This window comes from Salmo trutta, chromosome 19, assembly GCF_901001165.1.
Source record: "Salmo trutta chromosome 19, fSalTru1.1, whole genome shotgun sequence".
In the NCBI taxonomy this organism is placed as follows: Eukaryota; Metazoa; Chordata; class Actinopteri; order Salmoniformes; family Salmonidae; genus Salmo; species Salmo trutta.
The window spans coordinates 27,925,159-27,996,806 of NC_042975.1; the positions used below are offsets into that span (position 1 = coordinate 27,925,159).

The 71,648-nt window shown below is 42.8% G+C and overlaps 3 protein-coding genes and 1 non-coding gene across 16 annotated transcripts in view; 2 read left to right on the plus strand and 2 right to left on the minus strand.

Annotated features, from left to right (window-relative positions):
• LOC115154283 (zinc finger protein 346-like) overlaps positions 1-2,044 on the minus strand; it is an 11,197-nt gene extending 9,153 nt beyond the window's left edge. Inside the window, exon 1 of one of the 2 annotated variants that reach the window (XM_029700348.1) lies at positions 1,785-2,044. In XM_029700348.1, the coding sequence (XP_029556208.1) occupies positions 1,785-1,842 (58 nt within the window). In that variant the 5' untranslated portion in view covers positions 1,843-2,044. The remainder of the gene's footprint in view (positions 1-1,784) is intronic. The other variant, XM_029700347.1, reaches the window with a different exon arrangement.
• A 15,455-nt stretch (positions 2,045-17,499) lies between these two features.
• On the plus strand, positions 17,500-31,299 carry LOC115154284 (BRCA1-A complex subunit RAP80). 8 transcript variants are annotated; one of them, XR_003867861.1, is made up of 23 exons: positions 17,984-18,399; positions 18,776-18,854; positions 19,168-19,292; positions 19,437-19,748; positions 20,063-20,915; positions 21,099-21,226; positions 21,336-21,764; positions 22,008-22,340; positions 22,760-22,815; positions 22,952-23,115; positions 23,248-23,303; positions 24,313-24,634; positions 24,812-24,893; positions 25,100-25,223; positions 25,423-25,507; positions 25,628-25,676; positions 26,241-26,310; positions 27,184-27,256; positions 27,344-27,489; positions 27,660-27,729; positions 29,838-29,993; positions 30,837-30,944; positions 31,240-31,299. XR_003867861.1 is itself a non-coding variant. In XM_029700349.1 (18 exons), exons 2-18 carry the CDS (start codon positions 18,295-18,297, stop codon positions 26,377-26,379), a joined length of 3,441 nt encoding a protein of 1,146 aa, XP_029556209.1. In that variant the 5' UTR covers positions 17,500-17,631; positions 18,274-18,294; the 3' UTR covers positions 26,380-26,697. The 8 variants fall into 8 exon arrangements, 6 of the variants coding, with proteins under 6 accessions (XP_029556209.1, XP_029556213.1, XP_029556211.1 ...); XR_003867860.1 differs by lacking the exon at positions 27,184-27,256; XM_029700349.1 differs by lacking the exons at positions 27,184-27,256; positions 27,344-27,489; positions 27,660-27,729; ... (1 more) ...; positions 30,837-30,944; positions 31,240-31,299 and adding an exon at positions 17,500-17,631 and having other exon boundaries at positions 18,274-18,399; positions 26,241-26,697.
• On the minus strand, positions 19,027-19,102 carry trnat-ugu (transfer RNA threonine (anticodon UGU)). Its single transcript has one exon. It is a non-coding gene; the product is annotated as a tRNA-Thr (tRNA).
• Positions 31,300-31,366: 67 nt separating the features above from the next.
• Positions 31,367-49,680, plus strand: LOC115154285 (AT-rich interactive domain-containing protein 5B). Of its 5 annotated transcripts, none has more exons than XM_029700358.1 (14): positions 31,388-31,445; positions 32,956-33,060; positions 33,318-33,451; positions 33,594-33,656; positions 35,420-36,799; positions 41,985-42,137; positions 42,423-42,530; positions 43,451-43,856; positions 44,161-44,279; positions 44,598-44,745; positions 44,952-45,004; positions 45,155-45,252; positions 45,564-45,729; positions 45,940-49,680. In XM_029700358.1, exons 5-14 carry the CDS (start codon positions 36,779-36,781, stop codon positions 47,587-47,589), a joined length of 2,922 nt encoding a protein of 973 aa, XP_029556218.1. In that variant the 5' UTR covers positions 31,388-31,445; positions 32,956-33,060; positions 33,318-33,451; positions 33,594-33,656; positions 35,420-36,778; the 3' UTR covers positions 47,590-49,680. The 5 variants fall into 5 exon arrangements, with proteins under 5 accessions (XP_029556216.1, XP_029556220.1, XP_029556218.1 ...); XM_029700359.1 differs by having other exon boundaries at positions 33,318-33,416; XM_029700356.1 differs by having other exon boundaries at positions 31,367-31,445; positions 33,318-33,656.
• The last annotated feature ends 21,968 nt before the right edge of the window (positions 49,681-71,648 follow it).

The following is a 71,648-nucleotide window of genomic DNA, read 5'->3' on the forward strand; positions in this document are numbered from 1 at the left end:
TGGAATAATAACTGAAAATGATAATGCACTTTAAGTGAAAGAGCTGTTTGAAAAGACCACCTGACATTTCTGCCTGTTTTGGTAGGAGGGAGTTTTGGCCTTCCATGGTGACATCACCATGTAGTAAATTACCCAAACCGGCCACGCGCCAACTGATTTCGTCCCCCCCACACCAAACCTGATCACGACACGCAGGTTGAAAAATCAAAACTAACTCAACTAATTATATTAATTTGGGGACAGGTCAAAAAGCATTAGACATTTATGGCAATTTAGCTTGACGGCTTCCAGTTGCTAGCTAATTTGTCCCATTTAGCGAGTTTGCTGTTGCTAGCTAATTTGTCCTGGGATATAAACATTGACTTGTTATTTTACCCGAAATGAACAAGGTCCTCTACTCCGACAATTCTCTGAAATTGGAAACACTTATCTCCCTCACTAGCTTTAAGCACCAGCTGTCAGAGCAGCTCACAGATCACTGCACCTGTACATAGCCCATCTATAATTTAGCCCAAACTACTACCTCTTCCCCTACTGTATTTATTTATTTTGCTCCTTTGCACCATATTATTTATATTTGAACTTTGAACTTTCTTCAAACTACAAATCTACCATTCCAGTGTTTTTCTTGCTATACTTTATTTACTTTGCCACCATGGCATTTTTTTGCTTTTACCTCCCTTATCTCACCTCATTTGCTCACATTGTATATAGTCTTATTTAAAAAATAAAAAAAAATTCTACTGTATTATTGACTGTATGTTGTTTACTCCATGTGTAACTCTGTGTTGTTGTATGTTGTCGAACTGCTTTGCTTTATCTTGGCCAGGTCGCAATTGTAAATGAGAACTTGTTCTCAACTTGCCTACCTGGTTAAATAAAGGTGAAATAAAATAAATTAATCCACACATAAAAACGGTCAACCTTATCGTTTCTAGTCCTCTCTCTCCTTCATGCTTTTTCCTTCTTTGGACTTTATATGGCGATTGGCATTTAACTTTTATAGTTACCACATGACCGACCAAACTCATTTAATCTTTCATTCACCCATGTAGGTATAACCAATGAGGAGATGGCATGTGAGTATCTGCTTCTATAAACCAATGAGGAGATGGGAGAGGCAGGACTTGCACCGCGTTAAGCATCACAAATAGAACTGACTTTTATTTTAGAGCTTGGTAACGCAAATGCAAATTAATTGAATAACATGTGTTTAAATGTATTTTGCAACGCAAGCGGTGTGGTCAGCATGTAATAAGAAAGAGAAGTCCAAACTGCTCTTTGCTAAGAAGCGGTTTCTATTTAACCATTTTATTTGAAAGAAATCACAGTAAGGTACTAAATTGTTACGCTGATTTTTTTTTTTATAGATGTAACAGCTGCATTGGACCTTTAAATTAGAGTACTGCTTTATGCGTGGTTGTTATAACGTTAGCTAACTTAGTGGTACTAACGTTACTGCACTAGCAACTGATTTGGCCAATTTACTTCAGACACAGAAATAAAAACTAAAAGTACATACAAATCAATGCAGTCCTTCGTAAGGCCAAGGCGGCTAGGTAACATTACTCCTTTACTAATGCATTGCATCGACCTTGGAACTTGCTGATCATATGGCTAATAGCTAGCTAGAATAGTGCAGAGCTAGGTATTGCTAGCGTTGATAGTTTATGCTCTGCTCACACGGGCTATGGTGGTAGCCCTTGGGTTTGGCTATAATAAATAATGCATACTAGACCAAAGTGGATATCCATTATATTGAGCGAAGGAAAACATCAGCTTACCCTCCGCCGCCCCTGAAGGTAAATATGGAAAATCTCCATTTGGTTCCTCGAGCGCCATGTTTTCTGTCGTGTCAGCAGCAGCGGGCACATGCGTAATCGTGACGACACCAAAGAGCTAGCTTTCAAGACAACTGGAAATCGGAAAAAAGAGGTAAAATCATGACGTCAGTGATCTTCAGGACGGAAAGTCGGAGCTCTAGGTTTAGAAAGGTTAGAGTTCCCCGATTTGGAATTCCGAGTTGGATGACGGTTCAAAACTACTTTTCCCAGTCGGAGCCCCCCCCCCCCCGAGTTCCCAGTTGTCTTGAATGCACTGAAGTCGGAGATCGCCGAGTTCCCAGTTGCTTTGTATGGAGGACCAAATCTGGCATTAAAAAAATTATAAATGGGATGCACTGTTGAGCGATACATCCTGAGGGGTTCGTGCTGATTGTACGGAGATTGTGACAGCCGGTTAAATGGCGTCCCTTGAGAAAGCAAGAACAAGATGTATGTCAGATGTGCAGTATTATCATAAGGAGACGTATACTTGGAATACGGAGGAGGAATGGAGGGAAAAAGAGAAGCAGAGGAGGTCTAAGAGAGGGAGGGAGGAAGACGGTGAGCTTGAGTTGGTTAAAAATGGCAGAAAAAAGGGAGATGGTTTGTTGAAGAAGAACGGTAGAAAGTGTAAGCAGAGTGAGCTGAAGACAGGAGAAATGGAAATTAATGAGGGTGAAGTATCGGAGGTGGTAGGTGTGGTGAAGTTCTTGGAGCCCGAGGCTCGCACCGAGGGACAGGATAAAGATGAGTCTGACAGTAGGAGGGAAGTTTTTGGGAAAAGTGGACCCTTGCCTTTTGGCTGATCCATTTGTGGTTTTAGGGTGGGTGAAAACAGAGGGAGAAGACGCTCGGCGTTAAACGAATGGGGCCAAGAAATGTGATTTGTTTCTCTCTCAAGAAAAGGACGCCATTGAAAGGAGTGATTACTGGGGTAGCGGTAAATGTGAAAGTTGACCAACTGAAGGGGAAGATTCCTGGTATTTGTGATGCTTGTTGTTTGGTGCGACGCAGACAGGGTAACAGAAGAGTCATTGTCTGTTCTTCTGAGTTTTGATGTTGAGTCTTTGCCCGACAAAGTGATGTTTGGTTATATAAAAGTTATCCTGTATGAGCTTTTGTACCAAATACATTACGTTGTTACAGGTGTCAAGCTTATGGGCATGTGGCAGCAGTGTGTAGGAGGGAGGTTCCTAGGTGTGAGAAGTGGTATTTGTTAATTGTAGGGGTATGGGCTGGGGATCATGCAAGAGAGGAAGATTGAGGTTTAGATCGCTTAACAAGAGTTCTGTCCGTGGTGCTGAATGCACAGTACTTTCCCCTCTGTGTTTAATAATGAAAATACCTACCCCAGAACATGGATGTGGTTTATTTCTGTGCATGTTAAAAAGGTAAAATAAGTAGCATATCTGGACATGATTTACTATAGATATATCTGTCAACACATTCATACACATGATGTATAATCTTGTAATATGATTCTGGCCCGGAATGGCAAAAATATATTCTGTGGCCCTCCATGGAAAATAATTGCCCAGGCCTGCTCTAGCTTAAAACGGGTATGCACAAAAAAGAGAGAGAGCTCAACATTATATTTAAACTACTCAATCAGTGTGAGGAGTGAAGTCTGATGGGCATTGACTAGAGCAGTGAAGTCAGGTATAGTTTCTGACGTTGCTATGCACAGGATTGCTGAGAGCTGAGAGTCAGTAAGAGATGATCTGTGCCTTGACTTGTTATATTTCATCACTGATAATGTCTGTTCACATACATAGGTTGACCCAAACAGTACAAACATCTTCTGAGCATGACTCCTAATCTTTGGAAAGTTTTTGTTAATCGAGAAATTTATAGAACCTTGTCAGTGACATTGTTTTGAATAGTTCTCTAATCACTGCATCAGACTGAAGATCGATAAGTTCAAGTTGCAGGTCAGTGGGAGCGTTATCCACATTGAAGTTGAAATGAGAGGAAACCAACAGCATGTCATTTTCCAACACTTTGAACTCTTCAAATTGATGAGAACTCACCGTTCGAAGCACACAGCAGCGATGTATACTTCTCATGCTGATCATATGATAGGGAACAGACTAGTAATGTCGGAAGGTGGGTGAGATTGTTGGCTTCTACTTGATGGGTCAGGAGGAGTAATTTTCCCGAGAAGGCTTGACAAGGCTGTACATCTGATGTGCAAAAGGCCCTTCCCTTGTAGTTTGGAATTCAGTTAATTCATGAGGGCCATGATGTCGATGGTGAAGGCAAAATCAGCCAACCATTCTTTATCTTGTAGTTGAGGGAAATCCACATATTTTCCTTTCATTTGCAAAAACTCAGCAATCTCCGACTTCAGGTCCCACACCCTTTTAAGCTTCCCCAAACTCAGCCATCTCACATTTGTGTGGTAGGGGAGATCTGCATGACCCGACTCTGTCTCTTCCAACAGTGAGACAAACTGCCTGTGGTTTAAAGATGTAGTGACTGTATCCACAACATGGCTCATTTTCAGAATACATTCACAGAACACCTCCTGATGAATAATGCAATGCAGGAAAATAATTTTCTGATCTGGGTTCAGCTCAGCTACTTGATCTTGCATCCTTTTCAAAAGGCCAATGTTTTTTCCTGTCAAGTTTAGGCACCCATCAGTGGTCACACTAGATAATTTTTCAAAACTCAGTCCCAGCTTTGCCACACACTTATTAACCTCCTCCAATAAAATCTTTCCCTGTGGTAGTGCTCTTCATTGACTGCACGCTCCTCTGTAATTTCAAAGTCTGGGGTTATGCCTCATAAGAATATCAATAACTGCGCCGTGTCACGTGGATCACTGCTCTCATCCAGGGCCAAGGAGAAATGGGTGAAATCCTTTACCATGTATTTCAACTGTTGTTCCATATTCTAACTGTTCGTCTTGACAGGGAAACATTTTCAAACAGCTCTTTCTTGTCTGGGCAAAGTATTGCTGCAGAGTCAATTAAACATTCTTTAATGAATTCGCCCTCAGCGAATGGATTGCTATGTTTAGCAATTTTGTGGAGAGTACATAGCTAGCTCTCGCAATTCTGCTTTTGCAACTGAGAAAATAACTCTTTCGATGCACTTGCCCTCTGCTCTGATGACAAATTCCTATATTTCTCTGCATGCTTCGGCTGGAAGTGTCGGGACAAGTTATAGTCTTTCAAGACAGCGGTGCTCTCTTTGCACACTAAGCACACAGCTTTCCCTGATACTTCCATAAAGAAATGTTTCGATGTCCACTCTTGCTGGAACATCCTACATTCATTGTTTACTTTCCTTTTCCTTGAAAAACAAATCTTCTGCAAAAATCAAATGAAATGTTATGTCACATACACATGGTTAGCAGATGTTAATGCGAGTGTAAAGAAATGCTTGTGCTTCTAGTTCCGACAGTGCAGTAATATCTAACAAGTAATCGAACAATTTCCCAACAACTACCTAATACACACAAATCTAAAGGGGTGAATGAGAATATGTACATATAAATATATGGATGAGCGATGGCCGAGCGGCATATGCAAGGTGCAATAGAAGGTATAAAATACAGTATATACATATGAGTAATATAAGATATGTAAACATTATTAAAGTGGCATTGTTTAAAGTGACTAGTGATCCATTTATTAAAAAGTGTCCAGTGATTGGGTCTCAATGTAGGCAGCAGCCTCTCTGAGTTAATGATGGCTGTTTAGCAGTCTGATGGCCTTGAGATAGAAGCTGTTCTTCAGTCTCTCGGTCCCAGCTTTGATAAACCTGTACTGACCTCGCCTTCTGGATGGTAGCGGTGTGAGCAGGCAGTGGCTCGGGTGGTTGTTGTCCTTGATGATATTTTTGGCCTTCCTATGACATTGGGTGCTGTAGATGTCATTGAGGGCAGGTAGTTTCCCCCCAGTGATACATTGTGCAGACCGTGCCACCCTCTGGAGAGCCTTGCGGTTGAGGGCGGAGCAGTTGCCATACCAGGCTGTGATACAGCCCGACAGGATGATCTCGATTGTGCATCTGTAAAAGTTTGTCAGGGTTTTGGGTGACAAGCCAAATTTCTTCAGCCTCCTGAGGTTGAAGAGGCGCTGCTGCGTCTTCTTCACCACAATGTCTGTGTGGGTGGACCATTTCAGTTTGTCTGTGATGTGTACGCCGAGGAACGTACGTTTCCACCTTCTCCACTACTGTCCCACTTTTGTTGTCATCTGCAAACTTGATGATTAAGTTGGAGGCGTGCATGGCCACGCAGTCGTGGGTGAACAGGCAGTACAGGAGGGGGCTGAGCATGCACCCTTGTGGGGCCCCAGTGTTGAGGGTCAGCGAAGTGGAGATGTTGTTTCCTACCTTCAACACCTGGGGGAGGCCCGTCAAATTCCAGGACCCAATTGCACAGTGCGGGGTTGAGACCCAGAGCCTCCAGCTAGATGATGAGCTTGGAGGGTACTATGGTGTTGAATGCTGAGCTGTAGTCAATTAATTCTTACATAGGTATTCCTCTTGTCCAGATGGGATAAGGCAGTGTGAAGTGTGATGGCGATTGCATCGTCTGTGGACCTGTTGGGGCGGTATGCAAACTGAAGTGGGTCTAGTGTGACCAGTAAGGTGGAGGTGATATGATCCTTGACTAGTCTCTCAAAGCACTTCATGATGACAGAAGTGAGTGCTACAGGGCAGTAGTAATTTAGTTCAGTTATCTTTGCCTTCTTTGGTACAGGAACAATGGTGGCCATCTTGAAGCATGTGGGGACAGCAGACTGGGATAAGGAGCGATTGAATATGTCCATAAACACACCAGCCAGCTGGTCTGCGCATGCTCTGAGGACGCAGCTAGGGATGCTGTCTGGGCCAGCAGCCTTGCGAGGGTTAACACGTTTAAATGTTTTACTCACGGGGGGGGCGCAGTCCTTGTTAGCGGGCCGGCACTGTATTATCCTCAAAGTGGGCAAAGGTGTTTAGTTTGTCTGGAAGTGTGACGTCGGTGTCCGTGACATGACTGCTTTTCTTTTTGTAGTCCGTGATTTCCAATAGACCCTGCCACACACAGTTGAAGTCGGAAGTTTACATACACTTGGGTTGGAGTCATTAAAACTCGTTTTTCAACCACTCCACAAATTTTTTGTTAAACTATAGTTTTGGCAAGTCGGTTAGGCTACTTTGTGCATGACATGTAATTTTTCCAACAATTGTTTACAGATTATTTCACTTATGTATCACAATTCCAGTGTGTCAGAAGTTGACTGCAACTGGGCAGAGCTGGACTATCGCCTAGGGAATGTTCCCGTAGGCTGAGCTCCAACTGTTGTCTGTACTGTGGGGTCGCAGGACATTAACCTGCCTGGTTAAACAGCTTGGAAAATTCCAGAAAATGATGTCATGACTTTAGAAGCTTCTGGTAGGCTAATTGACATCATTTGAGTCAATTGGAGGTGTACCTGTGGATGTATTTCAAGGCCTACCTTCAAACTCAGTGCCTCTTTGCTTGACATCATGGGAAAATCAAAAGAAATCAGCCAAGACCTCAGAAAGAAAATTCTAGACCTCCACAAGTCTGGTTCATCCTTGGGAGCAATTTCCAAATGCCTGAAGGTACCACGTTCATCTGTACAAACAATAGTACGCAAGTATAAACACCATTGGACCACGCAGCCTTCATACCGCTCAGGAAGGAGACGCATTCTGTCTCCTAGAGATGAATGTACTTTGGTGCGAAAAGTGCAAATCAATCCCAGAACAACAGCAAAGGACCTTGTGAAGATGCTGGAGGAAACAGGTACAAAAGTATCTATATCCACAGCCAAACGTGTACTATATCAACATAACCTGAAAGGCCGCTCAGCATGGAAGAAGCTACTGCTCCAAAACCGCCATAAAAAAATCCAGACTACGGTTTGCAACTGCACATGGGGACAAAGATTGTACTTTGTGGAGAAATGTCCTCTGGTCTGATGAAACAAAAATAGAACTGTTTGGCTATAATGACCATCGTTATGTTTGGAGGTAAATGGGGGAGGCTTGCAAGTCAAAGAACACCATCCCAACCGTGAAGCACGGGGGTGGCAGCATGATGTTGTGGGGGTGCTTTGCTGCAGGAGGGACTGGTGCACTTCACAAAATAGATGGCATCATGAGGGAGGGAAATTATGTGGCTATATTGAAGCAACATCTCAAGACATCAGTCAGGAAATTAAAGCTTGGTCGCAAATGGGTCTTCCAAATGGACAATGACCCCAAGCATACTTCCAAAGTTCTGGCAAAATGGCTTAAGGACAACAAGGTCAAGGTATTGGAGTGGCTATCACAAAGCCCTGACCTCAATCCTATAGAAAATTTGTGGGCAGAACTGAAAAAGTGTGTGCGAGCAAGGAGGCCTACAAACCTGACTCAGTTACACCAGCTCTGTCAGGAGGAATGGGCCAAAATTCACCCAACTTATTGTGGGAAGCTTGTGGAAGGCTACCTGAAACGTTTGACCAAAGTTAAACAATTTAAAGACAATGCTACCAAATACACTCAATTAGTATGTAAACTTCTGACCCACTGGGAATGTGATGAAAGAAATAAAAGCTGAAATAAATCCTTCTCTCTACTATTATTCTGACATTTCACATTCTTAAAATAAAGTGGTGATCCTAACTGACCTAAGACAGGGAATTTTTACTAGGATTAAATGTCTTGAATTGTGAAAAACTGAGTTTAAATGCATTTGGCTATAAGGTGTATGTAAACTTCCGACTTCAACTGTATATCCCAGACAAGATTGAATGGGACAAGTAGACAAAGTGAATCGAAGTCCATGATTACATCCCTAACAGTTTGTATGAATGACTGGCTACAAACAATACATGTTGCCAGAATGGCTGAGAGAGAGTTGCTGTACTCTCTGCTAAGGCCCTTGCGTCCAGTACCACTGAAGGCCGCAGTATTCAGTCAGGCAGTGTAACCATCCAGGTACACGTCACCGCATGCAGTGGCCTGATGACAAATGCATTATGCACCTTTAAATCACCAAAGCCATGTTAACGTTTACTCTACATGTTTAACAAGGTAACCCTTTTGTTAGTGTCATTGATATGGAAATTCACACTCAATATTCAGTTCATAAGCATTGACAAATCGGGGTAGGCAATCCTGGCACTTCATGTTTTTAATTTAACCAACCTGGAAGACGAGGTGTATTGAATTTACGCAATTACTGAACTGATCAATTATCTCAGTTGGTCAGGGCTGCATTCAGTACATAAAAACATGATAGCAGTACTGTACAGAACTACCAGTTGAAAAACGGGGAAGTGTTGGGTTGTGGGTTCAAAATGCACCACAGCCCTTTAAATACGTCACTCCTTGCATCAAGCCAAACCCACTGAACAAACATATCTCAGTCTGTTTAAGAACGTTTTGGGAAAGTGTTGTTCAGTACAAACCGTTGTGCAATGTAGAAAACGTTCAAGCGAACTGAACGCACCCCTGGTTTAGGGCTTAGTTGGAACAAAATCCTGCAGTACCTGCGGCACTCCAGGATCAGGGTTGCCTACTGTTAAGTGACTACTGTGCAAAGTATTGGGCAACAGCTTTCTTCCAGGGCCCATATTCACAAAGCATCTCAGAATAGGGAGTGATCTACGATAACCTCCCCCTTGTCAATGTAATTGTGAAAGTAAAATGGATCCTAAAATCAGTACACCTACTCTGAAGTTCTTTGTGAATCGCTAGCCTGTCAGAAATGCCACTCTACCTGAAATGCAACAAAAATATAAGAATTAGCTTAGTCAGTCAATAACTTGGTTAACTATACTGAACAAAAATAAACTTAACATACAACAATTTCAAAGATTTTACTGACTTACAGTTCATGAGGAAATAAGTCAATTGAAAAACATTTATATCTATGGATTTTACATGACTGGAATACAGATGCATCTGTTGTTCATAAATACACAAAAACACATGGGCCTCAGGATCTCATCACTGTATTTTTGTGCATTCAAATTGACATAGATTAAATGCAGTTGTGTTTGTTGTCTGTAGCTTATGCCTGCCCATACCATAACCCCACAATGGGGCACTCTGTTCACAATGTTGACAGCAGCAAACCGCTCACACGGTCTGTGGTTGTGAAGCCGGTTGAACGTACTGCCAAATTCTCTGAAACAACGTTGAAGGTGACTTATGGTAGAGAAATTAACATTCAATTATCTGGCAACAGCTCTGGTGGACATTCCTGCAGTCAGCATGCCAATTGCACACTCCCTCAATATTTGAGACATCTGTGGCATTGTGTTGTGTGACACAACTGCACATTTTAGAGTGGCCTTTTATTGTTCCCAGCACAAGGTGCATCTGCATAATGATCATGTTGTTTAATCAGCTTTTTGATATCCACACATGTCAGGTGGATGAATTATCTTGGCAAAGGAGAAAAGCTCACTAACAGGATGTAAACAAATTTGTGCACAAAATTTCAGAGAAAAGCTTTTTGTGCTTATGGAACATTTCTGGGATCTTTTATTTCAGCTCTTGAAACATAACAAAACACTTTACATGTGTTTATATTTTTGTTCAGTGTAGGTAATGAAACACTCATGTAAAATGTGCACAAGCCAAATTATATGGTAACAGTCTAGTTGCAGTGAAATTAGGAGGGGCATTTTTCTTGCCAACTTTCAATCACCAATAAACAGGCAGGAGAACAAAGTAGTTTGTCAAAAATGGTTGAATAATCAGTAACTAGTTAGTCTTTAAAATATAGCTACAAATTACATAGCTAGTTCTTTTGTTCAGTAGCTAAACTGAACTCTGACGGTGGAGTAAACTAAACGTTAGCTGGCTTTACCCCAGCAGCTTTCTGGCTAGTAATGGCATTTTTATCAGCTTTATCAATCAGATGAAGAGCTAGCAAATATATTCTTACACCTGTCCCCCCTCCACGCGGAAAAGCATGTAATCTGGAGTTGTGTTTTCAGCAGCGTTTAACCAAAACAGTAAAAAGTCCCGCATTTAAACTGATGCAAACGGATACAAATAGTGGAATCATGCCAAATTTGGACTAGATAATGCTTAACAAGTTAGTAGTGTTATATTAATTCAACAAAAGACAACAATTAGTTAATTTGACAAAAAGGACAAGTCAGTTAAATCGCACCGTGGAAGTATTAGACTTCATAATTGCATTGGCAGTATACTTATATTTCACTGTACAGCCTTACTTATGGATCTTGGGTCCATGATATGGGGTAACAGCCTACTCAGTGACACCCACAGAACCCACCTGTGAAGAATTTACACAAATATTAGCATTTTAGCTCTTATTGCAGAATTTTGACTGGGAAATCACCTCTCCAGTCAGTCGATGATGAGCCACATTATCCCACCGGTCAACCTACTACTTGTATTGAACTTTCATATTGCAATGTACAGACTTAGCTAGGGATCTTGAGTCCATGAAATGGGGTATCAGCCAATGGTGTAGTGCAATTTTCTTTAGGTGAGGGAGTGGACATTATCTAATATCAAAATTTGTACTGACAGGTATAGCCTATTGAATATCATTGTACATTAGGCCTACACATAAAATGCATCCTCCAATTGCAATGTCTTCTACCTATTCCCACACAGTCAAATGTTTTTCTATTTTTTGAATTACTGTTCGGCAGGGAAATTAAGGCAGATGGCATTAAACTATTAGCTTTTCTTGTAGGCCTATTTTGTTGAAATCCAAGCGTAACCTGCTTAGTTGCACACGCTGTTACATTTTGGCTGCATGAGGAAATAAATGTGACTATTCAGCTTCAGATAAGAAATGACAGATGTTTTTGGTGTAATACAGGCCTACTATGCTACAGTTGCCTTAATACATCCTCCAATTGCATCATATTTGGTTCTGTTATGTTAAATACAAAATCATTGTGATCTTGCGAGACATTGATTCAGCTTTGATATATCTTTACTAAATGAGCACCATTGTGAGAAGTGAATCTTATATTTGTAATAAGTGATGAGTAGGACTATTAGGTGTAGGCAACAGAGCTTGATGAGGGTTATTTTAAGCGATTTGAGCGCCCTTCGAATCATCGCGGTGAAAGGACAGCACCGTAACCAAGAGGTGTCACATCGTTTTGGGTTCCACTGCGCAAGAGGGGTCCCGTGGAGTTTTATGAACATCAAGGCAGACACGCTGGGAATTTGGATCCTAGATCTCGTTGGTGTGATGATGATGTTCTTATGGTTGATCAGTTTGTCTGCATAGGCAATAGATGTGGTACGTTTCTGTAAGCTAAGCAATCAGACACTAGGTCGAGTTCAAGTGTGTTGTAGGCCTACAGGAGCCCCAATTCCATTACAAACTGTTGAGGACAGCCGTTTCAACAATTTTCGATCTGTTGCTGTTCTAGTTACTTCGGATTTGGCACACTCAAAGTGGTCAAGCCACAGAAAGAGAGAAAACAGGGAAGAAACCATAATTTACCAGTCATAAGTTTGGACATACCTACTTATTCAAGGGTTTCTTTATTTTTTACATTGTAGAATGATAGTGAATACATCAAAACTATGAAATAACACATATGGGATCATGTAGTAACAAAGAAAAGTGTTAAACAAATCAAATCATATTTATTTAGGAGTTTCTTTAAAGTAGCCACCCTTTGCCTTGATGACAGCTTTGCACTCTTGTCATTCTCTCAACCAGCTTCACCTGGAATGATTTTCCAACAGTCTTGAAGAAGTTCCCACATATGCTGAGCATTTGTTGGCTGCTTTTCCTTCACTCTGCGGTCCAACTCATCCCAAACCATCTCAACTGGGTTGAGGTCGGGTGATTGTGGAGACCAGGTCATCTGATGCAGCACTCCATCACTCTCCTTCTTGTTCAAATAGCCCTTACACAGCCTGGAGGTGTGTTGGGTCATTGTCCTGTTGAAAAACAAATGATAGTCCCACTAAGCTCAAACCAGATGGGATGGCTTATCGCTGCAGAATGCTATGGTAGCCATGCTGGTTAAGTGTGCCTTGAATTCTAAATAAATCACTGACAGTGTCACCAGCAAAGTATCCCCACACCTCCATACTTCAGGGTGGGAACCACACATGCGGAGATCTCTCCGTTCACCTACTCTGTCCACCTTCTCTTCATCTTTAAGTCTCTTCTTCTTATTGGTGTCCTTTAGTAGTGGTTTCTTTGCAGCAATTCGACCATGAAGGCCTGATTCTGATTTACCTCCCTAATCTTACTACATTTGCACACACTGTATATAGATTTTTTCTATTGTTTTATTGACTGTACATTTGTTTATCCCATGTGTAACTCTGTGTTGTTTGTGTCGCACTGCTTTGCTTTATCTTGGCCAGGTCGCAGCTGTAAACGAGAACTTGTTCTCAACTAGCCTACCTGGTTAAATAATAAAAGAAAAAAATTCACAGTCTCATCTGAACAGTTGATGTTGAGATGTCTGTTACTTTAACCCTGTGAAGAATTTATTTGGGCTGCAATTTCTGAGGCCGGTAACTCTAATGAACTTATCCTCTGCAGCAGAGGTAACTCTGAGTCTCCCTTTCCTGTGCCGGTCCTCATGAGAGCCAGTTTCATCATAGCGCTTGATGGTTTTTGCGACTGCACTTGAAGAAACTTTCAAAGTTCTTGAAAAGTTCCAGATTGACTGACCTTCATGTCGTAAAGTAATGATGGACTGTTGTTTCTCTTTGCTTATTTGAGCTGTTCTTGCCATAATATGGACTTGGTCTTTAACCAAATAGGGCTCTATTCTGTACGTCAACCCTACCTTGTCACAACACAACTGATTGGCTCAAACGCATTAAAGAAAGAAATTCCACAAATTAACTTTTAACAAGACACACATGTTAATTGAAATGCATTCCAGGTGACTACTTCATGAAGCTGGTTGAGAGAATGCTAAGAGTGTGCAAAGCTGTCATCAAGGCAAATGGTGGCTACTTTGAAGAATCTCCTATAAAATAAATTTTTATTTGTTTAATACTTTTTTGGTTACTACATGATTCCATAGTTTTGATGTCTTCACTATTATTCTACAATGTAGAAAATAGTAAAAATAAAGCAAAACTCTGGAATAAGCAGGTGTGTCCAAACTTTAGACTGTTACTGTACCTATAGGCTGCTATAGCCTACATATTCATGCCATCATTTTCCTTGAATTTTTGTGGTAATTAAATAGAATCTTTCAGAATTAATTTTACAGAAATATTTTTACCAGCTCAGTGTATTCTGAAATTGAAAAAAGTGAGGGAGCACTACTGCAGCACAAAATCCCTGGTATCAGCCTACTCAGTGACCCCCACAGAGCACAACTGAAGAGTGTACACACATATTAGCATCATAGCTCTAATTGCAGGACTGACTGTGGCAATCACTTCACTATTCAGCCTATTGACTGGTGAGCTAATGTGGCTTATTTCACAGTGGTGTCAAAGTCCTGCAATAAGAGCTACGACCTTAATATTTGTGTAAACTCTTCACGCTGTGTTCTGTGGGTTTCACTGAGTTGGCTGATACCTATGGATCTTGGGTCCATGAAATAGGCTAAGGCTGTACATGGCATAATAAAATGTCCAATACGCACAATAGACTGACTGGTGAGGTGATTTTCAACAGTCAAAGTCCTGCAATATGAGCTACACCGCTCATATTTGTGTAAACTCCTCACAGTTGTGTTCTGCTGGTGTCACTGAGTAGGCTGATACCCCATTTCATGGACCCAAGATCCATAGGGAAACATTGCAATTAGAGGTCGACCGATTTATCGGAATGGCCGATTAATTAGGGCCGATTTCAAGTTTTCATAACAATCGGAAATCGGTATTTTTGGACGCCGATTTTTTTTATAAATATATTTTTGGGCCTAGGAACGGTGGGTTAACTGCCTTGTTCAGGGGCAGACGACAATTTATACCTTGTCAGCTCAGGGATTCAATCTTGCAACCTTACGGTTAACTAGTCCAACGCTCTAACCACCTGCTTTACATTGCACTCCACGAGGAGCCTGCCTGTTACGCGAATGCAGTAAGAAGCCAAGGTAAGTTGCTAGCTAGCATTAAACTTATCATATAAAAAACAATCAATCATAATCACTAGTTAACTACACATGGTTGATATTACTAGTTTATCTAGCCTGTCCAGCATTGCATATAATTGCTTAGGTACACGTTGCTCCAAATCAAATCAAATTTATTTATATAGCCCTTCGTACATCAGCTGATATCTCAAAGTGCTGTACAGAAACCCAGCCTAAAACCCCAAACAGCAAGCAATGCATGTGAAAGAAGCACGGTGGCTAGGAAAAACTCCCTAGGAAAAACTCCCTAGAAAGGCCAAAAACCTAGGAAGAAACCTAGAGAGGAACCAGGCTATGAGGGGTGGCCAGTCCTCTTCTGGCTGTGCCGGGTGGATATTATAACAGAACATGGTCAAGATGTTAAAATGTTCATAAATGACCAGCATGGTCAAACAATAATCATAGTAGTTGTCGAGGGTGCAACAAGCACGTCCGGTGAACAGGTCAGGGTTCCATAGCCGCAGGCAGAACAGTTGAAACTGGAGCAGCAGCACGGCCAGGTGGACTGGGAACAGCAAGGAGTCATCATGCCAGGTAGTCCTGAGGCATGGTCCTAGGGCTCAGGTCCTCCGAGAGAAAGAATTAGAGAGAGCATATATAAATTCACACAGGACACCGGATAAGACAAGAGAAATACTCCAGATGTAACAGACTGACCCTAGCCCCCCGACACATAAACTACTGCAGCATAAATACTGGAGGCTGAGACAGGAGGGATCAGAAGACACTGTGGCCCCATCCGATGATACCCCCGGACAGGGCCAAACAGGCAGGATATAACCCCACCCACTTTGCCAAAGCACAGCCCCCACACCACTAGAGGGATATCTTCAATCACCAACTTACCGTCCTAAGACAAGGCCGAGTATAGCCCACAAAGATCTCCGCCACGGCACAACCCAAGGGGGGGGCAACCCAGACAGGAAGACCACGTCAGTGACTCAACCCCCTCAAGTGACGCACCCCTCCCATGGATGGCATGGAAGAACACCAGTAAGCCAGTGACTCAGCCCCTGTAATAGGGTTAGAGGCAGAGAATCCCAGTGGAGAGAGGGGAACCGGCAAGGCAGAGACAGCAAGGGTGGTTCGTTGCTCCAGCCTTTCCGTTCACCTTCACACTCCTGGGCCAGACTATACTTAATCATAGGACCTACTGAAGAGATAAGTCTTCAGTAAAGACTTAAAGGTTGAGACTGAGTCTGCGTCTCTCACATGGGTAGGCAGACCATTCCATAAAAATGGAGCTCTATAGGAGAAAGCCCTACCTCCAGCCGTTTGCTTAGAAATTCTAGGGACAATTAGGAGGCCTGCGTCTTGTGACCGTAGCGTACGTGTAGGTATGTACAGCAGGACCAAATCGGAAAGATAGGTAGGAGCAAGCCCATGTAATGCTTTGTAGGTTAGCAGTAAAACCTTGAAATCAGCCCTTGCCTTAACAGGAAGCCAGTGTAGTCCTTCACAGTTTTATTTGAGACGACTGTACAACCATCCAGATTAATTGTCAGATTCAACAGAAGATCTCTTTGTTTCTTGGGACCTAGAACAAGCATCTCTGTTTTGCCCGAGTTTAAAAGTAGAAAGTTTGCAGCCATCCACTTCTTTATGTCTGAAACACAGGCTTCTAGCGAGGGCAATTTTGGGGCTTCACCATGTTTCATTGAAATGTACAGCTGTGTGTCGTCCGCATAGCAGCTCCAACCATAAACATCAATGCCTTTCTTAAAATCAATACACAAGTATATATTTTTAAACCTGCATATTTAGTTAATATTGCCTGCTAACATAAATTTATTTTAACTAGGGAAAATGTGTCACTTCTCTTGCAAACAGAGTCAGGGTATATGCGGCAGTTTGGGCCGCCTGGCTCGTTGCGAACTGTGAAGACTATTTCTTCCTAACAAAGACAGCCAACTTCGCCAAACGGGGGATGATTTAACAAAAGCGCATTTGCGAAAAAAGCACAATCGTTGCACGACTGTACCTAACCATAAACATCAATGCCTTTCTTAAAATCAATACACTGAAGAATATATTTTTAGCTAAAAGAAATCCAGGTTAGCAGGCAATTTTAACCAGGTGAAATTGTGTCATTTTGCGTTCATTGCACGCAGTCAGGGTATATGCAACAGTTTGGGCCGCATGGCTCGTTGCAAACTAATTTACCAGAATTTTACGTAATTATGACATAACATTGAAGGTTGTGCAATGTAACAGGAATAACGTTTTGTTTTCGAGATTAGTTATTTGTATACGTTTACATCAGTTTCAATGCAGAACTTTTATTTTAAAGGTAAACCGCAAATTACACTATTGTGGCAAATCGTTATTGTGGCTAGTTTCACATATGTAATGCAAAAGCAGGCAAACGCCATTGAGCAATAAGTGACATTGATCAACCAATGGTTTGTTAGATACCACCCACAGACATTTGATTGACACCCCCGTCATCATATTGGCGGAAGAAATACAGAAATAAATGAATACAATTAATGATATTTTAATTATACAATGAATAAATAATGTATACTTGTATATCTAGATATGTAGAGAACATACATTTATTTTATTCCGTATTTCCTTGCTAATTTATTTAAATACGTGTGGTTTATTTATATGTAAATACATTTATAACTATGGCAGTTTTGATTCTCCAGTTTTCAACGCGGCATAATTTGCAGCAAAGATTGTGGTAACCTTAGCAGAATCCATCCTCTGGCAACCGGGTAAAACCTTTACCTTTTCTACAAACAAATGCTTTGTCAAAATAACTCATTTGAGGTGTTTCTGAGCTAGCAGAGTTATCTTAGCAAATTATTAAACTATGATCACCTTTGGTTGAGAAAACAAGAAAGGGATGCGTGAGTGTGCGGTAGTTCGCTAATTTAGCCGTGGCGCTGCTAAAAAGTTATGACATTATTTTGACAGAGTAGTTTTACACAGCTTGCTGTAGTTTCATTTGTGAACATTTTAACGGTTCTCTAGTGTTGTACCTTGCATGTTTGCTTACATATGTGTACCTGTTTGAAATGTGCATTCCAGAGAGAGCACATCACATTTCACCCCTCCATCAAAAAGTTCGCCCTGCTTTGAGTCACGTGGTCGAGGAAAATGGCTTCTTGAATTTTGTCAAATGTGTTGCTAAAAGTAGAAATTATAGCTACCTAAAACTGAATGCGAGTGTTAGTATTGGACTTAAGGGTTTGTAACTTCAATCTCAAATCGTTATGCATAAGTAACCGTTCTACTTTCGTTTTTTCACGATTCTCAGGAAGATGGGTGTGCAGCAGATCTCAACTGTCGTAACTGAAGATAGCTAACGTTAGCTTACAGTAGCTAGCTAACTAACAAATCTGTCTCGATTTAAGCACCAAAGTCAACCGAACAACATGCCTCCTCGGAAAAAGCGAGAGAACAGAGACACCGATGATTGTCCCAGGAAACGACGACGAGCTCAGGAAGAGGGCAATGTCGTCATCTCAGACAGCGACGAGGTAACCAGCTGAACTGATGTTAACGTTACTGTATTTAGCTAGCTGGTAGCACACTGAATTGCTAGCAAACTATCTTCCCACACCAGACTCAGAACTACCGCGCTAGCTATATTTCTGTGTAAAGTGACCTTTCATTAAATCTTAGGTAGAATATAAAGACTGTATGGTATACTTGATAACTGTCGGCCTTCAAACAATTTGTATTTGGATCTCTAAGCTAGGCATCCAGGCTTGAGTAATAATATTATACAAACCTGGATGCCTAGCTTAGAGAGCCAAATGCAAATAGTCTGAAGCAGAGACGACAGTTATCAAGCATAGCAGGCAGTCTTTATATTCTACATGTCATTGGCAACTCATCTCTCTTCTAACCCAGGATGAAGACTTCAGACCGACATCATCATCATCAAGAGGGGAGCGCAAACGGGAGAAGGAGAGTAGAACACAATCAAACGGTATACTGACCAACATGTCTCCTTATTTGTAGCTAATTAGACCCATCATTTTCATGTACCACATCACCAGAATGCAACTATTACATTTACATTTTAGTCATTTAGCAGATGCTCTTGTCCAGAGCGACTTACAGTAGTGAATGCATACATTTCATACATTTTCTTTCCGTACTGGTCCCCCGTGGGAATCGAACCCACGACCCTGGCGTTACAAACACCATGCTCTACCAAATGAGCCACACGGGACCACTATTGAAGCACTGCAAGATGGAACTTTAACCTACTGTACTGAAACTGTCCCTTCTCTTCTCAGAGATGACAGAGGAGGAGATGCTGGACCTGGCCATGAGACTGAGTAAACAGGAGGCCAGCAGCGCTGCTCTCCGGCAACGACAGGAGGAGGAGGCCGTGAGGAAGGCCATCGCTGAAAGCCTCTACGTAAGTGTAGATATTACTGACAGAAAACAATTGTCGCCTGGAGATTTCCTCTAGCAGTCCTCACCGTTGTTTCAGATCAATCCAACCATTTGTATTGCATTCTATCTATTCCTGTGATACATGAGTGTTGCTGTATCCCTCCAGGCAGACAGCCCTACTCATCCCCACTCAGAATCTTCGCTCGGTGCAGGGAGCCCTACCCAACAATGTCAAAATTCTCCTCCAGAGGGAGAGAGCAGCATACAGCCCCCCAGGCGTAAGCTCTCCTACCCTAACCATGGTGTGGCTGACAGGGAGGGAGCCCGCGGTGGAGGTGTGGCTCCCTCAGACAGGAGGGGGAAGAAGGAGGGAAGCACATTACTAGATATGCCTGACCTGTCTCAGACCCAGAAGGTCTACTTCCAGTCCTCCCCCCTCAGCCAAGCTTCCACCTCAGTACCTCTCCCATCCTCACAGGTCAGTGGTGCACACACACAGACCTACGCCATTATTTATCTGTCATTGCCTGTTCAACCCTGGCTGCTGTTCTGCATTTATTTAGGGGCTTCAATGGGCCCAGATCAAACTAACTACGCTTATACCTTAAGACTTAACTAATGTATGTGTTAAGTTCTGGTGACAGCAGGGTAGAAGAACCAACAACTTACTTAGATCTAAATGTGTTTTTAACAACAATGTTAGCATCATCTTACACTCATCACAGGCTAAGAATGCATGCCAGATCAGTTCTTACAATGTTTTTATGATAACATCTTCTATGCCATTTTAAGGAGGAGGGGTCTTCTCAGAGGAACCTTTTCGGAGACCACTCAGCCAACGCAATAGAATCTCAGGACCACAACAACTCCACAAAGAGTGACTCCCAGTCCCAACTCAGGATCAAGTCCCCTGGTTTCCCTTCCACTACGGCTCCCCAAGCCAGCAAACCTGTCCTGTGCCTGGAGAAGCTTAGCCAGGACCTCCTAGTAGACTGTCAGGCCTCTGGGTTCCTACTAAAGGGTCATCCTAGCTTAACGCTTCCCACAAAGTCCCAGAAATCTCAATCTTATCAGCCCGAGAGCCCCACATTCTCCAATACCCCTGTGTTTTCCGAAACAGAGAGAGGTGTGGAACCAGGCCAAAGTACTCTCTCCTTTCCTAAACGCGCCATGTTCTCTAATAGTGATTCAGTAGAGGAAGAAAAAGAGGCCAGTCCCACCGTTCCTAAAAGCCTGGTCTTTTTCAAGACTGATAGAGGTAAGGCAGAGGCACAAGGGAGTACAACTTCTCCTAAAAGCACCATGTTCTCTAAGACTGAAAGAGGACCAGAAGAGAAAGAGACCTTCTCCGGAAGTCCAGTCTTTCCCAGAACTGATCAGATAAGGGACCAGGGTCCACAGAGCTGTGTTGAACATGTCTCTACAACAGGAGACTATGAGGATGGAGACAGAGATGATGCTGTGAAGAGCAGGGATGCCTCCGAGTGCCTTCCACCACGCCCCAGAACAACCCTGTCCCTGAACAAGAGATTTGTGCCTATAAGGAAGACCGCTGGAGTTTCAGACAAAGTTGTTGACCAAGAGGAACGTGAGGGTGAATCCTCGCAGAGAACTGTAAACAGGATTAGCACGCCTGCAAAGTTGGGTATGTTTTTTTCCCTATTGTTTTAACCACTGTCATGCATACAAAGCAACGTTACGATCATACATTGAGTTTGAATAAGAACAAGAAATCCCTTTATGGCAGGTTCAAATTACCTCTCTGCCTGCCCTTTTAGCTTTTTATGTTCAGATTCAATGTATGTATTGACATGATTGTTCCCTGTAGCTGCAGAAGAAGACCTTAATTCAGAGGAGCTTACATTGGCTTTGGAAACTCAGCCAATGCAGGAGTTAACCAGTAATATGGCGCTACGCTGGTCAGATGACGACGGAGAGGAAAATGGTCCTGAAAAGGTGAAGCCAGAGAACTACAATATTGTCTATCACCAGTACTGTTATTTAGCTTTTGGCCTCACCTGAAACCTAATTTACAGTGTATTGTGGAAACATCTCTCTCTTGCAGTCAGCTCACTCACCCAGCCCAGTCTTCCCAAAGGAGAATGACCTCCCTCAGCCAAGCAACCAGGGTCTCTCCCCAAACACCCACCACCAGCGTTCCCCCCAACACAGACACAGCCCCTGCCTCGTCCCCAAGAAACGCACTCACAACTTCGAAGGCGCCACGTGCGAGGAGGGGGAGAGCCAGTCCAAGTGCATCCGGAAGAAGTTCACCTTCAAGGGCATGTATGGAGCCCCCTCTCTTCTCAGACAGGCTGCAGGTAGAAGGAGCCAGGATGAGGCCAAAGCCGGAAGCACCTCTTCCCACCAGCCCCTGGCCTCCTCCAGCCGCCTCTCTCCCCCCACAGACGGCCAGCGTGATGGGGGAGTGGTGCGCTACTACTGGGGTGTGCCTTTCTGTCCACGGGGGCAGAACCCAGACGCCTACACACAGGTGATCCTTCTTGGTCTGATGTCATTTTCATTCATTTTTCTCTCACACAGACATTTTCTGGATTATGAGTCAATGTGGGTAACTGACATCTGGGAACACAAAAAAGTGAGGGGTATGAATACTGTGTGCTATTGTGTAAGAAAAGTTCCATCCATTATTTTGTAATATTTCATTGATCTGATGTTAGATGTCAGGACTTCTAACTGTAAGTGTCTAATAGAAGTTCCATGATTTTCCTTACAGGTAATCCTGTCCCAGCTGGAGGTGTATGAGAAGAGCCTGAAGGAGGCCCAGAGGGGTCTGCTGAGGAAGGCAGGCTGGGGGGAGCCAGTCCTCCCTGGGCCCCCAGAGAAACCCTTCTCCAGGAGGGGACGCCTCGAGAGACGCAGGGCCCCACAACTCCTGGAAGAGGAGAGGGGAGGGAAATGTCAGGAAGAGCTAGTGGAGGTGGTAGAGGATGATGAGGGAGAGAAGAGGGAGAGACAGCGGTCACGGAGGGGGGAGGGAGGGAGGAGAGGAAGACAGGAGTGGAAGGACTGCCAGGATCTGTTTGTGTCCTCTCCTGAACAAGAGGAAGTGAGTATTGCTTAATAATTTGAAATGCCTATTATAGGTAGCTTGGAGCAATGCATTTATGTATTTTCGTAGGCTGTATTAATATATATATATATATATATATATATATATATATATATATATATATATATATATATATATATATATATATATATATATATATATATATATATATATATATATTATTTTTATTTAGAAAAAATCATGTCAATCATATCAAAGGTTCTGATGGTGCTACAGTACTTACTAAAAGTTCCTTGTTACACTATCTAACCACCAGATGGCACTATCAACAATTTACAATCCCAATGTGTTATTATAATACGGGCTTAAGTGTGTGTCTTTTTGGGATAGACACATTTTATTATGTAGAAAGGTCAATCCCCCAGCAAATTTGTCTTTGTTTTGTCTTCCCCTAGAAATCTCCCTCCCCTGTATTTCATGCAGATACCAGTCAGCTAGTTCTACTTCAACGGTAAGGGAGGCGTAAACTGCTAAATCATACACTATGGACCTAGGTTGTCTTTAATCTCAATGATACAAGTGTATTAATTGCGCACAAGAATGAAAAAAAGTATAAAGAATTCAGAGTTGATTTCTCATTTTATCAGGAGACTTGGCCTTAGAAGAGAAGAGGAAAGACTAGCAGAAAAACAACTGCCTGACTTACTGGAGGAGAGGGAGGAAGACGAGAAGGAAGAAAAGATGGATGATAAAGAGAGTGGAGAGAAGAGGGAGGAGGAAGAAGTGGATGTCGGAGGCTTAGAAGTTCCAGGTATAAGAAATTATGTAATTATTCCATAAACCAGTAGGTATATATGGTTTCATTTGAATAATTAATGTTGTGAGCTTCATATCTAGCTGTAATTGTCATGTTGCTACTTCTCCTTGTTGTTTCTGATGGCAGAGACCCAACTCAATGACGACAGCACTCAAGACCTCATTGTCACCAGCCCTGCACAGGTTAGTCACTTCAACACTACCAAAGACACTCATACATCAAATCAAATGTATTTATATAGCCCTTCTTACATCAGCTGATATCTCATAGTGCTGTTCAGAAACCCAGCCTAAATCCCCAAACAGCAAGTAATGCAGGTGTAGAGCATTTTGACTACGGTTCTGAATGATTCTCCTTCTTTTACCCAACACCTAGAAATAATGGGTGTGTGCATAGAATTGTGAGGCTATGGTTAAAATTTTAGCCATTTAGCACAGTGGTTCCCAAACTGTGGTGCTTACCTCGGGGTCCCCCCCCTCCAAAAAGAAAACTCTGTCCGGCTTTCAACTTACTCTTGAAAGTTGTAATAGTAGAATCGAATGCACAAGGTACTATTTCGAAATTGGGTAGCGCATCATCAGTATTCCTCTTATCATTGCATACCTTAGTGAGCTGTTTATAACTTGTCAAATGTCCAGATCAACTAACCCATGTCAGGTAGCGTTTTTTAGCTAGATTGTTACCCTATACATTTTGTTGTGATGTTTAAGTCACTCAAATATGACATGAATACACATGAGACATGGCAAAATGTATAGAATTGCAAGAAAATGAGCTTTAAGCTGCAAAATGTTCTCTCCACCAACAAAATGGGTGTGAACAGTTTGTGTCATGAACAGTGCTTGTACCTATGGAAATATGGGGCGTGGGAGGTTCCCCAATGCAGGAAGGGGGGCCTGAGTGAAAAGGTTTGGGAACCCCTGATTTAGCAGACACTCTTATCCAGAGAGACTTACAATTAGTGCATTCATCTTAAGATAGTTAGGTGAGACAACCACGTATCAGTCGTAGGAAGTACATTTTCCCTCAAAGAAGTTATCAGCAAAGTCAGTGCTAGCAGGAAAAGACAAGTGCAGTTTTTTTTGTGGGGGGCATTGTGGGATTTATTTAAAGTACTCTTTGAAGAGGTAGGGTTTCAGAAGTTTTCAGAAGAGGATTGTTGATGTCTGTGATTGATTTGGCAACCTGTAGCCCCAGCCAGAGAGCCAGTCCCTTCCTCAGATCCAGACCTTTCTTTCATCACCCCGTCCCCTGGAACAGCGTGAAGAGGGGATGTTGGTGGTTGGAGAGGAGGAGGGGCGGAGGAGTAGCCCTGTGGGGATCCCTGCTGTAGGAGAGGATGTTCGGATGGAGGAGGATATTCCAGAGCCTGCCTTCCCTCGGAGCCCCAGCATGGACTGTCCCATGTGCATGCGTCTCTTCCCCCTGACGGAGATTGAGATGCACGCTGCCTACTGTGACGGTACCACTGGTATCATGGAGGAGGAAATGGCAGAGGAGAGCCACTCGCAGGGTGATACGATTTTCCGTTTGTAGGACAATACATCCGATTCTGAGTAGGCACAGCAGACCAGCATGCTGAAAATTATTAACTTGTCAATGTCGCCAAATTTCACAGTACCCACAAATGGTATTTTATACTATTTCAGGACTGATGTACATACAGTAAAACAGTCCTGTTGATATGTAGTTTCAGTCAAGGCTCGTAGGAAGAGTACCAGAAGGGGAGAGATCATTGGAGAGGAGCAGCCCAGCTCTTCTGGCTCTGGCAAGTAAGTAGGTATGACAGCATTTACCTTGGTCTTGCAGCACGTCTTACTCGGGTTACTTTGGGATTTTGTTGTGTCCCATCCTAAGGTGTTGAAAGTAAATTTCCCTTACTCCCCCTTCCTACAATGCCTGTACATGTTAACACATATGAATTAATGGAAGACAAGCAAATTATGTCCATACCTTTTCTGTGTTGTCTCCACGGCAGGGTGGTACAGGGAGAGAAGTGCTTCCTGTATCAGCAACTATTTCCTCTCAAGGACCATGAGAAGCATGTAGAGGACTGCATCAAGAACAAAGAGGTCTCCAAGGCTGCACCCAGAGACGGACAGGTACTCCTGGTTAGCAGTACTACACACACTAGTACTTGTTTTTTTTCTTCTTCCTGGCACTGATTCTGCTGATAGCAACTATTTCAAAGAAGGGTCTACTTGCAGTGACTGTGATATGTGGTTGTTTTTCTTACTAAACTTGGTTGAATGCAATGACTTCAAGTTACTCTGGATAAGAGTGACTGCTAAATGACTGTAGCTCTTCTGGTCTTCTGTCTGTGTGACGATCTTCCAGAGTGGAGACTTGCTCAGTGCTCTGGACCAGACAGAGCATATATATTCAGGTACTGTACTCTCACTTTCTGTCATTGGCTTGTTTTACACTTTCCTGAAGCCTCTTTCCACCATGTTTGAATGGGAGAAAAGGAGAGCCAATGTTTTCACACTATTTGGTCTCTTTCTAGGGACTGCTGAGGCCGAACCATGTGATACCACCTTCAATAACCAACAAAGGTAAGCAAAACAACAGGAAATAGTGATGGATTTTTGGGGGGGAAACTCCATATGACCGTTACTGTAGTACCAACCCCCGGTGACATAGGATAGGGAGGGGAGTCTGATAAGCGGACCCTATTTGTCTGTCAAGGATATACCCTGATAGTTAGTTCTCTGAAGCATCATAGCAAGTCTATTACATGCTTATAAGACTTCATAGTTGTCCATAGTGGACTAAGGCTGTTAGTATACCCCTATTTAAGTAGTTATTAATTTGCCATTTTCTGCTGGTTTAGTAGTTCATAAAAAATTACTTTTTGAGTCAATATGAGATGGTAGTAAGTAGACTGCAGCGTTTAGTGCTGGTCTACACTTGATTGGGGATTCCACAGCACTCCTGTAACTATATATCATCAATCTACCTCTCAAGCCTATAACTTCTCTGTATAACAGTGTGCATGTTACACCTGCACTTGTCCAATATGAAATGCAAATTTTCACTCTCCGTTGCATTATGTTTTCCTACGGTCTACACCAATGAACATGACCCTGCTCTGTATAACTGTGTAACTTTTATTCCAGTGGCCTGATTGATGATCTGGACACAGCAGAATCTGGGGGAAGAGGAGACTTCAGCGCCCCAGGTTTCAGAGTGAGCACCTCGCCCATCCAATCCTTCACCCCTGTCTCAGAAGCCACAGACTGCCTTATCGACTTCTAACGCCACTGCTCTTCCTCTACCCCCTCTTCCTCCTCCAGGCCCAGCCAAAGAGAGAGATTAAAACAATAGTTTACAAAAAAATGTAAATTACTGTCAACCACTTTTTTATACCCCTGCATATCTTTTATTTGTATTGTTTGTTACACTCAATTGAATGACAAAAATGTGTGTTATTAATATGGTATTAAATTACACTGATTTATTTTATCTACTTTCTTTGGGAGACATGTTTGTTGGATTGTTACTATGTTGATGTGGATGTCATGAGGTATATGTGTAGTTCTAAACTATTTCTTGCAGTAATACATACAGAAATCTATGTAGAGTCAATTCACTTTTGCAGACCAACCAAAAGAATGCATGCATACCAAACCGTCCTCATTGTACATTATTGGGTTGTATTTTGGACGGGGGAGAACTATCAGGTTACAGCAGCCTTCATCAGTGCCACTGTGGCTGTATGATTGTCATAGAAATACAGTGCTACCAGTGTAAACAATTATTACAAGAGGACTGATTGTCAATTGCAGGTAAACATTTGTTCAATTTATTTTGTAGTTTATTTAGGTACGTTCTGTCGAGTTAATTTCGTTTTTGTTTTATGGTATATCAAGTATATGGTAGGGCTATTTACACCTGATGTTGCTTGAAGTATTTCTTTCCAAAGTATGCTGAAAACGTGTACTTCTGCCAACACTACAAGCATATCAATTTGTAAGTGATTCAATCCATGGAATGTGCTATAGAAGTACAGTTAACACTGCTATTATCTTACAGCTCTTTGCCATCTGTGTACCATTCCAGTGATTCTATATCCTCCCAGATGAGCAGCAAGAAGACCAAGAGGGCCAAACTTAGCCAGGATTCCTCAGACCAAGTCAGCATATGCATATCTGCAGATACCTTCCACATGGTACACCTGCTGTGTGTGACCTTACCGCTGCGTTTCATCCTTCCTCTGCAGGGGAAAGTGTCTCTGAGTAGGATGAGGACCTAGGAGAGGTGTCATCTCACCTGCAGAAAGACCTGAATTAATGACTGGGCGAAGACACCAAAAGGCTCCTCTTAAGATGCTTCCCACCTTTGTGAGGACCACACCTAATGGAACAGGTATGTTATAAGAGACATGGTCTCGATGTGGTCCCGCGAAAGCGTCTTATGTGGACTGAATTTTGTATACTCAAGGAAGGTGGAAACTACTCTGGTTGGTTTCAACAGAGACTGGTGACTTCCTGGCACTAGACCTGGGAGGGACTAACCTACATGTCCTCTATTTGAAGTTAGGAGAGGAGGATCAGCAGCATGAAAGATGTTTACACCGTCCCTGAGGAGGTTGATACGTCTGGATCGGTATGTGTTAACATGCGAGTGTTGACCCACAGTGTTAAATGTAACACTTTATTTGTGTGTGTATGTGACCCACCGAAAGAGTGTAAAACTAAAACTTTTCAGTGTTGACAAACTGACTTAAAATAACACTTAGTAGTTTTGCAGTCATTCTTGGAGTGTTGTTTTAGCGTTCTAGGGTGTAGAGCATTATTTGCATATTTCCCAGCATGCATTTCAAGTAAATGTTAGTGATACCCACCCATGACTGTGTTTGGTAGTAACAAAGACATGGTTTTGCAGTCAACATTAAGTCACTGCCTGAGTAAATGTTTTTTAATTAAAGTGAACTATTTATGTAGATATATTATACATTTCGAAAGGCCTAGTTTTCCCCAATATTGTGGTCTGATGATCCTGGTTCATGGGCCATATAAAATCTGCAAGTCACAATATGCTGGTTTGTGAAGTGATTTGTAATTCCTATTGGAATCCTGCCAGAGGGAGGATATTCAACTATTTTTATCACCCACAACCAGCATTCAGAATGACTGCTATGGTAAAGTACTAGCTAATGAAGAATACCTAAACCATCTAACCACTTACAGATTGGATTAGTACATTATTTTTTATTTTTGGGGGGATTAGTTTAGATTTGTTATTTATGTCTGTAGTACTATTCTAAAAATCAACCTGCAACAAAGCATGCTGGGAAATGTGTTGAGGCCCCTCCCTAGTACATCTTTTTCACTCAGAGTTAACCGAAATGAACTCGACTCAGTTGAGTAACAACACCACACGGTGTTGATTCACACTTGATTTATCCCACTGGTGTTAACTCCACTAGAATAACACTCACAACACTTACCTCCACACTAAGATTTTAACATTTTAACTCCGAGAGAGACCTCAGGAAAAGTACTGAAGTTAGCGTGAAAGCGGAGAGTGTCGCAGAAGAAGAAACAGAGAATCCATCCACGTTCCTCGCAAAACCATGAGCAGCAATGAGCTCAGATGCAGAGGCTGTGCCAGTGGGTTAATTTAAAACTGCCTTGTTCAGGAGCAGAACGACAGATTTTTACCTTGTCAGCTCTGGAATTTAATCTTACAACCTTTCGGTTACTAGTCCAACGCTCTAACCACTATGCTACCTGCCAGGTTTATTTATTGGAAAATAAAATAAATAAATGTGATGCTGGATGACAACATAATGATGTTTGTTTCCAACATTCGGGCTGTTTTCCTAAAAAAGTTAAATCTGCTTTGCATTTTGTTTCCTTTCCACGATACTAACGAGTATCCCAACCCTAGAAGGAACCAGTGACAGTAAAAAAACAGCAGAGATGAATGTTGAAACTTGTCGAAGGTATTTCAACAGGGCAGAACGTTGAGGGCATGCCACTACTCTGCCAGGCAGGCCCCAAACAAGAAAGAAAATCCTCTAAAATGTTTCTATCTTCAGAGGTCTATAATATTTTTTTTATGGCTGACTGTGTTCAACCCAAACAATAGCAGTTCCTTTCCTGTGGAACTTTTTTGCCTGTTTTTTGACGTGTAGGTCAGTTTACACCCCCTAATAAAATCGTCAATTAGTCCATGTTTCAAGTCAAGGACATTGCTATAATTTTTTTAATCTAACCTTTATTTATCCAGGTTTCATTGAGATCAAATATATTTAACAAGGGAGACCTAATTGAACCTGGATGAATTAAGATGTAAGTATAGGGCTGGGTGCCTCCTGAAAAGATATCAGCGTTGCCATGAGCAGATCTGCTTTACAACATTGATTTAAGATTAAAGTATCATATTTGAAGAGAACAGAAAAGTAGGATCTAGGGATTCATCCAGTCAACTTAAAATGATACATGACTTTCACTGGAGATGGAATATTTCTGAAGGAGAATTGCATATGCATGGACATCGTCACCTTGTGGAGAAATACTTATTTTTGTCTATTCTGGCTGTTGTGTTACTCTGAATAACATGTCACAATCCAACTGGTCATCTTTGACTATGCCATTATCTTTAATAGTGCTATAGCTGTTATAGATGGTATACAGGTGTTATACCAGATGACATGGACAATGGTAACCTTGTCCTGAAATAGAAATAACAAACCTTCCCATTGGTAGAGTGTCTGCAGCCTTTCCGTCTCTCTGTGGAGAAGCTGCGGGAGGTGTCGTCTCGCCTGAGGAAGGACCTGATCACAAGGCGGGGCGAACACACAAACCGCCGAGCGTCAGTCAAGATGCTGCCCACTTTTGTGAGGTCTACACCTGATGGGACAGGTACAGTACTGTACTGTATTCCTGTACTGCAACCGTTTTTATATCAATATCAAATATTGTTTGCGTAACAATTAAGTACCTTACTATAATCGAATTCCATTAAAATGGGCAAAAATTGCTTTTTAGCAAAACTTTTTCTCAAGACTTTCTGGGAGTGGTCTGAGTGGAAAGGGGAAAACTGAAAACTAGCTGTTATTGGCAGAGAGGTTTGGAACTGTCTTTGTCATTGGTCTATTAACCAATTTACTCAGTGCTTAATTTGTAAATTGGGAGGTACCGGGAACAAAAAGCGAGCCCAGGAGGGGTGACCTGGGGAGGCTCTGAGGTACAGGAACGCACAAAGAAAAAAAAATGTTTATAACAAAGCATTGCATGCATTATCATTGTTTTTGCATACTGGCATAGAGCAGTAGAAGCCTTATATAATTGCATGAAATGTGTTTAGAAATAATTTTAGATGACAGAAGACCTTTGCAGATTTTTTTGTAATAGCTCACAAATGATCGAAATGACAGCCAACTTTGACACCACTGAGAATTTGAGATCAATAAAAATGGCCCTGTCTTGAAAACATCAATAGCCTAGGTGTGTGGAGACTAGGGTTGCAAAGAGTGGGGAAACTTTTTCCATGGGAAGTTAAGCCCAGGAATGTTGGGAATTTTGCTTAAATTCATCAATAAAGTTAGCTTATAACAGTGAACCTTTTTTTTGTGGGATACACAAGGCAATTCTAGGTCTTGAGGCATAGTTTAACCAAAATATCTCCAATTCAATGGAATTGCAACCCTCTGCATGCACAGTGCATTCTTCCATCACATGTGCAGTCTTCTATCCCATGTACAGCTGATTCTCAAGATCTTGCACACTAATGAGATGTTATTGAGCCCACACTACTACACTGTCTGAGCCTAGGACTAAATACTTGCTGGGAAGTTTTGATTTCAGTACAAGGTGGGGTAAATATATTTTATAACATACAATATCTTTTGTTAACTAGTAAATAGTATCCTGCAGCAAAATGTGTTTAAATCATTTCTAACTTAACAATTTCTGCTTGTTAGTTTTTGCTACCATGTGGGTTTTAGCTTGCTTGAGCCTGCTAACTGAGAACTGTTAATTTACCTGTTTCATTTTAAAACATTTATCTTACAAAGAATTTGTTTAATCTAACTGCTTAACTATTTATCTGTACATAGAATTGTATTTGTTTAGTTTTTATACACTTTTTTTCTTCTAATCTTTACAGGAATCTGCCACGGGCACTATCTGATGTGTGGAGACATTTCACTGCAGCTAATGTAGAAGGAAAAGCTGTGTACATTTGCAAATACTGTGCCAAATCATATGTGAAGAATGCAACAAAGATGCAGAATCATCTGGCCAAGTGCATAAAGCTCCCCCAGCGCTCACAACAAGCAACCTCTGACAAAAGTCCCTCTACTTCTATTCAAGGTGAAAATGATGAATCAAACACCTTATCAATAGCAACAGCTCATGGTCCTCCTGAATCAGAAGTGTTTTTGACTCAGCAGAGGAACGTAGTCAGAGAAAGGCTGATGAATGTCTTGCTCAAGCCGTGTATGCAACTGGTTCACCTCTGATGCTCACAGGCAATGTGTATTGGAAGAGATTTCGGAGTGTTCTTCGCTCAGCATACACCCCTCCAACCAGACATGCTTTATCTACTCATTTGCAGGATGCAGAGTTCAACAGAGTTCAAGGTCAAGCAAATCATAGAGAAAGCAGCCTGTATTACAATCATCTCTGATGGGTAGTCGAATGTTCGCGGGCAAGGAATAATTAACTACATCATCTCCACCCCGCAACCAGTATTCTACAAGAGCACAGACACAAGGGACAACAGACACACCGGTCTCTACATTGCAGATGAGCTGAAGGCAGTAATCAATGACCTTAGACCACAGAAGGTATTTGCACTGGTGACAGACAACGCTGTGAACATGAAGGCTGCTTGCTCACATAACACCCATTGGCTGTGCTGCTCATGCATTGAATCTGCTCCTCAAGGACATCATGGCACTGAAAACAATGGATACACTCTACAAGAGAGCCAAGGAAATGGTTAGGTATGTGAAGGGTCATCAAGTTATAGCAGCAATCTACCTCACCAAGCAAAGTGAGAAGAATAAGAGCACCACATTGAAGCTGCCCAGCAACACCCGTTGGGGTGGTGTTGTCATCATGTTTGACAGTCTCCTGGAGGGGAAGGAGTCTCCCCAAGAAATGACCATATCACAGTCTGCTGATATGGACAGCCCCATCAAGAGGATCCTCCTGGATTATGTATTTTGGGAGAGAGTGGTAAGCAGCCTGAAACTCCTGAAACCTATAGCCGTATCCATTGTACAGATTGAGGTAGACAATGCCATTCTGTCTGACGTTCAGACTCTGCTTGTAGATGTAAGATAAATCCGTACTGCCCTGCCCACTTCACTGTTGCTCTAAGCAGAGGAAACTGCAGTTCTGAAACACATCAAAAAGCGTGAAGACTTCTGCCTGAAGCCCATACACGCCGCAGCGTACATGTTGGACCCCAAGTATGCTGGCAAGAGCATCCTGTCTGGTGCAGAGATCAACAAGGCTTATGGTGTCATCACTACCGTGTCTCAATGGTTCATTTTAAGTCAAACTACAAATATGGGACATTGACTGGAAAACTGTCTGTCAGCCACAAAGTCCTTTTTAAACCACTCATGTGACTGATCAGGAAAACACAAGTCAGAGAATTTAACTTAGACATACTCAAGGTAATACATCTTGGTGACTCATGTGGGCTGTGACTTTACCAGCTTTTGATGGCTGAAAGCCATGCTCAGTTTCTAGAGAAACCGCATACGATTCCCCAGCCTGCATAGGTATGAATCCCCTTTCAGACCCATCTCTTGGATTTTCACACTCCGTTGTAAAATGTTGACTCATTGTGATGTCTTTCCCTGTCCAGTGGTTTTACCACATTGCGGCCTGCCTGGCTGAGTTCCTGGAGCTGAAGGATCAGATGCTACCTCTGGGCTGTACCTTCTCCTTCGAGCAGAAAGACATAGACAAGGTTTGTCAGTCAGCCAACACACACAAACACATGCACCCACAAAGGATCCATTCATGCAGCCAGGACTGATATTAGTAGAAAATACCAAGCCCAGGTTACTTCTCAACATTGGACTAATTCAGAGTCATGACGTTTGAACATTTAATTGTCTTTACACTTGTTTGGACAGTCTATTTGACAACTTTGTCAGAAAAAGTCAAGGGCTAATAGTAAATGATGGTCAAATCTCACTCATTGTCTGTGACCTCGACTTCCAGAGTATCCTGATCCTTTGGACCAAAGGCTTTCTTTAACTGTTCAGGAGTGGACGTGGTCAGGCTACTGAGAGAAGCCATCCACAGCAGAGAGGGGAGTCTGTAGGCCTCTTTTACCATCCAACTACCACCACTTTGTAATAAACTAATATTTCTAATATTTTGATGGGATATGCATTTGGAATGTTATTACTACATTAGTAGAGCCTATAAAGTTGTTATACCAGTTTATTTATTTCTGTCTTTCTTTCTCCCCCTTGGACTATGACATTGGTTCAGTTGCAACGGTGAATGACACTGTGGGGACCAGGGACCAGAGCTGTGAGATTGACATGATCATTGGTAGGTAGTACCTATCTGTACTGCAGCCACACTACTGCAAACATAGCATTAGAGGAAGAACACATATAAAGGCATAAGATGCCCCATTTAGCCTAGCAAGGGAAGGAGAGGGTGACTGTAGTAACCATATATAAGTCATGTTATTACAAATTGCTTGCCACAATGTTAGGGATGTCAAGGATAACCATGGAGTCCTATCTTGAAACATATCATTTAGTTTAGTGCGATTTCTAGCACTTCCACAATACAATGGCTCCCTCTGCTGGAGATGATAGCAACTAGGTTTTGTTTGCGTTTTTGTGTGTGCATGCAATATGTTGCATTCATTTCTGTGTAAGATTCTCTGCCTCCCCAGGGATGGGGACAAGCGCATGTTACGTGGATTAGATAAAGAACATGGAGAGAGTGGGCAGGGAGGATGTATGTATTTACAGGTAGCCTGGCAGGTAGGAGTATTGGGTCAGAAACCGAAAGGTGACCGACAAGGGTTGGGGGGTGTTGTAGACGATGGGACATCCAAACTGAGTTTGACCTGGTGGTGGATCGACATTTACTCAACCCAGGCGTGCATGCGTATGTGTTTCTCCACCAAATTAATGAGCAGTCAAAAGTACGTAGCTAAAGTAAATAAAAATACATAACTTCTATGTTTGACTCTCTTGACTTTCATTTGCCGAATACAGGCCAAACCTCATTCACCCTGGTCAATTTATCTGTGTACTTAACTGTTTTGTGACTTTGTCCAGGACAGCTTTGAGACCAGATTCATCTCTGGAGATAGTGACTGACACACCATGCTCTTATGTGTCATATCTCTAGTTACACAGATCCTAAATTTAGCAGTTATTTTTTTAAATCAATGTGCTACATAATACAGAAGCTACTACTGGGTAAGATTGAGAGAAATGAGTGCAACTGTCTTTACAACTATATATTATAAAATCGACTAGAAATGGAAGGGCTGGGAATTGCCAGGGACCTCATGATATGATATTATCACAATACTTAGGTGCCGATATGATGTATTGCAATTCGATACTGGGATTTTTGGGCAATTTAACGTTCCTAACATTGCTCACCATATGTCTGCTGCAAAGGGACATGAGAAAATGAGTTTTGATCAGTCATAGAAATATTGTTAGTGCTGAAAACAAATTAGCTCCCTCATTAAAAAGAAGCTGAAGAACTAGTTATGAAGGAAAAATACTGGAATTTTGGTGCAGGTACAGGCAACTAGCGCCAAAACTATATTGTGATATTGTCGATACGATATATGGTAAAAAATATGTTCACCTCAGATAGAAATGTTATGAAATTATCCACAGGGTTATTTCAGTTTAAGTGGAAAGTTACAGATAAATCCTGCTTTTTATATTCTTGAATGGAGAATATCCTCTTGTGCTGCCATAATAACAATGTGGATTTCCTGCCTTTGTTTCCTCAGCATATTCACAAGTCACTAAATCTCAGTAATATGTTGGTCTAACCACTATCCTAAAGTTAATTACACCCCTCCCTCAACCTTATCCCTGCCTTTCCACTCTGTTTGTCTAAATGCAGGAATTTCACATGATGGAACATTTTTTCATAGAATAGTTATTTTCCAATTGTCCATGGAGATTGTATCTCTCTTATTCACTCCTTTGGTCCTCCTGACAGTGCAATGTCAGTATCAGGTGTGCAGGTAGCCATACTTTGATTTGACTATCTCCCTGTCTCTCTCAACATTGTTATCCCCCTGTTTCTCTTCCCTCCACCTTCAGTAAGCAGCTCCAGGAGACCGTAAGAATTCTGGTCCCTAACTGTGACATCACTTTCCTCGTCTCGGAGGATGGCAGCGGAAAAGGGCACTGCCATGGTAACGGCGGTGGCACAGAAGCTGGCCATGTAGCCCCAACTGTTAGGACAGCGGAGGAGGATGAGGAAGATAAAAATTAATGAATGTGTTAGGCCAGAGTGGAAAGACTACTTGAAATGGAGCACCATAAAAATGGCCCCCTCAAATGCTTTTGTTGTACGGTACATGCTAAACAGCTCACTCACTTTCTCCTACTGTATGGAAAGTAATGAATTCATTAAGGTCAACTTTTTTATAGTAGGCGTAGGCTATTTTTTTATATATTTTTTATTGTACATGGTTAACTTTCAGTGAGGAAATTCCCTTTTTTCTGAAATTTCTGTGTGAAATATGTATTATGTATAAGAAATGTTACATTATTTTAAACTACAATGAAAACTTTTAATGGGTAAAATCGCACTGTATTGCTAGTATATTTCGAGACCAGATATTTGATACTTGGACATCACTGCAGCTATATTTGAATGGCAGCTTGGTAATACAATTAGTCTTGAAGTAAAAATCTCTGAATTTCATGGTCAAGCCAAGTTCCACAGAATGGAAAGAGACACATGCTCACGCCTGTTGGAGAAACTGTACAGGGGAAGATCAGGTCATTAAATCAATGTTTTCAGCAAAATTATACAACTTTAAAATATTCAGTCACTCTTAAACAAGAGACACCTTTCTGAACACGTGTTATGTTGTTCAAAACTTGCAAATGAAAGATGGCTAGCATTTTATATTGATACAATGTTGCACTGTACATTTCCCTGCACCCCCAGTAGGCTAGTAGTTATGTTGCACTTCTTAAGCCATAACACCTATCACGTGCTTGTCTTTGCTCACCTTTTCTCCCAGTGTGGTATAGTGTAAAATACAAGTCACGATTACTTAAAATGATCACCAGGCGTTTGTCTCCATGTAGGTACCATGGTTATACCCGAGGAGCCGGACTGACCAGCTCAAAGATTGATATTAGGCTACACTGTTACTAAATTTCAATTTGATGCAACACCATCGTGAAAAATAAATTAAGGACATTTATAAGCATGAACAACAATGATTTCAGAATGGAAAAATGTCCTCTCATTAAAAATATCCACTTTCATATTAACAATAAGTTAGGCAACTCTCGCAAACAGTTTTGGCCACACCTAGATCCTGTCCTATTTTCATAAAAAACGAGGAGCCTTTTCTTGTGCATTTGTTGTGTGCCGGTGAGTACCCGGCTGTGTAACTTGATAGGGGGCTCTGAGAGGGAATAAGGGAATGTGGGGCTGCAATGGAGCAGAATGCAATACAGGTAAAACCGACACTCACTATATTGTTTAGAAATAAATCGTAATTTTTCTATGCGCACACATGCCACTTTTACCTGTTGACATCGGGAATAAACCGACTATTTCGGTCTTAATTTGATATCAGTTTGCCGGTTTTCAAGTCTGTAATTTTGTTTAGAATGTAGACTTGATTGTCCTATCAAGCTAACAAGTCTTGCAATTGCAACTTAGCTGAATGAGTCACAACTTTCCAGTGGAGAAAATAGCTCGCTATGATTTTTGAAAGCCCCAAATTTCGCTAACATGGTTTCACGATTTTATTTGCCAGCGTTTGCAATGTAATTCAACTTCAATATTTCTATCTTTTCTTCCTGTTTATGATTAATTTCTTTGTGTCGTGTCGACTACCTACGTGTTTTACCCCCACCCCCACATTAAAGAACGTTTTTATCTGACGATTCGACAATATTAAGATTATTTTGTTTTTCAACTAAATCAATGGTGTAACTTAACCGTGTTTTGAGTAATTCGAAAACAAATATCTTAAATTTACAGTGACGTGATATTAAAGATTACAACATCATCGATGCAACTAGGTGGAGCAATATATTTATCGAACAAATAGCCAACATATGGATAGAAATAAACCGCCGACGTTATGTCGTGTGTATTTGGTATTGCTCAGAACGGAATGAGGATTTTCGTGATGGAAATCGCTGTACTTTTTACTTGAAATTGTGAGGATTATTTTTGATTGTATCATACCAGGCCTACAAAAACGCACAGGATGATTTTGTTTCTGTCGAATTGAAAGACTTCAATAACAATAAACCTACATTGGTTTTATATTTAATATCAGAAATATTAAAGTTCTATCATTAGTGATGGTATTTAAGTTATAGGCCTGGCAAGCATAGTTTTCTCTACATTAATATTATATGTCCCTCGGATCCTTCTCTGTTCTAAATAAATCCAATAATGTACTTTTGTACCCCTTAGAATGTTGTAATATTGTGTTAACGATCATTTGTATATTATGATATCCAAGGTCACATAATGTTCTTTTGCAGATAGAACACATTTTCTATTAGTTCCTCTCTTCCTGGAACAGCAGTGCCAATCTAAAGCCATCACGAGCATTGACGTAATCCTATCTGTTGGTTAGTGTTTCTATTTAAAAATCCACTCAAAATGTAAAGCCCAGTCTTTTATATTTTGTGGCTTTATTGTAGAATCAACCTTACTTAATTTTCACCACTAGTTGGCCAAGTGATCAACGTGTTCTGTTCCTGCTACACTAGGTAGGGGACGGGGTTGTCCACAAGAGGGGGTGGGGAGGGGTGCGAATTTGAGACATTTCCGCATTTAGGCATCTGGGCTAGGCCCTATAATAGGCCTACAGGGGTGTTAATTTTAGAAGATCCTGAACATAGATAATGGACTGACCTATTCTTTTTTTTTTTTTAGATTAGGCCTTCAGAGTTAAAAAAAAAAAAAAACTTTAAATAAATTAAACATTATTACAGCACTTTTCTTCATAGTTTTGCATAGATAAATTGTATAGTTTTTATTTTATACCCCTCCAAAAAGACTATAGAATATGCTTGGAGGCCCATATCCATGAGTTGCCTACTAAATAGATTAATACTTTGGAATGTGTTTTGGTGAATGGTAACGCTAAAGTGGCATGATGCTAGAGTGGCGAGCAGAAGGGCACCGTATTTAGCCATTGTAATTTATGGCCACTTGCAGCGAGGTCACTCACGCATAGAGACATAGACTGTGCAAACTATACTGAACAAAATTATAAATACAACATGTAAAGTGTTGGTCCCATATTTCAAGAGCGGAAATAAAAGGTCCCCGAAATTTTCCATAAAGCACAAAAAGCGTATTTCTCTCAAATGTTTTGCACGAATTTGTTTACATCCCTGTTTGTGAGCATTTCTCCTTTGACAAGATCATCTATCCACCTGACAGATGTGGCATATCAAGAATCTGATTAAACAGCATGATCATTACACAGGTGCACTTTGTGCTGGGGACAATAAAATGTGCAGTTTTGTCACACAACACAATGCCACCGATGTCTCTAGTTTTGAGGGAGTGTGCAATTGGCATGCTGACTGCAGGAATGTCCAACAGAGGATTGAATGTTAATTTCTCTACCAATGTCGTTTTAGAGAATTTGGCAGTATGTCCAAACGGCCTCACAACCGCAGACCAAATCTAAACACACCAGCACAGGACCTCTACATCCGGCTTCTAAGCCTGCAGGATCGGCTGAGACCAGCCACCCTGACAGCTGAGAAATACTCCTCAGTTTCATGTCTGTAATAAAGCCATTTCGTGGGAGAAAAACTCATTCTAATTGGCTGGGCCTGGCTCCCTAGTGGGTGGGCCTGTGCCCTCCCCAGCCCACCCATGGCTACATCCCTGTCCAGAAATCCATAGATTTGGGCCTAATACATTTATTTCAATTGACTGATTTCCTTATATGAACTGTAACTCAATAAAATTATTGAAATTGTTGCATGTTGCGTTTATTTTTGTTCAGTGCATTTGGAAAGTATTCAGACCCCTTGACTTTTTCCACATTTTGTTACGTTACAGCCTTATTCTAAAAGGGATTTAAAAAAATCCTTGTCAATATACACACAATACCCCTTAATGACAAAGGAAAAACAGGTTTGTAGTCATTTTTGCAAATGTATAAAAAAAGAAATTGAAATATCACATTTACATAAGTATTCAGATCTTTTACTCAGTACTTTGTTGAAGCACCTTTGGCAGCGATTAGTCTCGAGTCTTCTTGGGTATGACGCTGCAAGCTTGGCACATGCATTTGGAGCTTTCCCATTCTTCTTTGCAGATCCTCTCAAGCGCTGTCAGGTTGGATGGGGAGTGTCACTGCACAGCTATTTTTCAGGTCTCCAAAGATGTTTGATCAGGTTCAAGTCCGGGCTCTGGCTGGGCCACTCAAGGACATTGAGACTTGTCTCGAAGCCACTCCTGCGTTGTCTTGGCTGTGTGCTTAGGGTCGATGTCCTGTTGGAAGGTGAACCTTCGCCCCAGTCTGCGGTCCTGAGCGCTCTGGAGCAGGTTTTCATCAAGGATCTCTGTGCTTTTCTCCAGTCATCTTTCCCTCGATCCTGACTAGTCTCCCAGTCCCTGCAGCTGAAAAACATCCCCACAGCATGATGCTGCCACCACCATGCTTCACAGTAGGGATGGTACCAGATTTCCTCCAGATGTGATGCTTGGCATTCAGGCCAAATAGTTCAATATTGGCTTCATCAGACCAGAGACTCTTGTTTCTCCTTTGGGTGCCTTTTGGCAAACTCCAAGCAGGTTTTCATGTGCCTTTTACTGAGGAGTGGCTTCTGTCTGGCCACTCTACCATAAATGCCTGATTGGTGTAGTGTTGCAGAGATGGTTGTCCTTCTGGAAAGTTCTCCCTTCTGTCAGAGTGACCATTAGGTTCTTGGTCACCTTCCTGACCAAGGCCCTTCTCCCCTGATTGCTCAGTTTGGTCTTGTGGCCATCTCTAGGAAGAGTTTTGGTGGTTCCAGACTTCTTCCATTTAAGAATGATGGAGGCCACTGTGTTCTTGGGGACCTTCAATAGAGTAGAAATGTTGTGGTACCCTTCCTCAAATCTGTGCCTCGACACAATCCTGTCTCGGAGCTCTACGGACAATTCCTTCGATTTTGCTCTGACATGCACTGTCAACTGTGGGACCTTTTATATAGACAGGTGTGTACCTTTCCAAATCCTGTCTAATCAATTGAATTTACCACTGGTGGGCTCCAATCAAGTTGTAGAAGCATCTCAAGGATGATCAATAGAAACCGGATGCACCTGGGCTCAGTTTCGAGTCTCATAGCAAAGGATCTGCATACTTATCTAAATAAGCTATTTCTGTTTTTGATTTTTTTTTTTTTAAATTTGCAAACATTTCTGAACCGGTTTTCGCTTTGTCATTATGGGGTATTGTGTGTAGATTAATGATGATTTAAAAAAAATATATTTAATCAATTTGAGGATAAGGCTGTAACGTAACAAAATGTTGAAAAAGGGAAGGGGTCTGAATACTTTCCGAATGCGCTGTACATATTAACTAATGTTGATAAATGGTGAGTAATGCAGGCCTTTGCCAAGAACATTGGGTGGAATCTGAAGGTGTATGTTCATGGCCAAATTAATAATTTCTGTAATGTGAAGGGGTGTCTGTGTGTAAAGAGTTGTGTTTGATAGTCAGTCAGATTATACACATTGATGCGATAAATAACATCTATATTTAATTCAAACTTTGAAATTTAAATTATGCTTTCCTTGTCTGTTAGACATTTGTGAGGGGCACACGTTAGTTGAACTAATCAAATGAAGTATTTTCTTTTTAAATGAAGTTGATTTATGTAGCAGATGTCAGTTGGGCTGTACAAGACATAGTCACAGTGCTATTGCTCCCAGTATAATTGCGGAAAATAAATGGTGACAGTACACATGGTTTTGCTGTTAAACGAAAGCAGCTTATAATAGTGAAATGAACATACAATTATCAGAGCAACAGCTCTGGTGGACAATCCTGCAGTCAGCATGAACCTGTATATAGCCTCGCTATTGTTATTTTACTGCTGCGCTTCAATTATTTGTTACTTTTATTTCTTATTCTTATTTTTTTGTAGTTTTTACTGCATTGTTGGTTATGGTTTGTAAGTAAGCATTTCACTGTAAGGTCTACACCTGTTGTATTTGGCGCATGTGACTCTTAACTTTTTATTTTAATTGCACACTACCTCAACTTGAGACATCTGTGGCCTTGTGTTGTGTGACACAAGTGCACATTTAGTGGCCTTTTATTGTCCTCCAGCACAAGGTGCACCTGTGTAATGATCATGCTTCTTGATATGCCACCCCTGTCCGGTGGATGGATGATCTTTTTCAAAGCAGAAATGCTCAATAACTGGGGTGTAAAAAATGTGTGCACAAATTTGAGAGAAATAAGCTTTTTGTGCATGTGAAACATTTCAGGGATCTTTTATTTCAGCTCATGAAACCAACACTTTACATTTTGCGATTATATTTTTGTTCAGTGTACATTATGGTCCGAGGTTGATTCAAATCACATGCCTAGTCACATTGAACAGACGGGAATGGTTAAATGACTCTAACCGCTCTTTCTTTTTTTGTGAAAATTGCTCTCAGTGGTTAGGTGCTCCCTCCTGCCTGCGTGGATCCTTTGCCTTCTATAAGTCAGTGAGCTGTGGGGCCTTGGCCGGGGCCCCTGCACTGGTCTGGAAACTGGGGGAGTTCTACTATGTCCGCTGTGGCCCCCAAGAACCTGTGTGCATTGCTGAGGTACGACTTCCCATAGCTCCGTTAGTTAGCGCATGATACTTGCCATATCAGGGTGTATTCAGGGTGGTGAAATGTGCAAAACGTTGCAGATGGATACATAATAATTTCTTCTTCACTGAGGATTTCTACCAGATTTTTGAGCGTTCTGTAACATTGCAACCTCCTAAACAAGACCCAGAGTTTTGAGTTTCATTCCTTCTTGTGTCACATGTACTGCTTACATATTATTTGTAAGTCGCTCTGGATAAAAGCATCTGCTAAATAACTTTGCATTTCTTATTTCAGGTGACTTTACTGTGGGAGGACCAGGCCCAACGCCATCTACTGGCCAGCTCCAGACTCTACTACCTCCCTGAGGATACTCCCAAGGGCAGGACCAGAGAGCATGGAGAGGTGAGGGGGGGGCCACTGAGCTCTATAATATAGACATCATTTGGGGGCAACCAAGGGGTGTGGGTCTGGTGTTTCCTCACAATGTTTATTTTTTGGTTCAGATAGATTCATTGAAAATATTTATTTTTTGTATAAAGAATGAATGAATGTATATCATTTTTCATCGTTTAGGATTTTTCAATAATTTTCACAACTCTGCTATTCAAATCTGAAAAAGATATACATTTTCACGTCTACATTACTGTAAACACTGAAAGTGGGTGTCATTTTCTCTGTTCAACGTAGAAGTACTTAGAATCACACAAAATTACAGTCCATATCTGTCATTGCTAGACTAGTATGTCATACACAGCCTAACTCATGAAAGGACATACTGTATTGTGCAAGATAATTTGTTGCTTAGGAAAAATGTGGCTTGGGTTGATGTAATAATGGATTGTGTGTGCCTGGCATTTAGCCGACTTGTTTAACCACCGATAACTTTAAGCAGGAATCCTTAGATTGTTGTGTCACTTCTCCCCTCATTCAAGTGAAACATTTTGTTATTAACCTAGACAATTCATGTGTAGTTAAATGCATTTTCATTCAAGTCGGTTTTTTAAACCTTCCGTTTTAATAATGCACAAGTATGGCAAAGACTAGTTACATGACATGTACTTATTTTCCCAGGTGGTTGTTGCTGTGATGTAAATCATGAGTTGTTATGAGTCCCAGATTTTCCAAAGTTGTTTCCTATTTCTCTACAGTCCTATGTTAATAACAAATGTGTTGGGAGGAGTAGGGGGTCTGATGGCTCCTCATGTGCCACAGGCTATTGGTACTCTGACTTATATCATGTGAAGTATTTCCTTGATTCTTAAAGTGTTTGGTGACCCTTTCTTTTACGGTATGCACCAATTTAAAGAGTGTGTGTTCCTCAGGATGAGGTGTTGGCCGTCTCTAAGAAGATAGTGGTGCGGGTGGAGGATCTGGTGAGGTGGACCTGTCCTGAACCTCCAGGATGGAAAGGAGGAAGCCAGAAGTCCAGCGAGACCAACAGTCATCACAAACCTACCCCCATCATTACCAATGGACCCCCAGCATCACTCAAAGAGAAGGGTGAGAGTGAGCGTCTGGGGGTCAAGGTGCTCAGCTACCCCCAGTACTGCCGCTTCCGCTCCCTGCAGAGACGCATTCAGGACGGGGTGGTGTTGGGGCTGCAGGATCCCCATCTGCTGGCCCTGGGGGGGATCAAGGTGGCCCAACTCAACACCCGGGTCCTCTACTGCAGGGACACCTTCAACCACCCCACCCTGGATAGCAACACCAGTGTCTGGACACAGCTGGGTGTGTGGATGGGGGAACTTGATCTCTCTATGTTGATGAACTGTAAATGTGGCCATTGTGTGGCCATTGGCCAAAGTGATTTGATTTTATAAATCTAATTGTGCAATGGAATCTGAAATGTGATGACAAAGACATTTTTATTAATTAATGCCAGATCAAACATATCTTATTGACCGACTAATTTACTGTATGTTGTGGACAAAATGTGCTGAAGTTATGGGATATACAAAAATGCAATATTTTTTTGAGGCACATGCTTCTCTTCTTATTTGGAATTAGGGTGAAATGTGTGTCTCGTTCCCAGGATGCACCTCCCTCAGCTTGAAGGGGCGACCCCTCAAGAGAAGAGGAAGGCCAGAAGGCCAGAAAGCTGTGGAGCCACCAGCACTCAACCAATCAGAGTCCTGGATAGAAAGCATAACGGTACAATTTGTTTTGTTCTATAAAGTTTTGCTATGGCTACATACCAACTTCTTCCAGTTACTTTCAGATGTCTTATTATTAACCTCATATTCACTTAAAAATCACTTTATATCCTAGTAATTACCTTGAGTTTTTTGTTTGTTATGAAATGCATCACAACACACTATTTATGCCAAGTAGTTACTATTCTTAGAAATGAAAATTCCACATAATTTGTTAATGGACACCAACTGAAGTGGGACTGGAAGAAAAAATAAAGAAATGGGACTGTACAGCATTACCACATGTAGTATGGTGAAAACATTATGTATCATGTAGGAAAATGTGATGGGCAGTTTGGAGATGCAACGTGAGGGGGGCTGTCTCCCCCACCCTGAGGAGCAGATGTTCCTGGATCAACTCTACTGCTACATGGAGCGCTGCGGCTCACCCATCAGCAAGGTGCCCAACCTCGGCTTCAAGAAGAGTGAGTCACAACAACCATTAATATTCATACCAAAGACTTTGAATACAAAGTGCGTTTTCCCTACGGAACTAAATAAAATGTTCCCATCATGTGGTTATGTCTTTGAACAAGCTCTTTATCTGTCAGTGATGTAAACCAGACAGTCAAAGTCACAGCTCTTAGGACCTATGGTATGCTTTAACACTCTTACCTGTGTGTGTCCACAGTTGACTTGTTTGTCATGTACTCTGTAGTCAAACAGTTGGGGGGCCATGAGAGGGTGAGTAGTGAAAGCCGTCGTTCTTTATCAGCCACATATCTTATACACTAGTGGATAGATCGCAATGTCTGAGCAAATTACTTAGAACTATTTATAAAAATGTAATTGTCTAAAAAACTACTTTTAAACTCTTTACCATCTCTCCTGTAGGTGACGTCCCAGCGTCTGTGGAAGAAAGTGTATAATGAACTAGGAGGAAGCCCGGGCAGCACCAGCGCTGCCACCTGCACCCGGAGGCACTATGAGAGGTGAGGCAGGAACACTGCTGGTGCCAGACTAGTTTACATTGTGCCCCACCTAAAGCATGCCTATTTTTCTTGTGACAAAAGGTAACCATGTTCATAACTAAAGTACACAACTATTACCCGTGCTTCAGCTGTGAGAAACTGAGTCAGGGCTGAAACTATTCATTAAACGTTTTCAAAAGATTGTAGTTCTAGAATGATGCCGTTAATGTACTTGATGGTAATCCCCAGCAGTTGAGGCTTCTTGGCCTTGGTGTTTCCTTACAAAACTTGTTTTTCATTCTGAAACTTTTGGCTTTGTGTGTTTCCCTCAGGCTGATTCTTCCTTACGAGGAGCACAGAAACGGAGGTGGTGCAGAACTAAAACTCCCAGCATCCTCTGGGCCTACCCGGGTTAGGGGGATGAGTGGGAGGAGACCGCTGGTGAAGGGGAGAGGAGCAGAGGCCAACCAGGAGAAGACTGTAACCCCTACCCCTCCAGTGAGTCTGTCTGCTAATCTCTCACTCTACATACAGTTAATCATTTTTGACTTGCTCAGTAGATGTCAGTCATTTGATATTTAATATGCAGTCACCACTCGTTATGTCTTGTTTTGATCTGAATCTGATGTAAATGAATGTATGATTGTATTCTATGATGTTATAGAGACTAAAATGAGAATTCCTCATGTATGGCATCTCTCTCACTAGACTATTTCTCCAGACGGTGTGGTGGTAGTGAAGAGAGGCCGTGGTAGACCTCCAGGCAAAAAGAACCAGGTCAAACTCCTAGTCTCCAAGGCCAGTCCAGTGGTCCTGTCTCCCCCAGCTAAACCTAGCCTGGACCTTGGGGCCCAGCCCCCTCTCCAGGCCCCCTCTTTCGAGTCCCTGTCTGTGTTCCAGGGGCTAAACCTGGCCAACCTGCCACTAACCCCAGACCTGTCTCCCATGTCTGCCCCCTTCCTCCTGCCCAAAACCGAAAGGGAGGTAAAGATGGAGAACGGGGATTCTCCAGCACCATCACCCACTCTGTCTCCTGCCACTTTCTTGCCTGCTCTCCCCAGGCTCCACACAGGGGGGTCCTTCAGAGGGTTCAGCCCCACTAAAGGCCTCTGTACCCTTGATCTCTTTAGGAGCCGACTGGGCCTCACTAGCCTGGACACCCCTGGTCTAACCCCCCAGAACCCTGCCTCCCACCAGCCCTCCAGCCTTTACCTCCAGGCCAAGACAGGGAGCCCAAACACCACCCTTCTCAATGGGAACCAGCCCCACCCCCAGTCTCACCATCAGTCCCACCACCAGTGCTGGGGATGCGGGCTGGATGAGGAAGCCCAGTGGGGCGGTAGCAGCAGCACCAGGAAGGTCTGTAGCAGCAGGCCTCCCCTGCCCCCTCTCCGGGTCCTCCCCCTGGATCTGGACTGTAGCCTGCAGGTGCACCAGCTGATGCGTACGCGGTTGGGCTCGGCCCAGCTCCACTCTTTCACCAAGCGGCTGTCGGAGGTCTTATCCCAGGACCTGAGTAGCAAGCCACATCTGCCTGCCACCCCTCCCCCAGAGCAGGCCCTGCCCCTCAACCTCAGCAAGTGCTCCACCACCAAAAGATCTGCCTTTGATGAAACTGACTACAGGATGTCTTCAGGGGATCAGGATAATGGTGACTCCACACTCCCCTTAGCTAAAAGTCGTAGAGTGGAGTCGTGTGATGAGGCTGAGGACTTGAGCTCACCCTGCAGGGCCAGGGCTTTCCTCCTGGAGCTGCCCCAGCACACCACAACCACCACCAGCCCAGACACCTCTACTACACCCACCCAGCTTTTCCTCACCAAGTCTGGGGAGACCTGGGGAGACACCCCCCTGGAGAACCAGGGCAGGACGTCTGACTCTGAGCCAGCAATCCAGGTGAAGGTGGAAGAGGACCTGAGGGAGAGCAGCTTGGTGGAGCCTGAGGAAGACTGCTCTGTAAGGACAAAGCAGGCGAAAGTGGAAGAGGGAGAAACTGTAAAGATGGATAGGGAAGAAGAGAAGATGGAGGAGGTTGAAACCGTTATCATTGTGGATGGTGTACAAACGCAATCAGAGAAAGATGAGATGGAGGGGAGGAAACTAGAGAGGCTAGAACAACAGTGTAATATCATAAAGATGGGCGATGGCATATCAGAGAGGGTGAAGGGGACTGAGGATTCCTTAGCCCACTCTGCCAGTGACTCTGGGGGCCAGCAGGTGCCAATGGATGATGAGATGGAATGTGATGTTGAGGCATCTATCAAAGGGCTGCCCAGTCCTATCCTACCCCCAACCCAGGCCCAGCCAAGCTGCCTGAACACCTGCACACAACCCCAACTGCACATAACAGACTCATGACCAACACCAACAATCACTACACCACTCTACCTTATAGGAGGATACTGTCAAACACACAATCAAAGACTAATCCTATAAACTCCGTAATGACTCACACACACACTTTGAAACACTGCCATTGCCTTTAGATGACACCATTATATTGTTCTGTATAGTACTATGCATCATACAACTTTCGTGCTTCAAACTTTATTACACAAAAATTAGTGCAGAGGTTTTTACAACAATTCACCAATTTCCTGAAAAGGATTGGATAAAAGATGTGCCTTAAATCTGTTGCGCTCTGATTTCGTGTCATTCACACAGTACAACAGCCAGGGGTGTATTCATTGCCAAATGGGACGAAATGGGAAAGGACCTATCTGAATTTGTACAATAGAAACTCAAGTTGTCATTGCAAACCATTTTTCCATTGCAAAATGCTTTGCTACAATGTGCACTAATGAATACACCCCAGGAAACAGTGTTTGAGTCCTATTTGTACTTCCTGTTTGCGAGTCTTTAACACGGACAGGATTTGCACACCTACTGTACTTGTTCCTTTTCTTTCTTTTATGAGGCAGTCATTTATGAATATTTCCTCTGATGCCAACTTTTTGGGGTATTTTAATGTTTGTGTCTAGTTTAGAGAAACAACGCTGACACCACTTGAGGTTTTTAGTCCTTGGTGCCTTGATCAGAGTTTGACCCCAGTATGTCTGGTATATTGTATCTTGTGTATGGACCTGGGGTGTACTCCGATCTGATTTAGAGTAGCAGGGGAATTCTATTGACTACAAGAACCAAAGGCCTTTCATAACTCATTCAAAAGGAGAGAGTACAAGTATTCAGTTGTGCTTTATAGATTTTTCTAAATAATTTTAAAGCTATATCCCTGTTGATATATCTTTATGATATATCTGGATAAAAAATTTGAGCTATTTGTGGTTCATCCTGTTAGTGTTGCGTGTCTATCCTCATTGCAGCCTGATTATATTTCTTTATGTATAAAACAGGCAGCGTACCTTTGGTGAAAGGGCCACATTGGGTGAGTTGGCAAAATGTTGTAGTTGAGCTACACATAATTTTGGTGTGGTAAGTTCCTTATCAAATTGAATAGAGATTAGGGATTTAGTTAAATTATTGTTTGTGTAGCTTTTTGATGTTATTTTGATCATTTAGAGTTTAAGATCAAATGTTTACATTCAATAATGCAACTAATAATAAGTTGATTTTGTATCTTTAGTGCTTTGCAGATGGTCAGACTGGTACTGTGTTAGAGTTGGTTCAGAGTATATCTACTTCTGGAATGGGAACAAGAGTCCATCTTCATTCAACTATGGTGGACTTAGAGATTCTCTGCTACTTTTTTATACTTTTTAGCCAGTAGTTCTGAACGTTGCACTTATGAGCCAAAAGTAGTCCCGGAAGATTGCGTACTACGTCACATATGCAGATATGTGCGCCACTTCATTGCTCACACTCACTCTCTCTCTTTATTAATCTCACTCACTCTCTCTCTATTAATCTCACTCACTCACTGAGCTGTTGGGCCCGCCCTGAAACCTCATTGGAGATCACTGGGCAAGCCTATTGGTAGCTGTCATATTGCTAAGGGACTGGCCCACTAGAGATTTTGTGGCTAATTGAGGTAAAACAGTAATTCTTCTCATAAATTATGCATGTATGAACTACACATTGACACATCCATCCCAAAGCGGGAGGATTACAAAATACTTTCTTAGTTGCCGAAGTACCAGAGAATGTCTTTAAACTATTCTTAGAAAAAGAAAAAATAGCATATGGAATTGATTTGCAGTTGACTCCGATCTACTGTCTTTTATTTTCCCCCTATGCCCCCCCTTTATTACTTGAACAACTGCTACAGAGTTAATGTCATGTAGTTATACACAGGTTTAAATAGAGATATCAGTTGAGCTCATCTTGCTCATGGCAGACATCTGTCTCTGGTATTCCTTTCGCTGTATGTGAGAGTAAGACCAGTGCCATGCACATCTTGACTCCTGTACTCTGACAATTGATTATATGGTAATTTCAACCATTTTTGTTTTAACACTGTATATTTATATTAAAGATGTATCTGTTAAAAGATGGGGGTTGCAGATTTTTGTATGAGTGTATATGTCTTTTAGGTGTGTTTTTATTTATTTCAGACACAGATTAAGTCTAATCCTGTACTAAAATCACTTTTTTGGAGATTTTCCATTGAGCCCAGAAGTATGTTTAATCTATCTGGGAACCACCTCTAGTGTATGAAAATGTGTCACTCTTTCACGAGGCATGATGTATAGAGACCCCCGCAGTTTCCTAAAATGACTACTAGATGGAGACAAAACACCAGCACTGTCCTGTGACAGGCCTGTCGAGGCGTTCTACAGTCCTGAAGGGGAGGAAGGATACTCTACCTAGCCTACAGAAGTAAGTGCTGAGTTTGCTTCAGCGCTAAACAGATCAGTGCCGATACATTCCATCATTTAACAGCCCAGAGATCTTGAATAGATATGAGCTTCAGTGGGCCATGCACTTGGGCATGTGTCAAAATGCCCACCTTCAGCTATAATTTGAGAAAGTGTTATGGTAACTGCTAGGCCTACATGTGTCAGGAATCACAAACCATTTACTGAGACCTTCCAGATAAATGGATGTGTGTTTGGGGGACAAGCCAATCTTATTAAACATATAAAATGTGCTTTCAGTAGCCTAGTCTTGCTTTATTGTATTGTTTATCCACCCCTGTGAACTCATTCAATATCCCACAAGCACACAAATACTTCCATACTTTTACATATCAAACACACTGGTTTCTTGTTGATGGAAGCAACTCCTGTATTCAATGCTTTAGCCAGGCTTGACATTTAGTTAAACAATCACACCAAAGAGGAAGTTAACACATTCCAGAAGCCACCAAAACATTGCTTTGTTGTGCTGGTCGCTGCTCAGTGAAGAGGTAACTGGGGTTCAGGTCGGGGCAGAGATGTGCTATTGTCTGTTTAGCCATGTCATGGACTGGGGTCACACTTTGTCTTTCTGTGACCGGGATAGCATGCAGAGAGCCTGGTTGACCTGCATTTTTGGACACGTTTTTGTAGAGTACTGAAATTCTGTCATTCAGCTGCTATCGGTGGTCCGATTCTGTTTTCCAACTTAAAAAGCTCTCCATGGGTCCAGGCTTCACTGGTCTGGTATGTGGATAGTTTTTCTTCTGCACAGCAAGAAGTTAACCCTTTGAGTCATAATCTTTTTTCTGTAAGTCTGGCCGCCTTGTCTCAGAGTGAGACACTCAAACCGCACGTATCTCCTCCACACTTGACCAAGGTTGTGTTGACTAAAGTAAACACTAAATGCTTTATTAAGTGCGTTAAGAGGTAGTGTGAGATTTACATGTTAACTCTTGCACCTTGAACCCACTTAAGATCAGAGAACCTTGCCTCCCTCTAAAAAGAGTGTTTCAAATGAACTCCCAAAAAGTTTGCCTTTTATCCTCTCCTTTTGATGTTAGTCTTTGTTCATTATGTGGAAAATAAAGCACAGAAGAATGAATGTCTCACCAAAATGAAGTGTTTTGTTTTTTCTCCAGGGGGTTGCAACAATGGCCCTTAAGTGCTTATTTGGTGTGTTTTGTTTTTCAGCACATCAACCATCTGTCTGTTCCCCATGGCAGCAGAAAGAGTGTGTGTGTTCAGGGGGCCTGTGTCTGAGCAAGACTTTTGGACACCACACAATTGTTTTCCTTTTGGAAACTAACACAGTCAGATGTGAGGCTAACTCAGGGATAGGATACAGCCGTTTGCATGCCTGCCTATGTGTCAGATGTAGCAGACCTTTCCAAGGATGTGGTCCTCATCCCTCATAGACAGAGGAGTTGGCTAAAGCATAAACAAATCACATTTTATTTGTCACATGCTTCATAAACAACAGGTGTAAACTCTGTGAAATGCTTACTTACGGACCTTACCAACAATGCAGAAACAAAGAAATACATAATGAGTAACAATAACTTGGCTATAGACATTGGGTACCAGTACCGAGTCGATGTGCAGGGGTACGAGGTAATTGAGGTAGATATTTACATATAACTAGGAATAAAGTGACTAGGCAACAGGATAGATACACTGTTGCAACTGTTTATGTGATGAGTCAAAAAAGTTGTGCAAAAATGGTCAATGCAGATAATCCAGGTAGCAATTTCACTAACTATACTGAATAAAAATATAAACACAACAGCTTTTACTAACAGCTTTTACATCCCTGTTAGTGAGAGTTTCTTCTTTGCCAAGATAATCCATCCACCTGACAGGTGTGTCATATGAAGAAGCTGATTAAACAGCATGATCATTACACAAGTGCACCTTGTGATAAGGACATTAAAAGGCCAATAAAATTTGCAGTTTTATCACACAACCCAATGCCACAGATATCTCAAGTTTTGAGGGAGTGTGCAATTGGCATGCTGACTGCAGGAATGTCCACCAGAGATGTTGCCAGACATTTGAATGTTCATTTCTCTACCATATGTCGTCTCCAACTTGGTTTTCGAGAATTTGGCAGTACGTATTCAGTGTATGTAGCAGTCTTATGGCTTGGGGGTAGACGCTGTTCAGAATCAGGGTCCTGTTGATTCCAGACTTAAATAAGAAATACAATAAAAAGTAACACAATAAAATAACGATAGCAAGGCTATATACAGGGGGTACCGGTAGATAGAGGCAAAGTGACTATGCATAGATAATAAACTGGGTCAATGCAAATAGTCCGGGTAGCCATTTGATTAACTGTATAGCAGTCTTATGGCTTTGGGGTAGAAGCTGTTAAGGAGCCTTTTGGACCTAGACTTGGCGCTCCGGTACCGCTTGCCGTGCGGTAGCAGAGAGAACAGTCTATGACTTGGGTGGATGGAGTCTTGGCCCCAGTGATGTACTGGGCAGTGCTCACTACCCTCTGTAGCCCCTTGTGGTCAAATGCCAAGCAGTTGCCATACCAAGTGTTGATGCAGCCAGTCAAGATGCTCTCAATGGTGCAGCTGTATAACTTTTTGAGGATCTGAGGGTCCATGCCAAATCTTTTCAGCCTCCTAATGGGGAAGAGGCATTGTCGTGCCCTCTTCACGACTGTGTTGGTGTGTGTGGACCATGATAGATCCTTAGTGATGTGGACATAGAGGAACAAAGCTTTCAACCCGCTCCACTACAGCCCAGTTGATGTGAATGGGGCGTGCTCTGCCCTCAGTTTCCTGTAGTCCACGAGCAGCTCATTTGTCTTGCTGACGTTGAGGGAGAAGTTGTTGTCCTTGCATCAAATGGCCAGGCCAGGCCTACCACCGTTGTGTCATCAGCAAACTTAATGATGGTGTTGAAGTCATGTGCGGCCACGCAGTCGTAGGTGAACAGGGAGTACAGGAGTGGACTAAGTACGCACCCCTGAGGGGCCCCCGTGTTGAGGGTCAGTGTGGCGGATGTATTGTTGCCTACCCTCACCATCTGAAGTTAGGAAGTCCAGGATCCAGTTGCAAAGGGAGGTGTTAGTCCCAGGGTCCTTAGCTTAGTGATGAGCTTGGAGGGCACTATCGTGTTGAGCTCTGAGCTGTAGTCAATGAACAGCATTCTCACATAGGTGTTCCTCTAGTCCAGGTGGGAAAGGGAAGTGTGGAGTGCAATAGAGATTGTGTCATCTGTGGATCTGTTGAGGCGGTATGCAAATTGGAGTGGGTCCAGGGTTTCTAGGATGATGGTGTGGATGTGAGCCACGGCCAGCCTTTCAAAGCATTTCATGGCTACAGATTTGAGTGCTACTGGGCGATAGTCATTTAGACAGGTTACCTTAACGTTCTTGGGCAAAGGGACTATGGTGGTCCTACTTGAAACGTAAGTATTACAGACTGGGTCAGGGAGAGGTTGAAAATGTCACTGAAGGCACTAACCACCTGGTCAGCGCATGCTTTGAGTATGCATCCTGGTAATCCGTCTGGCCCTGCGGCCTTGTGAAAGGTAACCTGTTTAAATGTCTTACAATGGCTACAGAAAGTGTGATGACACAGTTGCCCGGAACAGCTGGTGCTCTCATGCATGGTTCAGTGTTGCTTGTCTTGAAGCGAACATAGATGGCATTTAGCTCATCCGGTAGGTTCACGTCACTGGGCAGCTTGTGGTTAGGTTTCCCTTTGTAATCCGTGATAGTTTGCAAGCTCTGCCACATCCAACGAGCGTCAGAGCCGGCGTAGTAGGATTCGATCTTAGTCCTGTATTGATGCTTTAGCTGTTTGATGGCTCGTCGGTAGTCTTAGCGGGATTTCTTATAATCGTCCAGATTAGTGTCCCGTTTCTTAAAAGTGGCAGCTCTAGCCTTTAGCTCAGTGCCGAAGTTGCCTCTAATACATGGCTTCTGGTTGGGAGAAACAGTACCAGTCAAAAGTTTGGACACACCTACTCATTCCAGGGTTTTTCATTACTTCTACTATTTTCTACATTGTAGAATAATAGTGAAGACATCAAAACTATGAAAAGGCAACAAATGCTCAGCACATGTGGGAACTCCTTCAAGACTGTTGGAAAAGCATTCCTCATGAAGCTGGTTGAGAGAATGCCAAGAGTGTGCAAAGCTGTCATCAAGGTAAAGGGTGGCTACTTTGAAGAATCTCAAATATATTTTGATTTGTTTAACCCTTTTGTGGTTACTACATGATTCCATGAGTGTTATTTCATAGTTTTGATATCTTCACTATTATTCTATAATGTAGAAAATAGTAAAAATAAAGAAAAACCCTTTTGACTGGTACTGTATACGTATGGTCACTGTGGGTACGACGTCATTAATGCACTTATTAAGAAAGCCGGTGACCCAGGGGCGAAAATCAACTTTGGAGGGGACAATTACATGACATTTTCTCAAGAGCAATTCCTGAGGGGGACACCAAAAGTAGTGCTGTAACACATAGCCTACATTGTAATATGGTAAATGTATATTGAGGAACCAAAGAAATAAGGTGTTTGCCATACTCCTAACTACCGGTACCCAAAACTACACAACTAATCACAACAGCAATACCATTGCCTTTAACAAATCTTAGTTGTCACCAGTTTAAGTTGAGAGTGGGGGTATCCATGGCATTTTCCAATTATGTTCCTATTTTACAAGTCAAAAAAATGGAGAACCTTTCATAATGTTGCCAAACAAAGACTCAACAAACTTACCTGAGACTCCCTGTCTCTGCCAGTCTGTCCCTGCATATCTGTCCCCAACTCTGCTGTCTGTGTGCCATCTGTTGCCTGCTCTGCCTAATGACATCATTGTGAAACATTTCCATTAGAATTTCATTTCTTTCTTACGAACATTTTATCAACTAGTCTTTGAGATATTAGGCTACTAGGGTTCTTACTTTGCGTTTTGGTGTACTGAAAAATACTCTGATGTCCGTCTTTTATTTTTCTGCCATTTTTCTACCTGGCTGGCTGGCTACACACACACAGTGTGTAGGTTATTTACAGTAGGAGATGGGCTTCTATCATCTTATATTTTATCATTCTATTTGGGCTTCGATCTAAAAGGTAGCTAGCAAATGTGAAACGGATTAAAATGACAAGAGTTGACAGCTGTATGAGTTCACCATTTACACAACATATGCTGCAACCTTTTGTAATTTTAATAGTTTGTTTCATATTGGCTGGCTGTAAGGCTTGTCGTTAGGAATGGACCAAGGCGCAGCGGCAATGTGAAAACTCATACTTTTAATAAACTCAAGTAAGGCATCCACAGGAAAAACAATAAACACGACAGCAACAGTTTTGCAGGCTATACAAACGCAGTGCAAAAACAACTACCCACAACCCCAAAGAAAAACACACACTACTATATAGGACTCCCAATCAAAGGCAACTCAACACACCTGCCTTCAATTGGGAGTCCAATCACCAACACAACACTTAACACACAAAAACCCTGCCACGTCCTGACCAAAACTAATACAATTGCTCCCTCTGCTGGTCAGGACATGACAGTACCCCCCCCCCCCCCTCAATGTGCAGACCCTGGAATGCACCTTAAAAAAGAAAACACAAAAAAAATCCCCAATACCCCAACAAAACCAATAAACAATAACCCCTAAACAATAAGGGAGGGAAGGGAGGGTGGCTGCCGTCAACGACAGCACAGTGCTACCCCCTCCCTCCCCAACCCACCTATCCTGGAGGTGGCTCAGGTGCGGGACGTGGACCTCGCTCCACCTTCGGCGTCGCCCACTTCGGTGGCGCCGATAGCTGCGCCGGGCAGACGGGCCACTCAGGCTGACCCTGGCAGACGGACCACTCGGGCTGGGCCGGAGGACAGGCGGGCCACTCGGGCTGGGCCGGAGGACAGGCGGGGCACCCTGGCAGATCCGGGCAGGCGGGCCACTCTGGCAGCTCCAGGCAGACGGACCACTCTAACTGAGCCGGGCAGTTGAGCCACTCTAACTGATCCGGGCAGTCGGGCCACTCTGGCAGATCCGGGCAGTCGGGCCACTCTGGCAGCTCCGGGCAGTCGGGCCACTCTGGCTGCTCCGGGCAGTCGGGCCACTCTGGCAGCTCCGGGCAGTCGGGCCACTCTGGCAGCTCCGGGCAGTCGGGCCACTCTGGCAGCTCCTGACTAGCGGGCGGCTCTGGCGACTCTTGACTGGCGGGCGGCTCTGGCGACTCTTGACTGGCGGGCGGCTCTGGCGACTCCTGACTGGCGGGCGGCTCTGGCGACTCTTGACTGGCGGGCGGCTCTGGCGACTCTTGACTGGCGGGCAGCTCTGGCGACTCTTGACTGGCGGGCAGCTCTGGCGACTCTTGACTGGCGGGCAGCTCTGGCGACTCTTGACTGGCTGGCAGCTCTGGCGACTCTTGACTGGCGGGCAGTTCTGGCGACTCTTGACTGGCGGGCAGCTCTGGCGATTCTTCACTGGTGGGCAGCTCTGGCGACTCCTGACTGGCGAGGCTGGGCTGACGCACTAGACGCCTGATGCGTGGGGCTGGTACTGGACGTGCCAGCCTGGAGACACGCACCTCCATGCTAGTGCGTATAGCGGGAAACACCGGACCGTAGAGGCACACTGGCGGTCTTGAGCGCAGGGTTGGCATCACCCCTTCCGGCTCGATGCTCACCTCGCCTTGGCACATGCGGGGCGCTGGTACAGGGCGGACTGGGCTGTGCGTGCGTATAGGCAAGATAGTGCGCACCTCAGCGAAACATGGCGCCCTCCACGTCATACGCACCTCCCTGTAATCACGGGTAGCTGGCTTACGGCTCTTCCTTGGCCTGGCCAAACTACCCGTGTGCCCCCCCCAAAAAAATTATTGGGGGTGCCTCTCCGGCTTGTTGCGCTCTCTCTCCTCGTAATAGCGCCTCTCCGCTCTCGCCGCTTCAATCTCCCATTGGTCCCTCTCCGTCCAGGATTTGTTCCCAAGTCCATTGGTCCATCACGCTGTTCTCCTGTGGCTCCCTCCTCTTCCGCTGCTTGGTCCTTTTGTGGTGGGTAGTTCTGTAAGGCTTGTCATTAGGAATGGAACAAGGCCCAGCGGGAATGTGAATACTCATACTTTTAATAAACTCAAGTAAGGCATCCACAGGAAAAACAATAAACACGACAGCAACAGTTTTGCAGGCTATACAAACGCAGTGCAAAAACAACTACCCACAACCCCAAAGAAAAACACACACTACTATATAGGACTCCCAATCAAAGGCAACTCAACACACCTGCCTTCAATTGGGAGTCCAATCACCAACACAACACTTAACACACAAAAACCCTGCCACGTCCTGACCAAAACTAATACAATTGCTCCCTCTGCTGGTCAGGACGTGACACTGGCTTCCAACAATAGCTGAATTTGCAAAGCTAGCGAGCACCAATTCCGTTTCAGTGGTGTTTGCTATAATCTTTGCTACCCGGGTTAAATAAAGGTGAAATAAAATAAATAAATAAAAGTTCCCTTGCGACAATTTAGCTTTTGTAACGAGACCATTAAATATATTTAAGACAATGGTAGAAGAGAGTGTAGTTCTGTTCAGTTTGGAATTCAGTTTATCGCTTACCTTATCACAGGGACTTTGAAGCACTAATTTACATCATCTGCATGCTGATCTTGGAATAAATTGACGATAGCAAAGATTCCATCTTTGACGAGGCCACATAAATGGAATAGGTACTAGCTAGCTTAATAGTTAATATTTGCGCGCTAGCTCTGCATATTTAGCTAGTGTGTGTGCGCGATTGACTGGATTAACCTCACGTCAGTTACATTCATTGAGTGCCTTTCAGACAGTAGATACGACCCCTCTGTTACCTTGCCAACTAAGGAACTGGCAGTGGATCAAACCATTGTGAGGCAGAGGGTGGGGGGGTTGCAATCTTTTGAAACTTAAAAACGCGCTATTAAGTGTCTATAATCAGCACAATTGCTTTCATTGCGTATTATTAATATTATTTAAATTACATAGTTATGTTTCAGTGATATATTGGGGGGGACAAATCATATTTTTCCCAGGATGGGGGGGGGGGGTCGTGTCCCCCCCGGGATTTCCGCCCCTGCGGTGACCTCAGTGCCATCGGATGAATCCCGGAACATATTCCAGTCTGTTCTAGCGAAACAGTCCTATAGTTTAGCGTCCGCTTCATTGGACCACTTTTGTATTGAGTGCGTCACTGGTACTTTCTGTTAGAGTTTTTGCTTGTAAGCAGGAATCGGGGATTAAATAGAATTCTGGTAGAATTCTGGTTTGACACATGGATGCCGAGGGAGAGCTTTGTATAAGTTTCTGTGTGTGGAGTAAAGGTGATCTAGAGTTTTGTCTCCTCTAGTTGCACAGGTGACATGCTGATAGAAATTAGATCAAATGGATTTCAGTTTCCCTGCATTTAAAATCCCCGGCCACTAGGAGCGCCGCCTCTGGATGAGTATTTTCTTGTTGCGTATGACCCTATACAGCTCGTTGAGTGCGGTCTTAGTGCCAACATCGGTTTGGAGTGGTAAATAGAAAGCTACGAAAAATATAGATAAACTCTTGGTAAATAGTATGGTCTACGGCTTATCATGAGGTATTCTAACTCAGGCGAGCAGAACCTCGAAACTTCCTTAATATTAGAGATCCCACACCAGCTGTTGTTAACAAAGAGACACACACCTCCCCCTTGAGCTTACCCGAGGCTGCTGTTCGATCCTGCCGATGCATAGAAAAACCAGCTAGATGTATATTATCCATGTCCTTGTTCAGATATGACTCCGAGAAACATAGGATATTACAGTCCCATTGATTGGATAGTCTCAAATAGAGCTCATCCAGTTTGTTCTCCAGTGATTGTATGTTCGCCAATAGAATGGAGGGTAGAGGCGGAGCCTGTAAAACAGCAGCTGTCCATTGAAGCCCCATTCTGAGTAGTGCAGTTCTGAGACCAGAGTACTAGAGTGAAGATGTGAGTTGGAACGAAAGCCTTTTGTCTTTGTCCACCTGCCTTCACTCCCCTTCACCCCATAGACTTCCTAAAATAGAACCATATCAATAAATCAATACCACTCTTTTATGAGCTCAGAACAAGCTGCTCATTGTCCTCCATCTCCCTCTGTTTCTCCAGCCCAGTTTGAAAGTACTCTGAATGACTAAGAAATCATGTTACTTTGTTCAAATCCGAGAAATGAATTCTAATTCCTCAATTTAATGCTATGGTGTTTTAGTCTAGTTTCGGCCCTACTGACAGATTATAGGAACTAGTTTGTGTTGTGTAATTCAGTTTGAGCTTGATGCAAAAGCTGCTGTATTCTCCTCCCTTCAGCCCCAGCAGAGTAATTTGGCCACTGAAAGACTGAGACCCTGGTGTCAGAGTCCTGTATGGAGCTACTGGCTCAATCCCCTGCTGCTCCATTTAAGACAGGGTGTGAGCTTTGGACACTGAAGCCAACACACACACATACCATGATCCCACCCACCCACCCAAACAAACACACACTCACCCCCCATGTATGCATGCCACTGCTGGAGAATCCTGGACATTGGATCCCAGCCCATTCTTTGCTAGACAGATGTCTTCCCTGAGAACAATCACCATCTCCAGTGAAAATAATTGGTACCTTAGCCATCTGCAGGAAACGCTGAGGACCGGATGGATGAGGAGAATAATTAATGTTAACCCACTTAACAGGGAGGGGGGCCGCTCTGGGCCAAACACAAATCCTCATTGGGTGAGACAGCAAGGAAGGAGGGGTGAGTGCGGGGGGCGTGAGCATGTGTGGTATGAGGGTCATTGATGTGGAGATGGAATATTGTTGGATAAAGAGGATAAGAGCATATGTAAGTGTAGAGGTGTGTATTGTGTGTGTGTGTTGGGGGGAATGATTGACACTCATATCTATTTCTACATTAGTGACATGCTATGATTTGTGTCAGTTAGACTGATGAAGGATTACTGCTCTTTCCCCTCCTGAAAATAAAGCATTATGAAACCTTAAATGTACACAAGAGACATTCTATTACCATGTTATTACCAATTTAGTTTATGCTGTAATGTAAAGTGCCACTATCCATAGCACTTTCTCTCATGGATGCTAGAAACATGGCCTGTCTCGTGTTGTGTTCTGAGTGACAGTTCCCTGGCAATGGTAGGGCTGGCAGACGTAAGGTACATGACCAAAGGTATGTGGACACCTGCTCGTCGAACATCTCATTCCAAAATCATGGGTATTAATATGGAGTTGGTCCCCCCTTCGCAGCTATAACAGCCTCCACTCTTCTGGGAAGACTTTCCACTAGATGTTGGAACATTGCTGCAGGTACTTGCTTCCATTCAGCCACAAGAGCGTTAGTGAGGTTGGGCACTGATGTTGGGCGATTAGGCCTGGCTCGCAAAGTTGGAAGCACAGAATCATCTAGAATGTCATTGTATGCTGTAGCATTAAGATTTCCATTCATTGAAACTAAGGGGCCTAGCCCAAACCATGAAAAACAGCCCCAGACCATTATTCCTCCTCCACCAAACGTTACACTTGGCACTATGCATTCGGGCAGGTAGTGCTCTCCTGGCATCCTCCAAACCCAGATTAGTCTGTCAGCCTGCCAGATGGTGAAGCGTGCTGCCAATGGCGGCGAGCTTTACACCACTCCAGCCGATGCTTGGCATTGCACATGGTGATCTTAGGCTTGTGTGTGGCTGCTCAGCCATGGAAACCCATTTCATTAAGCTCCTGACGAACAGTTCTTGTGCTGACGTTGCTTCCAGAGGCAGTTTGGAGCTTGTGTGGCCTACCACTTCGCGACTGTGCCGTTGTTGCTCCTAGACGTTTCCACTTCACAATAACAGCACTTACAGTTGACCGGGGCAGCTCTAGCAGGTCAGAAATTTTACAAACTGACTTATTGGAAAGGTGGCATCCTATGATGGTGCCACGTTGAAAGTCAAGGAGCTCTTTAGTAAGGCCATTCTACTGCCAATGTGTGTCTACGGAGATTGAATGGCTGTGTGGTCGATTTTATACACCTGTCAGCAACGGGTGTGGTTAAAATAACCGAATCCACTAATTTGAAGGGTGTACACATACTTTTGTATATATAGTGTATGTGGGTGTTGAGCCAATGAAGCCTGGGTGCACAGCACTGAGGCTGCCCCTGAGGCTCCGTCTAACACTGTTTGGGTAGGAGTTGGGTCAGCTGTAGGCACAGATTCAGGATCATTTTACCCTCCCCAAACTGTAGCTATAACCATAAGGAGAAAAAAATAACAAAACTGACCTTAGCAACTTAATCTTACTCTATACTCAAAAATACACTGTAGACCCAGACTGGGCTCTAGGATCTTTATGCCAATTATCATGCGACAAAACTGTTCTCTCTCTGCCCAATCTGCATACAGTACAGACTACAGACCCCCCACCCCCGCTAGTCCTCAGGGTTAGGGTAGCTCACTCAGAGAGCTCCAGGCGCACGATGACACAACTCCACACTGACATGTTTCTCATCCCAGACACACACTCCAGACTGGGCTGGATGCTATCAGGGCTGATTGCTCCTGTTATTTGTTAGTAAAACATTATCACTCTGAGAGTTGCAGCTAGCTACAGCCCTGAGAACTGGTGGCTTTAGGGTGAATCTCTTTTCCACAGCAAGGCCCAGACATCAAACACCCATCTCTGGATAACCAGCCAGAGCCAGACAAAAGCCTAAAACAACAGCTGTTAAATAAAGGGCTGTTTTTATCAAAGAGCAAGTTATGAAGAGGATTAATTAGAATGTAGTGTAAAAAAATATGACTTCGAAGCCCCCTCTCGCCTGTTAGTTAGACCCCCATTCCTGTAAGAGGCTATAGCTACTGTTCGAAATAAATTATTTTTCATCTCCCTGGTCTTTGTCAGGTGCTGGTTTGACGAGTCATTCCATGTCGGTGCCGGGCCTGGTCAGATCAGGATTTAGTGCTGACTGCTGACGGTGACGCTCTGTATGGCGCTAGGACCCAGCAGTGGTTTTTAGAGGCCTGTGAATTTTTCGCACTAGGACCACGCAGTTTGTGGGGCTGTAGCGCGACACTGTCTTTGTTCCTCCACTCAGAATCTCTCCCCCTCTCACTTTCTCTCCGCAGTGTCTCTCTCCCTCTCTCTCTCTATACTCTCCTTTACTTCCATTACAGTATTACACCGGTCTGGATGATTGCAGAGACAGCAACATGGCTGTGAATCTCGGCAAGAACAGACTGGCCCTTCTAACAGCCTACCAGGATGTTATCAACGAGACCTCGTCCACTGACTGGTAAGTCAATTGAACTTCCCTTATTTATCATGGCTCATAGGCATTAAATGTTTTTTATTGCAGGGTTTAATCGTTGAGTGGGGGTGTACGGTTGTTGGGGATGCGGATGGATGCACAGGACGGGATATGCACATCCCCCATGCAGTACCGTCTGCAGGCTGTTTTTTGTGATAGGCTACGCAGCATCCCCCTGGTCTTTTGCAGGAGGAACTGGATGGGGAGAAATGCCGAAGTAAGCCTACAAATGAAAGTGCAAAAAGCACTGTGGCAAACATCGCAGGGAAATCATAGTTGATACTATAGGCTACTATGTAACGATCCATGATGCGGGATGATCTACTCATAAATGCATAAAATGTAACGGTTCCATTCCAAAGCTGTCAGATGCAGGGCGTTCAGCCCACAGGGGGATTTTTTCTCATACAATAAAATCCCACTTGTTAAAAGTGCTGAAATGTGCGGCTGTTCACAGCAGACCAATTGACACACCGGTCACTGGCTGCTCCTAGTCCAGAAAAGCAGCAGGCAATGTGCGCATTGATCAAATATTGAGAAAGAAGAAGGGTGATCCATTGTTTGCTCAGAGCGAGTTTTTACTTTGGACCACCGACCACTGTGTTTCTGTCCGTCATAGCCAGTGTACGAAGTGGGGAGCCCTGAAAAGGTTTGAATATTGAGAGAATTTACGTACGTTTCCCCCTTTGCAATAGCATACCGCTCGTTTTCTTAATTTTGAATAAAAACATTTACATGTAGCGTTCTCGCATCCCGACTAGCGAGGGCTGAGATGATATGGGCGAGGCGAGTAGTGTCAATCTAAAAACGCTCAATGTGACCGGCCCTGTTCTCTTCTGCTCCCTCTTCTCTCTTCCTCTCATTATACGCGATGTAACTGCTGTTTTGGCCTGTTGGGAGGGGAAAAGTTGCAAATGTGATGGTCCCATTCGAGTTATATAAACATTCCATCGGGCCTTGTGTCAATGTGGAGGCGTTTCTCTGCCCTTTGTGTGGAAATGGATACACAGGGTCAGTGGAATAATATCTCTTCACCTACAAAACCAGCTGGCCTTAACAGAGAGAGTGAGACATTCTGAAAGGCTGCATCCATTGAAGTCCACATCTCTCTTTTGAAGATGGATAGGCTTTTCACTCTATGCTAAACAGCTTAAATTATCATATTTTTCAAACTAAAGATAACCAATTGCTATCTTTCAAGACAATATAAAAAATATATTTTTAGAGCATGTGTTATCCTTTGGAGTTTATCTCTATAGCCTTCTAGGCCTATAGAGTTGATCTGATTGAATCATCTACAACAGCACTCTTTTAATGTCTCTTTAATAATAAAAGATGCCATAAGCCAAGAAACAATATATTTTCAAAAAGAAAGGAGGACCAAGGCACTCTTTATATAATTAATTAAAATGCCTTTATTTGTATGGCATGTTCAATAGAAACAAAGTTTTAAAAATCCGACGCGTTTCGGCTGCATGGCCTTCGTCAAGGAGTACAAAGAAATAATACAATGTCCTCTTTTGAACAGCTTTTCCAATTAGCCCTAATTTGAAGAGGGAGTGGTTACAAAATTGATTGGACACACCTAGTAAGCAATACTATACACATTAAAAAGTGAAATAATGTAGCTATGTATCATAAAAATACAACTCCAAGCTAGAAGTATCAGAACACTTAGAAAGATAGTTCTAACCTTAAATATGACTGGGAGAAGTGCCAAGAATAAGAAAGCAATATATTCCATAGTACACTAGAACACAGCAAAACATGAACAACAACAGTCTAAACATAGCTGAGGGCAATTGATCAAAATGTCCACTAGATGACAGCAAATGGACATATCACGACCCTACAGGAAGGGTGAGAAATCCATATCTTCATTTATACCCGGGTATTTAGTGGCCTGTAGTTTGTAAATCCCAAAACTTTCCCTTTGGTTTAACTGTTTAAGACAGTCCCCTTTTCTAATAGAGGCCGGAATATGATCAATACCCATAGCTTGTGGGGAGGCAGGGTTGCCATGGTGTAAGGACTTGTAGTGCCTTGTCATGGGGTAGTCTTCATTGCCTATCCGTATGGTGTACTTGTGTTCCGCTAAGCGGTCTTGAAGGCGTCTCTTTGTCCGTTCAATGTAGAACACCTTGCACTGTGGACATTCTAATCTATAGATGACATGAGTGGTTTTGCAGTTAATGAAATGCTTGACGTAAATCTCCATTTTGGAAGCTGTGTCAACAAAATACTTTTTCTGTGCAATATTTCTGCAACGGTTGCACTGGTTACATTTAAAAGAGCCCTTGGGTTTGTGGTCAAGCCAGGTTTTTTAAGAGTCACCCGGAAGATAACTGTGGACTAATTTGTTCTTTAGGGTAGGACATCTCTTAAAGCTTATGACTGGTGGCTCAGGAAAGACTTGGCGTAGTAGCGTATCACTTTGGATGATTCCCCAATTATTTTTAATGATTCTTTTAATGTTCTCTGCGTCAGTGCTGTATTTTGTAACAAAATACACTCTCTCTGATGTATCACGAGGCTCTCCCCTTCGCAACAAGTTCTCTCTGTCAAGTAATCCAGCCCTTATACCTGCATCTTTCAGGACCTGAACGCTGTAGCCCCGATTCAAGAAGCGATTCTCCAATTCAGCAGATTTGACACTGTAGTCTGTTTCCTGATCGCAAATTCTGCACACTTTTTGGAATTGGCCATATGGAATATTCTCTTTTAGCCTTTTGGGGTGTTATCTTCCGGGTGACTCTCAAAAAACTTGGCTTGACCACAAACCCAAGGGCTCTTTTAAATGTAACCAGTGCAACCATTGCAGAAATATTGCACAGAAAAAGTATTTTGTTGACACAGCTTCCAAAATGGAGATTTATGTCAAGCATTTCATTAACTGCAAAACCACTCATGTCATCTATAGATTGGAATGTCCACAGTGCAAGGTGTTCTACATTGGACGGACAAAGAGACGCATTCAAGACCGCTTAGCGGAACACAAGTACACCATACGGATAGGCAATGAAGACTACCCCATGACAAGGCACTACAAGTCCTTACACCATGGCAACCCTGCCTCCCCACAAGCTATGGGTATTGATCATATTCCGGCCTCTATTAGAAAAGGGGACTGTCTTAAACAGTTAAACCAAAGGGAAAGTTTTGGGATTTACAAACTACAGGCCACTAAATACCCGGGTATAAATGAAGATATGGATTTCTCACCCTTCCTGTAGGGTCGTGATATGTCCATTTGCTGTCATCTAGTGGACATTTTGATCAATTGCCCTCAGCTATGTTTAGACTGTTGTTGTTCATGTTTTGCTGTGTTCTAGTGTACTATGGAATATATTGCTTTCTTATTCTTGGCACTTCTCCCAGTCATATTTAAGGTTAGAACTATCTTTCTAAGTGTTCTGATACTTCTAGCTTGGAGTTGTATTTTTATGATACATAGCTACATTATTTCACTTTTTAATGTGTATAGTATTGCTTACTAGGTGTGTCCAATCAATTTTGTAACCACTCCCTCTTCAAATTAGGGCTAATTGGAAAAGCTGTTCAAAAGAGGACATTGTATTATTTCTTTGTACTCCCTGACGAAGGCCATGCAGCCGAAACGCGTCGGATTTTTAAAACTTTGTTTCTATTGAACATGCCATACAAATAAAGGCATTTTAATTAATTATATAAAGAGTGCCTTGGTCCTCCTTTCTTTTTGATGACCAATTCCCCCTTTTACCAAAGAGCACCTTCTGTCTACCAAAATGTACTATTGTGTACCTTAGTAGCGCTTCCCTTCCTCCTCTTTCTACTAAACAATATATTTTATCAGTCTGTCACCATTGTTGTGTTTATTTTTCAATACTGATGTATCCTTTTAATGATGCCTAAATGACAGTATCTGCATGTCTTGACTGGGCTTCAGTAGTCTACCACCAGCCTGTTGGATTGCCCATGCCCTGTAGAGCCCCACTAACCCCCATTTCAGCCTGTGTCTGCTTGGAACAGGTTCACAAAAGTCCACAAAATGGAAGCAAAGCAAAGTGAGATTTTCCTGTACATAGAAATTACATATTCTAAATTAAGATTTTATGAAGATACAGCTTGTATGTGTGCTGATGAGACGTGTTACCATGCTGTTTTATTATAATAGTGTTGTAAACATTATATTGTTAAATGATAGAAGGCTAACCTAGTCTTTTGAGAGGAGGCATCCACCCTCAACCTGCCTGTTAGCCAGTAGCCACACTACTAGAGAAATTCGTACCTGTAGTTGAATATCACTCTCTGCTTTTTGTTCAAGTGGGTTGCACCCATATCATTGACAAAGGTTAATATTTCCTTAGGCTGTGTTTAAATGTTGCAAGGGCCCATTTTATTTGCTTATTTATCAGATTATAGCAAAGAATAGCTTGATAATGCAAAGGGCCTCAGGCTTGCCCCAATTACTCGCACTTGAACTGAGCTGAACAAAGACAGGGCTTTCAACCATCTCTGACCCTAAACAACCTCAATCTTCCCCCCTCTTTCCCTGTCCATATAATACCTCATCATCTATAACATCATGGCTGCCTTGCCCCCTGACACACAAGTGCGCATGCACGCACTTACACACACTTCTTTTCATTTGCATTTTAATCATGTAGCAGACACTCTTATCCAGATGTAGTATACATTTTCCTACTTCTTCGTACTGGTCCCCTGTGGTGCCATGCTCTACCCACTGAGCCACACGGGACCAACACACACACACACACACACACACACACACACACACACACACACACACACACACACACACACACACACACACACACACACACACACACACACACACACACACACACACACACACACACACACACACGCGCACATACCGCAAAAGTATCATACCCCCTCAAAAATATGAGCCCTTTTCATGGGCCCTCAATGCCTCTGACACACAGGTGTCTTTCCCCTAATAGCAGTAAGTGGTGGATTCATTGTGGGCTTTCTGTTCACATAACTGACCTTCCTTCTTCACTGAGCACCACTGTCCATGTCATGCATTTTTCAGGACTTTTTGTGGAGTAAAAATGTATTCCCATTCAAAATCCTATTTTCCCTAACCCCTAACCCTAACTTTAAGCCTAAGCCTAATCTTAACCCTTAAACCTAACCCTAACTCCTAACTCTAAACCTAACCTTAACCCTAAACCTAACCCTTAAGCCTAAAATAGCATCTGAACAAATTCAGGACATTAAAAATGTCCAGACTTTTCTAAAATGTTCTTGTTTTCCTACCTTGTCGGGACATTCTGGTGACTTGTCAGGACATTGCGGTCCTGATAAGGTAGGAAAATATGTACACACACACGCCCGCATGTGTGCGCACACTCACACACACACACGAGGTGATGGAGGCGGATGATTGGCACGACAATGGGCCTCAGGTCATCGTCACGGTGTCTCTGTGCATTCAAATTGCCATTGATAAAATACAATTGTGTTCGTTGTCCGTAGATTATTCCTGCCCATACCATAACCTCACCGCCACCATGGGGCACTCTGTTCACAAAATTGACATCAGCGATCCGCTGGCCCACACGACGCCATACACTCTGTCTGCCATCTGCCCAGTACAGTTGAAACTGGGATTCATCCATGAAGAGCACACTTCTCCAGCATGCCAGTGGCCATCGAAGGTGAGCATATGTCCACTGAAGTCGGTTACAACACCGAACTGCAGTCAGGTCAAGACCCTGGTGAGGATGACGAGCACGCAGATGAGCTTCCCTGAGATGGTTTCTGACAGTACTGTATGTGCAGAAAGTATTTTGTTGTGCAAACCCACACTTTCATCAGTTGTCCAGGTGGCTGGTCTCAGACGATCCCGCAGGTGAAGAAGTCGGATGTGGAGGTCTTGTGCTGACGTGGTTACAGGTGGTCTGCGGTTGTGAAGCTGATTGGACGTACTGCTGCATTCTCTAAAACAATGTTGGAGCTGGCTTATGGTGGAGAAATTCAACATTTAATTCTCTGGCAACAGCTTTGGTGGATATTCCTGCAGTCAGCATGCCAATTGCACGCTCCCTCAAAACTTGAGACATCTGTGGCATTGAGTTGTGTGACAAAACTGCACATTTTAGAGTGGCCTTTTATTGTCCTCAGCGCAAGGTGCACCTGTGTAATGATCATGCTGTTTAATCAGTTACTTGATATGCCACACCTGGCAAAGGAAAAAATGCTCACTAACAGGAATGCAAACAAATTTGTGCACACAATTTGAGAAAAATAAGCTTTTTGTGGTTATGAAAAAAAATCTATGATCTTTTATTTCAGCTCATGAAACATGGGACCAACACTTTACATGTTGCACTCATATTTTTGTTCAGTATATATTCCTACTCCTCCCATCATGCCTTTTTAATCTTTCCAACCATGTCTCTGAAACCTGAATACAAAGCTAGTTATGCGTTATGGGAGCTATAACAATCAAACGCTGGCGGCAAATGCCTCATACAGGGGGAGAAGACACTACCTGTCTGATCATGGCATGACGAGACATTTTTCAAAACGGTTCAGAATAGGCAAAGCCAGTAATAACTATTGCAGAAAGAATGCAGGTGGATGATGAATTATATTATAGTGTCCTTCGATTCAACGAGGGCCAGCCAGAGCCTCAGTGACAGTTATGGCTAGAGCCTAGAGGACTCTCTCCTTTAGTGCCTGCAAGAGAAAATTGAGGCTTTTTGAACTCCACCATGAAGATGTGACGTACAACGAACCAGAATGTAACAAGGGTTATCCAATATCAAACACACACAGACATCTGGAATGTTCCATGTAGAGCGGTGGCTGTTGCTGATTCACCGGGAGCTATGGGTTTGACCCTTTGACCCCTAGCCCTCTCAGACGGTCATTACCTGACATGTTTCCTATTGGTCCTGATGATGTATTCCTTTACCCATCAGGCTGCATTGATTGGGTTATCAACTACAGACAGACAGGACAGGTCAAAGGCAATCCTTTTACTTGGATTAGATAGGTCCTGGTTGGTTGCTTCAGCAGAAAGGCTTTGTTAAAAAGTGTAATATCTTAGTATCTGAAGACAAAAATATAAACTTTTTTTCTGTCTTTTGCAATCAGTTGTCCATTTTTTGTTAAACAATGTTCTAATTTGCTCAGTCAGATTTTTCTGCTCTCCGTCTGTCATCACCGGTATGTTGTAGTTCTCAGACAGACAGCCAGACTCCTCTCTGTCCAATCAGCAGCAGGTTTGGCCCCTGACTTCCTGTCTGTCTCAGGAGAGAGGATTCTCCTGGAAGTCATCAGTGTGTCAGTCACCTGGTTGCATGGCCACCTCTGGCTGCTAGCCCGCTAAAAGCTATCCCACCATGCTCCATCCATACAATAACAAAATGTGCAATAAATCTCAAATTTGTCGTAGATAGTTTTTTACCCCGTATTTTCAGTTATGTGGCTAAATAAATCAGGATTATTGTGCACTTCAAAAGTACAACATGAGTTAAGGTGTCAATCTTTGTGTTTCTGTGTCTCGATTGTTATTGACACTGCATTTTGTGTGTAAGTAGCCTGACCTCTTCTCTCCTTTCCCTCCCCCTCCCTCAATCTCTCTCCTACTCAAGTGGCGCAGTGGTCTAAGGTACTGCATCTCAGTGCTAGAGGCGTCACTACAGACCCTGGTTCGATTCCAGGCTGTATCACAACCGGCCGTGATTGGGAGTCCCATAGGGCGGTGCACAATTGGCCCAGCGTCATCCGGGTTTGGCCGGGGTAGGACATCATTGTAAATAACAATTTGTTCTTAATTAACTTGTCTAGTTAAATAAAGGTTAAATAAAATAAATAAATAAATGCCCATCCCCCCTCCAAGTCAACCACAGGGGTGCTGGTGACATCCCTGGGGACAACACACACACACATGCATGCAAACACACAAATAGAGAAAGAGAGGTATAGCTACAACTGTATAGGGTTCTTTTACACTCTTGTGCCATTGAGAGAATGGGAACCAATTTAGGCCACACACACTGTATATTGGGCAATAGTGGTCTGGGAAAAGGCAGGAAGAGCTCGCATAGTGTGGTTGAATTGGCCTCATTCATGTAATTAGCAAGAAAATCCACAAACTGCTAATTTTAAATTCAATAACGTTATTATGCAAGAATTCTGTTCTGGTCCAAGTGTTCTGGGGTTTCGAGTTGACTATGAGAGCACTGTACTACAATAAATGCTATTTAACCCTCCAGTTAAGACAAAATGTCAAAATTTGGTTTGGGAAATCATTTGCACTCCACTTGCACTTTCATGCCATGGGGATGAAGATTCAATTGGGTAGAAAAGATAAGCCATGCAGTCAATCCGCAGAACAGCTGTCTAACAATAAGTCGCACAACTAGACCTAAGGCTGTCTACTCTGTCATTTTCCATGCTAGATAACTTATTATAAGGTGATGATCACAAATAAAATGATGGATTGGACACTGTCTGCCTGAATTCATGGATGAGTTTCCTTCACTGACTTTTCATGGTCTTGCATTTGACTGCTCCAAGATCACAAAGACAAAAGAGTATAAAAACATCCATCTAGCATGCTCTGCAAATGGAGAACAGAAACGTTTTCATTGGCCCTTGGCAGAGCTGAAACTTCCCTCTTAGAAAGAAGTTATCCTTTGTTTACGGAGCCCAAAGCTAGAAAGTAGACCTTGAAAAGACAGTTTTGGTTTGCTCAGCTCCTTCAATCAGTCAGTCAGTCACTCGAATCACAAAGGAAGGCAGAGAAACACCAGCCGAGACTGGAAACTCTACTGTTTGCTCACTGCTGCCAAGAAATGACCTGGAAACCAGCGAGGGCATAAGAATCTGGAAAGTCATGTGACCGACAGGCAAGTCACTTAAAAAACAGTTTTGAAGCGATTTTTTGGTGTAAAATCCAAACCCATTAAATTACTAGTCTCATTCATTCACTCAGACCTCCTCACTCCTGGATTCACTCGGCTCTTGATCGCTCTCCAAACCGGTCGTGACACCAAGTCGGCCAACCCTTTTTTCTTACCTTCTATCAAAGCTTTACTGTAGTACAACTGGTGAGACCATGCTTATAAATGTCACATCTCTTGGCCTTGAAATGTTTGCTCATAAACCCGGAGACATGACTTTAATTTATATAAATGGCTTGAGCAGGTTGAAGAAGACATCTGCTGTGCCGTCACAGGGGTATTGTACAGTACAGGGACGGTGATGTATTCTGGGAAAATGTTTATTATATGAAGTGGTTTCACGGACTGGTCGTGGCT

Excerpts from the sequence above, each read along its gene's own strand:
- LOC115154284 (XM_029700349.1), top strand. The coding sequence starts at position 18,295 with ATGCCTCCTCGGAAAAAGCGAGAGAACAGAGACACCGATGATTGTCCC. Across the intron at positions 22,341-22,759 it reads CCTCTCCTGAACAAGAGGAA|AAATCTCCCTCCCCTGTATT; the intron begins GTGAGTATTGCT and ends GTCTTCCCCTAG. Across the intron at positions 25,508-25,627 it reads GACAGAGCATATATATTCAG|GGACTGCTGAGGCCGAACCA; the intron begins GTACTGTACTCT and ends GTCTCTTTCTAG.
- LOC115154285 (XM_029700356.1), top strand. The coding sequence starts at position 36,779 with ATGGAGCAGAATGCAATACAG. Across the intron at positions 45,253-45,563 it reads ACCCGGAGGCACTATGAGAG|GCTGATTCTTCCTTACGAGG; the intron begins GTGAGGCAGGAA and ends TGTTTCCCTCAG. Across the intron at positions 45,730-45,939 it reads CTGTAACCCCTACCCCTCCA|ACTATTTCTCCAGACGGTGT; the intron begins GTGAGTCTGTCT and ends CTCTCTCACTAG.